This window comes from Rosa rugosa, chromosome 4 (genome assembly GCF_958449725.1).
Source record: "Rosa rugosa chromosome 4, drRosRugo1.1, whole genome shotgun sequence".
Lineage (NCBI taxonomy): Eukaryota > Viridiplantae > Streptophyta > Magnoliopsida > Rosales > Rosaceae > Rosa > Rosa rugosa.
The window spans coordinates 47,700,294-47,767,340 of NC_084823.1; the positions used below are offsets into that span (position 1 = coordinate 47,700,294).

A 67,047-nucleotide genomic window follows, 5' to 3' on the forward strand; every position below is an offset into this window, starting at 1 on the left:
AGGTTTGAGAGATCGGATGTACGTCTTTGGGAGTTCTCTATTGAGAATTTGGGTTGTGAGGAGAGAGGTTATTTGAGTGTGGAAGAACCAAAACGTTCTTCAAGAGTTTGTAATCTTCTTCTTGTCTAGTGAATCCACCATCATCATCACCCAAGGACGTACGTCAACTATTTAGCTAAACCTCATCAACAATTTATTCTTGTGTTGCTTGCATAGTTCACATTCATTCGATTTTAGTCTTGGGCTAGGGAATTGCGAATTTCCTAACAATACTATATTTGCATGATGGTAACTTAATACGGTATTTTATTTTACATATTATTCGGGTAAAATATCAAGTTGTATTGTGTATTGAATACACTGTATTAAGGATACATTGCTCATACTTATCATTCGCCTGCTTTTTATTGTGTGTTACTGAAGATAGTGAAGATACCACTAGAGATAGTGGTGCATGTATTGATGAAGATACTAGCGGTGCTCCAATTTCTTAACAATGCTCCTGACAGTATTGTTGTAGGACCTGTAGATGATGAATGTGTTGTTTCAAGGCCCTTATTGGTGCTATTGATTGGTATGTCTATTTAGGATTACTTGCAATTGTGTTCTGATTATATTGATGTTTTTGCTATGTAGTAACAACCATACTATTTAAATTTTCCAATGTATCATTATTGTTGTTTCAAGAGTACTGATTTTCAACTTGACCGTTCGATAGACGATGTGATTCAAAACTACTGTAATTCCATATGAGAAATTGTGCAGTTTAATTGTTTGACAATGGTGGTTCTATTCAAATATATTGATGGTGTCCGGTTAGGGTTTTTTATTTTTTGAATTGCAAGAACCGAAACAGAACAGTAAAAAATGGTGCGGTTTATTTTTAACTGAAAATAATGTTTTTTTTTATTTTTTTATTTTTTTTAAGAATCGCACCGAACAGTCGATTCGGGACAGTTCCACAGGTTTTGGGTCTAAAGTCCCAGGCCTAAACAAGCCTATTGAAATGCATATAGTTGTAACTTAATACGATATTATTCTCGGGACAAATATCGAATATTGGCGAAACTCATATTTATCGAAAGAATAAAAATTCTAAACATATAAGTTAATGAAAGATGTGTTAACCGATGAAATTCTACTGTCGTTATTATTATTAACTTTTAGTTCCTTTTGAGGTTTTCATAATTGTTATGCTTTTCGTTCAAGTCATCGGACATTCGGACATGGTACTACTAATCCGATTCCTTTGTGGGCAATCATCTCTTGCTCTCTTTTTGGATAATTGAACTCGGCCGGAAAGATAGATGTCCCGGCATTAACTCCTAATTCCGACATAACCCTCTACCTGCTTCACAATTCGCAATTTGTTTTGTGATTTAAGGGTTCTGAAACTTTGTAGTGAAATTATGTTTATGAGTTCATCGCCAAAAAAAAAAAAAAATGTTGTAGTTGTTTGACCGTTTTCGTTTAAGTTTGACCCTCCTCCCTCCAGTTTTATTACTCTGCGCCTCTTTTTTCCCGCATTTTCTTCCTCTTCTGCTCCCTCAAACCTAAATCCGACCCACTACACATTCTCAGAAAATCTCAGAAACCCTCCTAAATTCAAATACCCAAATCACCCTCAATGGGCGACAACAAGCGAAAACGAGGCCGTAAGCCCAAAACCCCCACCCCCGAAACCCTAGCCACCACAACCACAAGTACCACATCCGCCGCGGACGACGACGACGACGCCGTTTTCTCAGTCAGCAACGTCGAGATAATCGACCCCAAATGCCCCCGCCGCGGCCGCGGCCGCCCCAAGAAGCTCCCGAAGCTCTCCGAAAACGGCGACCACGACCCGCCCGCCCCGGCCGATTCGGATCCCGGAACGGCCTGGGAGGGCGGGGCGAGGGTGGTGCCGTCGATGGACGCGGTGGTGAAGGTGTTCTGCACGCACACCGAGCCGAATTTCTCGCTGCCGTGGCAGCGAAAGAGGCAGTACAGCTCGAGCAGCAGTGGGTTTGTGATTGGCGGCAGGAGGGTGCTCACCAATGCTCACTCAGTGGAGCATTACACCCAGGTCAAGCTCAAGAAGCGCGGCTCCGATACCAAGTACTTGGCCACTGTTCTTGCTATTGGCACCGAGTGTGACATTGGTACTCCAAAACATTGTATTTGTCATTTCATTACTGTTGTTTAGTTTCGCACCGAGTGTTGGGCCGGTATCATGTGTTGAAAAAGCTTCACTAGTTGTGCATTGAGTCTCGTTAATTGGTTTAGTGGATTATGCAAAAGCTGTTTTGAGTTTACGTGGATTTGTAGGATGAAAGTGTTTTGTATGTCATGTTTGCAGCAATGCTTACGGTTGATGATGATGAGTTTTGGGAAGGTGTCTCACCGGTGGAGTTTGGGGAGTTGCCTGCGCTGCAAGATGCTGTTACTGTCGTGGGTTATCCGATTGGGGGTGACACAATTTCAGTGACGAGTGGCGTTGTATCGCGGATTGAGATTCTGTCGTATGTTCATGGGTCGACTGAACTGCTAGGTTTGCAGGTTGTCAATATGCCATTCTCACAGCAGAAAGAGAATTTGTTATTCTAGCATTTTAGTAGATTTGTTACTTACCTGTTTAATGTTTTTCCTAATTCCTTCTCTTTTGCATTTTCCAGATAGATGCTGCGATCAACTCTGGAAACTCGGGTGGGCCTGCTTTTAATGATAAAGGAACTTGTGTGGGTATTGCATTTCAGTCCCTAAAACATGAGGATGCGGAGAATATTGGTTATGTCATACCCACACCAGTAATAATGCACTTCATCAAAGATTATGAGAAGAATGGAGCATATACAGGTAAATGTGATACATGTTGATGTGTTTGAGCATTTAACCTTTTGGAAATTTCTGTCTTTCCATGTAGCAGCATATTATGATGGTAATTGTGGCAGTCTGGCAGGTCCTTATTATGATCATTTTTTGCATTACTTTGCATCTTATAATTGTCCATAATGTGCCAGGATTTCCAATTCTTGGGATTGAGTGGCAGAAAATGGAAAATCCTGATTTGCGTACATCAATGGGCATGAAACCTGATCAAAAGGGTGTTCGTATCAGAAGAATTGATCCCACTGCTCTGGAATCTCAGGTTTTGAAGCCATCTGATATTCTTCTCAGCTTTGATGGAGTTAATATTGCCAATGATGGAACAGGCATGTGTTATTCTCATGTTCCAATGACACATATTGATATGTATTATGTGTATATTCTTACAACTATAATTCGTTTTGATCAAAAAACAAAAATCCAATACATTGTTGAGTTTGTGGTTATCCTTGCTTTTATATGTTTCTTCTATGATTTTCTGCTAAGATGTCATAATTTTATTGATAAGTATTGTATTTCTCACTTATATATTGCTCTGTAATGTCTTACATTTATCTCTCTTTCTGCCTATAAGTTCTTCTTGTACTCTATGTGATTTGGCATTTCCCATGATGATTTTCAGTTCCTTTTCGGCATGGAGAACGCATAGGTTTTAGTTACCTCATATCCCAGAAATATACTGGGGATAACTCAAAGGTTAAAGTTCTGCGCAATTCTGAGATTCTCAGTTTTGATATAAAACTTGCATCCCACAAAAGACTAATTCCAGCACACATCAAGGGCAGACCTCCTTCATATTATATTGTTGCAGGATTTGTTTTCACAGCTGTATCTGTTCCCTATCTTCGATCCGAGGTTGGTAGTTTACCTTGACATCACTCTGCTTGATATTTCTATATGTTTGCTTTATTAGTGATCTTAAACCTGTTTCTATCATCTGCTCAGCTACTTCTATCATCGGTTCAGCTTGATTTGTTCACTGGTTTATCTTACTAAAAGCATGTTGCCGAATGGAAGTTTTGGGATATTTATTAATTAATATTGTGTCTTACTATGTTTATTTGTTCTACAGTGTCTTTCCCTGTGTGTGTAACCATTACTAAAGTAATTCAAGTTGGGGTAGGGTTAAGCAAGACTCGACACAAACCTAAAATGACATGGTCTAAGCATGACATAACATGGCTTGGGTGCCACTAAGACGCACTATCTTTGCCTCATTTGTATTTTGTAATAGTTGCTAATAACTTTAAATTTATGGCAATTCTATAGCTAGTGTTTAGGTTTCATATGAAATAAGATCAATTTTCTGTATACTAGGTTGTCATCCAACTCTTTTTGCTTGTATTTACAGTATGGAAAGGATTATGAGTTTGAAGCTCCTGTCAAACTTTTGGACAAAATGCTGCATTCCTTGCGGCAGTCACCGGATGAGCAGCTTGTAGTGGTTTCTCAGGTATCCTATCTCTGTCTCTCAACTTTTGTGTCTCTATCTATTCTGGTAGGGTTGTTCTATTGATCCTATGCTGACTTTCCTCCCCCTCAATCTGCAACCATCTTTCAGGTGCTTGTGGCTGATATCAACATTGGGTATGAAGACATAGTTAACACGCAGGTAAGCGGTTGCTCTCTGCGGCCTTTTACTTTGATATTTTAATTTTGCAAATTAATAGCGGAACTACTTCAAATAGCTCTCTTTGATGACATACTCCCTATGTTTGTATAGGTTCTTGCTTTTAATGGTAAGCCTGTGAAGAATCTAAAAAGCTTGGCCAGCATGGTAGAGAACTGTGAGGATGAGTTTTTGAAATTTGATTTAGAATACCAACAGGTTCTCTCTCTCTCTCTCTCTCCTTTTTTTTCAACATCTTTTTCAATATCTATCTCTATCTCCTATACATGTGGTATGTGCCTGCATTATGTCTCTATCATATGTTAAGAATTGGAACTGGTGTTTGTGCAGATGGCAGTCCTCCGAACAAATACTGCAAAAGCAGCTACCCTAGATATTCTTGCTACACACTGCATACCGTCAGCAATGTCCGATGATTTGAAGACTTGAGGTTTCACTGTACGCAGGCTCACAATTTTCTAATTCTTTGTAGCCCTGCCTACTGCACCGGTTCTGTCTTATGCAACATCTCAAATAGAAATTGTAGGACTATTCAGGGTGGACATGCTTCCTGTGCTTTCATAGTGATATTGTTTACTGGCCAGCCGTAGGGGATTTTTTACTCGGAGAACTTGGTTGGTGAGTTGCGGCATTGGGGATTGTTATCTTTTCTCTTATTTTTTCAAGTTATTGATGTAAACATGAAGACCATATTGCTGGTTTAGCATCAGACACCAGAGATGTAAGAGTTGAGTCATTCAACTTAGAAATTGTCAACTTCAAAGTATAAGGAAACAAAAAGAAATGTCTACATTTTATATATTGGCTATGCCATAGGTTCTCCCAATATATACATGAACTAATGCTAGGAATATACAAAACGCTATAGTGTTATTGTAGTTTATATATGATAACGTGGTAATTGCATCTAGCCATGAAACATGTTTTAAACATGTACTTCGCTCTCCAATAGAGGCTTCTTCTGAGATGACGACTGCAGCCTATCAATCTCATCATCCTCCTGGGATTCACTATCTTCCTTTGTTTTTATATCCAAACCTTTTTCCTCTTTTGATTGCGCCCAGATTACTCCGTAAAATCCCACAACAATTACCACTGCTCCAATAAGGCTGCCAGAAAATAGAGATGAAAAATAACTGTATTTATTGTCCGCTCAAAGGCAAAGCTAATCTTGTGCTTTTGAATTTAGTATTCTCCACTGTAACTCACAGCAAAAGGGAGCATACATCTGTATGATGGATTTTGAGATTCTCATAATACAAGTTTTGATGACTGGGTTTTACAATTACTGGTGTAACTATAGAGGATGATACTTGACACCAGTAAGATGGGTTATAATTCGATTTGCATGAGAAATTAAGCGCTATCTAGTCTCTGTTATCAGAGTTGTTACAAAAAACACTAACCACATGCTTTCTAGATTTCTAATAGTTTCACCATGAGCAAAATAAGGTGCGTAAACAGAACTTGATCCTATCTGCCCTTTATGGTAGATGCAACGTGCAATTCATTATGAATGGTGGTGTAGGACTAAATAAAACGTTTCTAAACAACCCTGGAAACAAGTCTGACTGGCAGATGCAAGTCATTTTCATGTTTTCCACCCTCCCCATATAAATAACTACTCTTTCTAGCTTTTTTATTGTCAAAAAGTTTCGCAACCCATGTCATATTTAGCTTCATGAGCAAGAAATCAAAAAAAGAATTCAATACTACAATTCGTATTGGATACACTTCAACATTTTCACACCAGACGCACAAGTTATGCATTTGTTGTTCCATCACAGTATCTTAGCATACACCGTTTAAAGCATTGCAGAAGACATAACAGGTTACTCTTTAACGATGATTCTGAAGTCATGATAGCATATTAAAGTACCATCAGAATAAGTCCTTTAGATTATATAAAGCTATGTTCTTGACTAATGAGGCATACTATTAAGGGCGTGCTATCTAATTGCTATCTAACTCACTAATGATGATCAAGTCACCTACTAATCTCTAATGCCAATAGGGAGAGAGAGAGGTTGTTACCTTCCAACATGGAGTTCTTCCCCTAGAAAGATAGCACTCAGCAAAGCAGCAATGGCAATCCCCAAAGGCTTGAACATAGCCACAAAGACAGGTCCTTTCTTTTTTATGCACCATGTTTGCACAGAGAATGTTACAACACCTCCACAAATAGCCTGCGCATTAAGGAACGAAAATGCTATGAATCAGAAGCTACTTCAATACAAAGCCAAATTAGCAAATTAAAGGAAATCTATTTCTATGTGCTTACTGAATAGAAGATAGAGGCAAGCTCAATGTCAGGCCTCAGTGTCCAGGCACTTGGATTCCTTTCAACAAACAAGGAAAGTATTGTACACTGAATGGTTCCAAATAAGGAATAGAAGGATACTATGGTCATCTCTGATGGGTATCCTTTAAGAATGGCAGCCTTCAAATATAATGTGAACAAAGATCAGCTCTATTCCCACAGAAATCTTTGAACGAAAAAACAGGAGTAACTGCACATGACTGAGATATTACCTGAGCAGTATTCCATATTGCAAGACATGAAGAAGCTGTTGCAAGAAAAAGGCCTCCAATGATCCAATTATTCATTGATGTCGACGAAGAGGTGTTCGAGGGAGAAGAGTCAGGAATTGATTGAACTGGTGTGCCTAAAAGTGGAGCACCCTTGTAGAGAGTGACAATCAATGCTCCTGATATAGATACCAGGGTGCCCATGATTTTGATCTGGCTCATTGAGTTCCTCAAATCTAACTTTTCCATTCTACAAGCAGACACAAAATCTTAAGTACCTAGTAACAAAAGTCTCTCCTTACTCCCTCAGGAATTACCACTAAGTTCCCAAATTAATTTCATCTCATGATTTATGTTCAAAAGAATTTAAAGGTTTTCATAAAGGGCTTGGAATTTTGCTATTGTTTGAGCAAGGAAAAGAGACACACCTGAAGATAACAGCAAGGAAGAAAGTGAAAGCTGGGACCAAATTGCTCATTGCAGAGGCAAGAGTAGGAGAGCTGTAGTTTACTCCAGTGAACACACAGTTCTGCATAATAGTTATCCTGAAAATTTGAGTATAGTCAACAAAACAAGGGTAAAAAGCCCTACATGTCTCCAAAGTAAAAGCAGATGATACAATTATAACAGTAAATTCACATACCCAGCAAGGCTAAGAAGGAAGAATTTACAGAGAATGGAGAAGGTCAATGGGGGTCTCTTATTTCTGCACATCAAAACAAAAACAGAGTTCTAAAATGATGAACAGGAAGATTCCAGAACCTTCATTGGCCAAGATTCAAGATGGAAATGGAGATTTGAGTTAGTAGTAGTGCACCACCTGTGGATTATGAAAGAAGAAGGGAGGAGGATGAGAGTGGCAAGAGCATTTGAGTAGACAACAAAAACAAAGTGACTCATTCCTCTGGACATGGCCGCTTTGCTTAGTGTGGTCATTCCCACATCCAAACACTCCACCATTACCATCCCTGCAAATGGCAGATAAGTCTCCATCTCTCCCAGCTACCACTTTCTCTCCTTCAAGCTGAAAATCATTGGTGTTATATATATATATATAGAAATATAACTGGGCCTTGTTGGGCCTGTATTTCTAATTTTAGAAACAAGACCCATGACCCGAAAGTGAGCTACAACAAGAGCGGTTGGCTCGAAGCCGCGTTATTTATTTCATTTTGCTACTTGCTCGTTCACGTTGTGGGATTCCAATTTAGGGCAGTCGACCCCAAATTCGATTCAATTTCCCTGCTCTGCTCTTGACATTGGGTTTTATGGAGAAGATGGGGGAGGTTGAGCCCAGTTTGGAAGTTTTCTTTGAGGAGAAGAAGAGGAAGAGGAACCCTTTTGTACCAGTTGGTAAGTTTCCTTTTGCCATTTTCTCTGTGATTAGCTTTGTTGTGGTTTATATGTGATAGCAGCAAAGGTTTGGTCTTTGGTGGATTTGGGATAGTATTATATTGGGTTTTTTTTTTGTCCTGATATATTAAAGCGTAAAAACTAATGATTGAAGTGAATGATTGTCCGTTTAGATATAAGACAGGGGCATAGTTCAATTTCTGATCTTCATCCATGAGTTCTTTTATCTGCTGTATATGAATTTAGAGAAGTAGGCCTCGATTTGACAAAGAATGTTTATTTGATATATTACAGTGTAAACTATTCTGTTGAAGTTATGTGTTCTTATGGCACCAGTCCAGTTTCTTTTGCTTGGAGTTTCACCTGGTGAACATTAAATGTAATAGATGGTTGTAAGGTTGTTGCCTTTTTTTTTGGGCTCCAAAGTTGATATTCTGTTAGGTTTAGACTTTAGACTATTGCTGTTCCTAGTTGCCTTGCAAAATGAGTAATGGGAAATTTAGGAGGGATCTGGAAGTATGTTAGGGATAAATGCTATTCAGATTGTTAGATTGAAGTCGCTTGCAAAATGATGGAAATTAGCGGTTACCACAATTGGAGATGTATTTATGGTGGGTTTAGTGTTTGGCAAAGGAATAAGATGCAAATAGTTGTTTTTCATGGCTCTGTGCTTTGCTTTGAACTTAAAAAGACAAATGTTCTCCTTTGTCTGGTTGTAAGCGTCGAATGTCTATATGCAACGGTTCAATAATTAAGAACTGAATGATATCAAATTGATTTGCTAATGCACCCACACCCCCCAACACTATTTGGAAGCACATATCTTATATTATTGGTGGAGTCACATATGTGTTTAGGAGTTGCTCACTCCTCCGGAAAACCCAGATGTACTATCAGTGGTTTGGTTCATTATTGTTGTGGCATGTGAAACAACTTAGAAGAAGATTTTCCTAGAATATGTTGCCTTTGTTTTAAAGAGCTGCAGTCCACTTATTTTCTGCAAGGGACTGCCTTTACTTTCAGTCTGATCAACGATGATATGTCTGCTGCTACTTGCGTTTGGATTTCGTTTATATAAGGGCTGAGCTGACTTTCTGATGATCTTGTGCTTCCTCATTTTACAATTTACTCTTCATTGTGATCATTCCAGTAACGTTTTGGAATTGAACTTTTCAGGGGCCTTTTTGACTGCTGGTGTGCTCACAGCCGGCTTAATCAGCTTCAGGCAAGGGAATTCTCAGTTAGGCCAGAAGCTAATGAGAGCTCGTGTGGTTGTCCAAGGTGCCACAGTAGCACTTATGGTTGGCACCGCATACTACTACGGGGAGAATCCATGGAAGAAAAGTTAAACTATTGATTTCTATTGTTTCATTCCTTTTATGCTATTGCTAGTTGCCAAATACAATGTTGTTTCATTCTTGTTGAAGCGAAATTTGGTAGTACCAGAATCAATTATGTGTGTAACATCCTGAAAAGTGGATCTTTACAGCGCGTGCTGAATATATAAATAACATTTTTCAAATTAGAAAAGACGAGTTCCGAGAATCTGAGTTCTGACCTTGGGGTTTGAAGCTCAGGAGAACAGTGTCCGGGACTAAGATTTGAGGCAACCGAAGACTCGAGGTCTTAGGTTTGGGGCTTGTGGTCAGAGCTTTGGGTTCAAGCCCGAAGTATGGGTGCATTGTCAACGTTTGAGGCTCAAAATTTGGTTCTGAGGTTGGGGTCCAACCTGATCGGGCCTATGATCATGGATGCTATGAATAAACATGCTCCCAAACAATGAGATGTGCATTGTCATTTGGGTTTGAGTTAAGGCAGTCGTCCTAAAATGTGCGTTGTCATTCAATCCGAGGCAAAATGAGGACAATGCACATTCCAAAATGATCCATTTCACATGAGAAGTTGATCATCACGAGATTTGATATAAGCAATCGAAGGATAAGATTTGATACAGATTAGGGTTTTGAAGAAAATAGGTCATACCATATTCAACAAAAAACACTTGTATATCTTTGTTTTTTTTCCTTCAGAAAATATAAAAGAAAAAAATGTTGACACCAATAGATGATAGCACCATAAAGTGAACATATCTAAGTCTCAAAATCCACGGATGTTGATACACACACAAGCTAATTGTCTTGACAAGGCACCAATTATCTTGTGATGGCACAAAAAGTGTTCGTATCAAGTTTAAAGATGGGTGAATGAATAAAGCCATCTAGTTCTTCCTGAGGGTACAACAAACCACCATCAACAGGCAGTGAGGGTTGTTCCAGGTGGAATGCAAGCATCACCCTTCTCACCAGCACATATGAACAGAGCTTCTGCATCCCTCACAAGGCCATCAAGATTTATTTGACCACTCAGTTCATTGATGAATTTGATTAGAGTGTCTTTATACATCTGCTCCCCAATGATCTTACCACGGTATCGCTTGAGTATCGCAACACACACATACAAGTGCAGGTGCTCAGATGGATAATGTGTCCACAGAGCCTCCCATAATCTCAATGTCTTGTCGAATTCAAATTCCCTTTTGAACTGTAACAGAACCCAGCGGAAACAAAAGTGGTATTCCAAGCAGTTACGCTGCAGTGTAAAGTAATTATGCAATGGTCTATCTAACAACTCCACCAACTTCCTTAAAGCAAGAAGTTGAGAGTCCATGCCTTTATGTTCACGGTCAAAATTGGGGCCAAGGCGCTCCATCAGTTTAACAAAACACCAAAATGATTCTGACTCATCCCCCAGTACAAACAATATTGAGCTTCTGTCCCCATTCATACCCTGACAGTAACCAAGATCCAAGTTGTAAAACGAGTATGTTAACAATATGTTATGCAACAGATTCACATTTGGATTATCATCCCCATTGGAGAAGGAGAGACATCTGTCGGTCCTCACCACATCTTTGTCAATAATGCGCTGCTCTGGGGAGATAGCCGAGATACTCTGCCATTGCTTCTTTAGTGTCTCAAACTCTGCTTTCTTCATTGCCTTAACATACTCCCTCTCTGTATATGTTGAATCATATGCATAGTGTCCCAGCAAGAATGGCCAGACCTCTTTCCGTAATTTGTGCTCAACTCCCCCATAAAATACTCTCTTTCTTAAAGCTTCTGAATCCATGATCCACCCTTGAGAATCCAACAAGGTGTACCACTCATCACACCCCAAAGGTGACAAGACTGGACTTCTATCAGAGAAGTTGTTCGAATCACCACAGAAGTGCCAAGTTTTTTCTCGAGCAAATTTTGTCACGAGAGAGAATTTTTCCAACACTTGAATCGAGAGATCTCGTGCATGATGATCGTGAACCTTTTGTTAGGAAATTCGGGTCACCTTTCAAATTCCCTAGCCCAAGACCGAAACCGAATGAAGACAGTAATCACAAACTATGCAAGCAAACACAAGATTGTTGACGAGGTTCGGTCAAACAGTTGACCTACGTCCCCGGGTGATGTTGATGGTGGATCCACTAAACAAGAAGAAGATTACAAACTTTTGAAGAACGTTTTGGTTCTTCCACTCAAATAACCTCTCTCCTCACAACCCAAATTCTCAATAGAGAATTCCCAAATACACCCGATCTCTCAAAGCTTGCAACTCTCTAAAATCTCTCAAATTATCAGAACTCTCAATTGATCCACACACGGATCTCTCTAAACGATGTCTCAATGGCACCCTCCAGAATGAGTCACTTTCAACCCACAACGGCACCTCCTAGAATGAGTCTCTTTCAACTCACATCTTCTCTAAATGGTGTCTTCCAATCTCCGAAAGCACACACCAAACCAATAACCCTGAATGACTATTTATAGGCTCACGATTAGTCCAACTCCCAATAGGATCTTAATCCTAAACCTTTACTTCTAAGGAAAAACTCCATAAATCCTAAATACACTAGAATTGCTTACCCAAAGCCTTCAGAAGTAAAGAATCCAAAATAGAAAAGGAATTAGATATTGAGCCGCAATCCTAACACCTTTTGCCTTTGCCTCGAAATTATAGTTGTTAGAGGATTTTGAAAATCATTGACAAGAAATACATTATCATCCTCAGCTGATATCACAATAGACACATGCTGCTTAATTGTAGCAAGGAACTCCTTGACTCCTCCGTTGTACAAGTAGAGAGGGGGAAGCGCAAGTCCAGATGCCAAAACGACGATAATGTACTGCCATCCAGTTTGGCGTCGAATGGACCGAACCTCTGTCAATGGCACCTCCCTTATACTATAAACAATTCTATCTTTCTCACAAACCATGGCGTTTGAGTACGGAATCCATGCCATGAATAGACAAGAGCCCTTCTTGATTAGCCTTAATCGTCCACTAATCCTCTCTGATGCAAGCATGGCCTGGTGGATGCTCACATTATCCTTCATGTAAACCACCTCGGCGTTGTCGGAGAGGTCATGGAGCTCCGGTTCCTGCATCGCTTCCGATTTCGATAGAGAGATCAAAATCACACGTGATCAGTCCCTAACAAAAATATTTTCGCTCTATAAAAACTAAGATTAAGAATAAAGGATGCAAAGAGAGAAGTAAAGAGAATAGTTGTCTTTCATTGATAATATAGAGAATACAAATACAATTCCTTTTGAGTATAGGAAATCTTATTCTAATTAAGACTAGGAATCTAGAGTAATCTTTTCCTATTACAACAATGGAAAGCTTATTCTAATTAAGACTAGGAATCTAGAGTAATCTTCTCCTATTATATGTTAATCCTAGTTTGGTAAGTCATATCCTTCAATACTCCCCCTTATGCCGTCCAAACATGATGTCATTTGACATCTCGGCACTTAAAACTTTGCCCAAGTAATAATTTCAGTGGGATAAAACTTGTTTTGTTTAGGATTTTTGTAATTGCACTCGAGGTCAAGGCCCTATGTCCAAATCCTTTAAAAAAAAAAACAAAAAAAACAACCTTGGGGATGAGAAAAAATGTATAACACGCCTTCACTATTCGAGATCAAACTTGTAGACATCATACCTCCCCCTGATGTCCAGTTTCTTTTGCTTGGAGTCTCACCTAGTGAACATTAAGTGTAATAGATGGTTATTGCCTTTTTTTTTTTTTTTCACTTAGGTTTAATCTAGTACTGTTCCTGGTTGTCTTGCAAAATGAGTAAAGGGAAATTTAGGAGGGATCTGGAAGTATGTCAAGGATAAATGCTATTCAGATTGTTAGATTGAAGTTGCTTGCAAAATGATGGAAATAGCGGTTACCACAATTGGAGATGTATGTATGGTGGGTTTAGTGTTTGGCGAAGGAATAAGATGCAAATAGTTGTTTTTCATGGCTCGCTGCTTTGCTTTACTTTGAACTTAAAAAGACAAATGTTCTCCTTTGTGTCTGGTTGTAAGCGTCGAAAGTCGAATGTCTAAATGCAACAGTTTAATAATTAAGAACTGAATGATATTGAATGAATTTGCTAATGCCCTGCCCGAACCCCCCTACCCCGCCCCCACTCGATCTACTCTCTTCTTCTCTATCTTTCGTCGGTGTGGAGAGGCATTGGAAGCACAGATCTTATATTGGTGGAGTCATGTATGTGTTTAGGAGTTTCTCACAGCCTCCGGACAACGCTGGTGTACCCTCTGTGGTTTGGTTCATTATTGTTGGGGCATGTGAAACAACTTGGAAGAAGATTTTCTTAGAATATGTTGCCTTTGTTTTAAAGAGCTGCAGTCCACTTATTTTCTGCAAGGGACTGTGCTTACTTTCAGTCTGATCAACGATGATATGTCTGCTGCTACTTGCGTTTGGATTTCGTTTATATAAGGGCTGAGCTGACTTTCTGATGATCTTGTGTTTCCTCATTTTACAAGTTACTCTTCATTGAGATCATTCCAGTAATATATGTTTTGGAATTGAACTTGTTCAGGGGCATTTTTGACTGCTGGTGTGCTCACAGCCGGCTTAATCAGTTTCAGGCAAGGGAATTCTCAGTTAGGCCAGAAGCTAATGAGAGCTCGTGTGGTTGTCCAAGGTGCCACAGTAGCACTTACGGTTGGCACTGCATACTACTACGGGATGCATAAAGTACTATTGATTTATTTTATGTTATAGTTTTATTCCTTTTACGCTGTTACGAGTTTCCAAATACAATGTTGTTTCATTCTTATTGAAGCGAAATTTGATAGCAGAGTGAATTATGTGTACTCTCCTGAAAAGTGGATCGATATAGCGTGTGCTAAATATATAAAGAACATCTTTCAGATTTGAAAAGATGAGTTAGGAGAATCTGAGTTCTGACCTTAAGAGTTTGAAGCTTTGGGGAACAGTACTGTTCGGGACCAGTGGTGGATCTAGGATTCAAAAATATCCCTAGCTACATATTTATGTGTTTGGGCAAAGGCCAAAATTTTTTTTTTAGTATAATTGCGCAAGTGTGCAAATGCAAGAGTGGGGAAGTTCAAGTGTTCAAATATTGAATTTAGTCCGTAATTTAGGCCTTTTTGTGAAGAAGAAGAACAAGAAGAATGGGAATTTGTGATGGACAGAGAGAATGGGAGAGCCAGAGAGGAGTTTGACTTCGATAATTTGAGAGTTCGGGTGGAGTTCGTTAAACAAACATACATATAAACAAAAAATATACTTCATATATATAGTTCTTTTTTTCAACCCAAAAGTTTGTTCTGAATATAAAGCCATGGATAGGACGAAATAGCTAGCAAATATACCCAAGCCCAATCTGCAAAGTTAACTCTATAAACTTGAACTGATTACCCAGCATTCGAATGAGGCCGAACTCCTGGCCGAGATACTGAGATAACACAACAATTGATGAAATGATAAGTATTGAAATCAATTAAACCCACAACAATTGCACAGCAGAAAGAAGACCCATTGATTGACCTGATAAGTTTTGAAATCAATTAAACCCACTTACCCACATCAATTAAACATTTAAACCCACATCAATTAAACATCAATTAAAATTTTTCATTATTTTACACGTTATGTGAAAATAATTCCCACTTTGGAATAAACTTGGCCTTAATTATAGAAAAAAAAGATGCCGTCTCTTGCTCTTGCTCTCGCAAACCCTAGCGATGCCGTCACCGGAGTCGAGCACTTGGCGCACGATCTCGGTCGCGCTCCTCCCTTTCGCGATCTCCCACAACGATCGCGTGTGTTGACCTCTCCTTTTTGGTTGGTTTCCTGATGGGTACGGATCTGCCATGGCAGATCTCCTTTGGCTTCCTTTTGGCTGGCGAGGACGGCCACGAAGAGGGCGGTTGAAGGGTGGTCTTCGATTCGGATGGGGCGGAACTCAGATGGACTGGTTGAGGCGGATAGTGGCGCTATGGATGTTACTGGCGGCGCAGACGCTGTTGGCAGCGGAGGTGCATATCTGGCTAGGTTGGGCGGTCTGCATCGCTTGGGTGCCCAGATAAGGTGCTTGCAGATGGGTGTCCAGATCAGAAGATGGCTTCTCCCAGATGTCTACAGGGACTTGGATTTGGGATCCAGGAGGTTTGCTAGATATTCTTTTCAATGTCACAATTGTTACTTGTTTGGGTGTGTTGTTCTTAATTTCTGGTAGCATGATGATTTCTATATTCTATGAAGAGCCTCGGTGTAATCACATTGTGAGTACCACAATTGCGTGCCTTGGCGAGCAGTGTGGTGAAAGCGGGGGCGAGTCTAAAGTTGATTGGTCTACCAATTTTTTGCATTCCCAAATCGTAAATTCTGACTGCTGGGTCTACAATTCCCAAGATCATGACAATGGTTCCGTTGTTGGTAATTATCTTGTGGATAATGAAGATTTACCTTTAGAATTTGCTAGTGCTTCTAGAAAAGTTTCAGAACTGAGCCTTAATGTACAAGAACAACTGATTGATGTAGTACATCTTCTAGTTTGTTCTACTTTAGTCTTCAGACCTAGGCATTTTTGGCATTTGTATGCTCCCCATTGGGATGCCCTATTAAGCGATTTCAATCGCTAATTCAATGAACTTTTCTTAAAAAAAAAAAAAAAATTAAACATCAATTAAAGTATACATCTAATTTTTTTTTTAAGCCTAAAAATCTCGGACGGGCTCCAGCCCGCCCAATTCACTACCTAGATCCGCCGGGCCTGTTCGGGACTAAGATTCGAGGCAACCGAAGACTCAAGGTCTTAGATTTGGGGTTTTTGGTCAGGACTTTGGGCTCAACCATGAATTATGGGTGCATTATCAAGGTTGTGGCTCAAAATTTGGTTCTCAGGTTGTTGTCCAACTTGATCGGCCCTGTGATCATGGATGCTGTACATACTAGGGAAGTCTCAACTAAGTTTGGCACTATCTGCTGGGCCCATCGGTACTCCCATGTACTATGCCATGGGCCGGGTTCACGACCCACCATGGCGGGGCTCATTGGGGATGCCACCCCGGGCACCCAGGAGGACCCTGGGCAAGGTCAGCACAGCCCAATTATTTACACACAGGACTGATATGGCATCAGAAGAACAACTAGTGTCCCACATCGAAGATGGGGGAGACTTCCTTCACATGCTCGAGTATAAAGGCATTAGCACAACCACCTTTTACGGGTAATAACTCCTTTGTCTACTATTTACTTACTGTACACCTATATTAGCTTCTCACTCAGGCATCGGAGAGGTGTAAACCGTCCGGTACAGTTTACCCCTCTAAGCGTGTGTTCTTGGTACAGGATTTAGGAGGTGCATCGGTACCCCAGACGGTATAGCATTCTGTGTGAGGTACCCGGAGAAAGCCACCAGAAACAGATGCTATGAATGAACATGCTCCCAAACTGTATAGTATATACGAAAACCAAACAATGCGATGTGCATTGTCCTCGGTTTGGGATCATTAAGGCAGTCGTAATGTGCGTTGTCATTCAATCTGCGGAAAAACGAGGATAATGCACATCCCAAAATGATACATTTCCCATGAGAAGTTGATCATCATCAGATTTGATATAAGCAATCGACATCGATTAGGGTTTTGAAGAAACTAAGTTACGCTATATTGATTTCCAAAAAAAAAAATTAGATAAGGTCGAATATGAATAGAAAACGTTATGGGATAAGAAGACCATTTATAATAAATGAATCTTATGATCTACGAAAATATCTCGAATTGGCAATTGAATTGTTTAAGATTTATTTGTTAAAGATTAAAACTTGGTAATCGTTAATCATTTTGGCACCACAAACTTAAATTAGAACACAGCTCAAGCTTGCTTTCCACGTAATAAGACTACCATTTAAACACGTGCACCAGGTTTTGTCGACATTCACCCCCAAACTCTCTCTCTCTCTCTCTCTCTCTCTACCCCGCAGTTTCTTCTTTCTTTTTTCTTCTCCAATTAAATTTCCCATCTTTTTATTTTCTGTTTGGTTCTCGCTCGATTCTCCAATCAACCAAGACAAGGGTCAAATACCCAGTTGTAAGTTTCTCTCTTTATTCTTTCTTACCAATCCAAAACACCATCACTTCCATTTTGGTGTTTGGTTTTCTCTTTTCTGGGGTATGCCATAGATCTTAATATCATTATACCTTATCTGCATAATGTTATACTTCACTGAACTCTTGTGGAAAAGAATGAACAACTCGTGGTTTCGGTTTTGTTGCCAATTTGTTTTTCGTTTTTGTTTTTGTTTTTTGTTTTTTTGTTTTTGTGGGGGTCAAATGTTTCAATGCGTCCAGCCGGGATGTTATGTTGTCTTGGGTTACGGTGTGGTGGTTGCCTGGTTGTGGTGAACAATGAAGGATAAGAAGTGTGTTAGAGGCTTGGGAGTTTATCTGTTGTCGAACCATAGGAGTTGCTTTGTCATTTTGAGCGCTGCAAGTGATTGTAGTCCTATTTTAACCGACATTTTATCAGATTTGAAAGAGAGCGTCTTAGTTTGTATTCAATGGGGAGGCATTTGAGTTGCCGATTGGCAATCCAAAATGCATTTTGATTTGTATAATGCTTTTAGGATCCACATGAAGAGATTAGATGATACAGCATTGTCTGGAGGCTTTCAACTTTGCTTAAGAGCATGAATTGCTGTAATTTCAAGCTTTACCTGAACTAAAAAAAGATGGTTTGGTGAATTTATATTGCAATAAGGGGTCTGCCTATATTGATGTCCGTGTTAATTGCTGATATTGAGTCCAATGACTAATGAGGTGGTTTTCTTCTTCCATGAGTCATGGAGTATAAAAGGTCCTGACAAATGAAGTGTTGCATATTTAGGCTAATGATTGTTAAGAGGACCTATTCGATGATATGTGTTTGCAAGCACAATTCCATATTTGAGCAGATTTTTGAACTTGTCCTGGGGAATCTTATTGTTTTTTGTGTTTGAATCTACAGATATGTGTTCCAATTCATCCTTGTTTTGAACGTTAAATAGAGTCTTAGGCTTTTGTTACTCTATCTTCTGCTTCAACGCTTCCTTTTATTCATCTTGACGACTTCTGGAAGGTTAGTGCAGTTAGACTATTTTATTTCAACCATTTTATAGCATTTGACAATTCACAGTTTGATTTTAATAGGTTTAGTATTCATTCACTTGAAAAGTTGACTTCTTTGATTGCAGGTTAGGAAATTTGATATTGTTAAATTCAAAATGTCTTCTCCAAGCAAGAGGAGAGAGATGGATGTCATGAAGTTGTAAGTTATACTCACCACGATATCCTCAGCATCACTATGGTCAATGGTCTTAGGTTTTTGAAGAGTAGATTTCTCTCTTTTGTTTACACTAGCATCTGTAGTCATGTTGGTTCAAGTATCTATATCATTTTGATGCCTTCCTCTTGTGCACGACATAGGATTTAGAACATCCTTCTTGTTCTAGTGCCACTGCATTTACCATATATGGAGTAAATATATGGTTAGTCATTTTCTTCTGAATTTCTCTTAAGTTTTTTCACTATTTTTCAGGATGATGAGTGACTATAATGTGGAGACAATAAATGATGGCCTCAATGAGTTCAATGTGGAATTCCATGGTCCAAAAGAAAGTACTGTCTTTACACACTTATGCTTTTCCTTACGTAGAGTTCTCTACATGAATCTTAGATTTCATTGGCGTGCTTTGTGTCACAATATAACAGAGCATTGTATAAATCACTCATTCTTTTGAAATTTCTTTGTTAGTCTCTCGGTAGACATAATTAGGGTTCCCTAAAATTGGAAAGGGTTATCAGAACTAAGGTTTCTTTCAATTCCGGACTTCTTCTATCAGCACAGACTAAATATACATTCTTTAAAATTTCTGTAGTGTCAGTTATATACATGACTATTGTGGTTTCAGGCATTTATGAAGGCGGAGTATGGAAAATTCGTGTGGAGCTTCCAGATGCATATCCATACAAGTCTCCTTCTATTGGCTTCATGAACAAGATTTTTCATCCGAACGTTGATGAGCTGTAAGCATTCTGCAGCTTTAAAAAGAAATCATCTCTAATTACATCCAATAGCAATATCTTCTCTCAAAATTTTAGAATGCAGAATTAGTGATGATTAAAATTCTTAGATGTTACTGCCAACATACCTTCTTTCTTATGTCTTTCATAAGCAGCTGGAATTTAAATAATGGTTTATTGATGTTGTAGTCTTCTATGAACTGACTGTTTCAATCTGTTTCCCTGAGTAATTGCAGATCTGGTTCTGTCTGCTTAGATGTAATTAATCAATCATGGAGTCCAATGTTTGGTACTTATCTTTTCATTTTTAGTGCTGAAATACAGTAGGTTTGAATTGTTTTACTCTCTTGAATGAATCAGTGGAATTTTACAACTATGTTGTGCTTTACGTTTTCACATTCTCTTTTTCTGTTGTTTTCCATTTGGATTGGCTAGTATTTTAACATATATAGCCATGGTTCTTCTTGCAGACCTTTTAAATGTTTTTGAAGTTTTCCTTCCACAACTGTTGCTCTATCCAAATCCATCAGACCCACTCAATGGTGATGCAGCGTCATTGATGATGAAGGACCGCAAACTGTACGATCAGAAAGTGAAAGGTAAAACTATTCTGAAATTATTGTACGCTTTTTTTTTAATTTTTATTTATTTTTTTATCAAGTATCCTAGTATCCTCAAACTATAGAAAACCATGCCTAGTTAAACAACTTAGCTGCAAACTCCCTCAAACATGGACCTTCAAAACATGTGCAATGTGTGAGAGAGAACTCTTGATAAGAAAATTGTAATGAGACAATTAATGACTACCAACATTTCCATGGCCCGTTGACCATCTCTAGAGTTGGAATTTAAGTATCACCTCATAGCTATGGGAGAGAGCGAGTGATAGTTGATTCTTGCAATATGGTCCATGACTGCACCAATAACTTGGCTATTTTATGGTGCCCAAGTTTAATACTCTCTGCCCAACGCTTGTATACAAGGTTCTGGCCTAGACATTCTATTGGATCATTATCAGATATTCTCAAACACTTGAAAATATGTTTTATAGTAAGTTAGTTCCTTTAACTTGAGAGGGTATTTTTAGGATATAATTGTTTCTTGAAATTGCTTGGTGTAAGTTAGTAACAGTGAAGGTAAGAATTGTTATATTTTGGTTATTTCAAAGATTTCAGTTTGTGTATATTTCCACTGTCACAGAGTATTGTGAAAAATATGCAAAGAAGGAGCATATTACTAATACAACACCAGAAGAAGAAAGTGGTGATGAGAATATTAGTGATGAAGGAAGCGATTCGAGTGACGATGACATTGCTGGACATGCAGACCCGTAGTCAGTCAATTGCTGGGGGAACTTTATTTATGATTGAAACCTCCATTATGTTTACCATCTTATCAAGTAACTACCAATATTGTATGACTAGATTACTTTTGCTTGTAAAAGTATCATGAATAATGTCAAATAATTCAATTCTGATGCAGTCATTGGATATTTAATGTTATCAATGTTAGAAGAAACAAGAAATGATTATACGCATCTATTTAAATGTGTTCATGAAATACATTGTGATTCTTTGTTATGAGGATAAGTTCCCTGGGTAGCTGAAGCCTGAGCTTTCATTCTTCTATTCAAAAAAACTTATCCGGGAAAAGGTAAGGTAGGAAGGAAATGTGTTTATGACCAAAATTTAAAGAATTTTGAAAGTTGAAACTCAAACAATTACATTTGGATTACTTATGTATCAACACAGTGATAAATATTATTATTAACCAAGGTAATGTTTATCGATTACAATACTTGATTTGTCGAATGTGCATGATAATTAGGAAGACAATGATACCTTTTCTGTGTCTAGTGACTTTCTTGGTTGACTTGGCTTCAAGCCTACCCTATCAGTCACTTGGATACACACCAACTGGCAATCGCTGGCACTTGGGCATTGTCTAATTCAAGACTCAGGACCTATAGGAAGGCAAATCCGTTAAGTAACCTCTTTTTACAGTAAACTTCTGAACCAAAAGTTATCTTTATTAACAAGCATGGGCAATTGGCAGGGTAAAAAAGCTTCATGTGGGTTACTTTCTTTGTATCTGAGAAGGCAAAAGCTGTGTATATATACTTTTTTTTTGGCGGGATGTGTATATATACTCCCTATATACTTTGATAGATCAACTGATGGTATGAATCTGTAAATTATAATTACTGTAGTAATTGACCACCTCTTGGAAGTTCGGTACGAGTCGCTATGAATGATGGTTTATATATATATATATATCGTAGTATTGGAATCACTAAAATTGTTGCAGAAACGACTATGGAAAAGGACATGTCCTAAAAGATTGGACTGTTTCAGACTGCCGGCTCATATTTTTAAAAGCTGCTGCAGTGGATTTGGAGGCTGATTTGATCAGTTGTGCTAGTCCATTATGAGCATAAGCACACAGAGAATGGTTCAAAGTCTTTGTCTGCATCAGCCAATTGGCACCAAGTGATTTCAGTTGCTTTCTTTTTGTTTTGCTGTTCCAAGTTACAGTTATTCAAACCCTCTTCATGAAAAGGAATGCAAACCACAGAGCCATTTTTCACAAACACTCAACTGGTGCATCGAAAATGGGTCGTGTCCCAATTTGGGTTCTCCCCATTGTGATGTTTCTTATCTTTCGTGTTGTAAATTCAGAAGAAAATGAGGTGAAGCAAGCGCTGGTGCAGTTCATGCAGAAACTTTCACCAGGAAATGCAACAAGAGATGGCCATTGGGGTTGGAACATGAGCACAGATCCTTGCACAAGCAACTGGACTGGCGTGGTATGTGACAGGAAGGGTTTTGTGAGGAAAATAGTTCTCGAAAAGGCCAACCTCACCGGAATTCTTGATGCGAGTTCTCTTTGTGTTACAAAGGCTCTTATTGTTTTGAGTCTCGAAAACAACAACATCACTGGTCTGCTCTCAGAAGATATTGCACTTTGCAAACATTTGACTCACTTGTATTTGAGTGGGAATCATTTCTCTGGGGACCTTCCTGAGTCTCTCTCCCAGTTGAGTAATCTGAAAAGGTTTGACATATCCAATAACAACTTCTATGGTGAGCTTCCTGATATACAAAAGATTTCGGGCTTGATATCTTTTCTTGCTCAAAACAATCAACTCGAGGGTCAAATCCCGGAGTTTGATTTCTCTAATCTTAATGAGTTCAATGTCTCCAACAACTTGTTCTGCGGGCCGATTCCTGATGTCAAAGGCCATTTCACTGCAAGCAGCTTTTCAGGTAATCCTAACCTTTGTGGGGAACCACTCACTGCCTGCCCACCAGCTCCAGCAGTACCTATAAACCCAATGAAGAAGTCAAACAAGCCCTCATCCAAAAAGGTTCTTATCTTTTCAGGCTATATAATACTTGGCCTAGTTGTGGTGTTGTTTTTGGTATATAAGTTTTTTGTCCGAGGAAAACCATGTGAAGATAAGAATCAAAAGCCTAAAAAGAAGGCTGTGCCATTTGAAACTAGTAGCAATATACCTAGTACTCTTGCTTCTAGTGAGTACAAGGATGGTGGGGGGAATCAGACATCAGAGTTTTCCTTGACATCTGTGGAAAGTGGAATAACTCCGCCGCTTGTTGTTCTCACCAGTCCTTTGTTGAGGGGGTTGACTTTCGAGCAGTTGCTCCGAGCTCCAGCTGAACTGCTTGGGAGAGGAAAGCATGGAAGCCTCTACAAAGTCTTGCTTGATGGAGGGGTTAACTTGGTTGTGAAGAGGATCAGGAATTGTGGGATTTCGAGCGATGATTTCAAGACTAGGATGAAGAAAATTGACCAAGTGAAGTGTCACAATCTGTTGCCAGCAGTTGCATTTTATTGTTCAAGGCAAGAGAAGCTCTTGGTTTATGAATATCAACCAAATGGAAATCTATTTAATCTTCTTCATGGTAAAAAGCTCATTTCTATTATCTTTTGCAACATGCACATATATTATATGCAAGTAACGAGTACTGATTATTTTTTATGCATCATTTTCATTGTCACAGGATCTCCAAATAGCCAAATCTTTGACTGGGGAAGCAGATTGAATGTTGCCGATAGCATTGCTGAGGCATTAGCCTTCATGCACCAAGAGTTAAATGAAGACGGTATTGCTCATGGTAACCTTAAGTCCATGAACATTTTGTTCAACATGGCCATGGAACCTTGCATCAGTGAATATGGGGTGATGGAGGCTGAAAATCATGAACAATCGGTCCTTTCTCCCAAGAATGAATTCCGAAATGACAATGCTAATAAAGGTCATGCATATAGCACCTTCAATGGTGATGTTTATGCTTTTGGGGTGATTCTTCTTGAGCTTCTAACAGGGAAGCTGGTCCAGAAAAACGGGTTTGATTTGCCTAGCTGGGTGAACTCAGTGGTCAAAGAGGAGTGGACTGTTGAGGTTTTCGACAGGGCTTTGATCTCGGAAGGTGCAAGCGAAGAAAGGATGGTGACCTTGCTGCAGGTAGCATTGAAGTGCATAAATACTTCTCCAACTGATAGGCCTGCTATGAGTCAAGTTTCGTTGATGATCAAGTATATAAAAGAGGAAGAGGAGAGCTCTATAACTTATGATCCATGAAGGAAAGTTCAGAAGTTGTACCTCTTGTTGTAGGAATTTGATTTCAAATAAGCTAGTATCTGCGTTTGCACAAAATTTCTTTGCTTCTGCATTAATTATTGACCATATATATGGTTGTATTTTCAGTTCTGGGGTTAAATTATCAGTTGCCCTGCTACTTGTTCTCTGGTTCATATAAGTAATCTTTACATGAAAATGAAAACTACTTGGTAGCTTTTGTTGAACATTTCTCACCAAATTCTCAGGTTCAAGCATTATTGGTTCAGTGATTCTGGTAACCACTCTAGTGTCACTGCATAGGCCAAAATGTAAAACAAGAAGCACTAATTTGTCATATGGGAAAGAAGAAAAGACATTTTAGTTTAAATTAAGCATGGCATTTGCTTTCAAAGAAAACAAAATGGACTGATTCCAAATCCACAGGGTGGCCAGCAATGTGTCTGAATATTTGTCACATAATGTGCAAGTGTGCAACCCTCTAGCTTTATCAGCTTCTCTAGGCATGAGTAATCAGAGGTGTGAAAATTGAATGATTTGACATGGATGGATTGGACTTTTAGGGTTTAAACATCACCATCACAACAAACCTTTCTGGTGACTTACTTGCTGGATATCAACTACAATCAAACCAAAATTGATAGATCACTCTGCCCCCTTAGTGTATACTTGAACAAAGGATCCTTCGATAAATGTGTATATTTTGATTAAGGTTGTAATCTATGGTTGAAATTGTATCTTATATGTCTTTTTCATTTGTTGAAAATCATTATGAGAGTGCATAGTTAGAATAAAAATGATATAATTTACTGAATTCAGCTCCTCTAAAGTGAGAGGGTTGTGAATTTATATAAATTTCATAAAATCTACATCCTCCAAGTGATCTAATGGTCAAAGAAATTGCCACATCAGCTAAGAGGATTTTTATTGCTTTTTCTGTCAATCAGACGTTATCCCATCAGACCCAAAAAAAAAAAAAAAAAAAACTCTTCTTCTTCCATGGCTTTGTTCTCAACTCTTCTGAGAGGCAAAACTTCATTCTTTTGTCTTTCTTACTTCTTTTATTTTTAAAATCCTCCACAGCTTAAATGAAAAAAAAAAAAATAGAGATCATTGTTGCAAATCTGCCAAATTGCATAGAGCAGGTTGAAATTACAAGAAAACGAAAACAACATTAATCTGTTAGCCTGTTGATATATTGATATGGGAAAGTCGAAAGGAAAGCTCAAATCAAATCGAAGTTACAGGAAAGAGACACACACACACACGTGTGTGTGTTCAAATATGAGAAGATTTAGAAGTTTAGCAGTTGAAGAAAGGAGAACAAAATTAGAAAGAAGATACAGAATTCGGTTTCAATTCATGAAAGCAGGATTGATTTCGTTTTGTTTGGTTGATGGAGGATGACTGCTTTTTTTTTTGTTGAAGAATCAACTACACCATTAGTGTCAAAACTACCCTTTAACCGCTCTGTATCGTTTCCTCATAATTTAGAAAAAGCTCCAAAAAAGTCGGAGCGATTCCGAAACCTAAACCTAGGTTTCGTGAGCAGTGTGGCGGCGTCTCTTGGCTCCAATCTGCAGCAGGGCGCTCCGGCGTCGTTTTAGTCAGTGGTCGAGTGCGGTTTTGGTTCTTTCGGGCTGAGTTGTGGTCGACAGCCGTGGTCGGCATCAGGCTTGCAGGGAAGGCTCTTCCTGCATAATCGGTTTTCCACTCGGAGTGAATCGGCGCCAATCTTTGGGCGGCAGGCGCCCGGCTTCGGACTTTGAAGCGGGTCGTGTTTTAGCGGCAGCGTCTCTTTTTCCGACTTAGACCAAAGGCAAGGTCTTTTCCAACTCTCATGATGGGGGAGGGTCGCTGGCGGCAGCCTGAGCGGTGATGGGCGGAGGCTGCCGCTCGGAAAGGTCAACTCCCGGTCAACTTGGGTGTGGGAGACGATGGGTTGGGCAGTGGGCTTTTGGGCCTATGCCGATCTGGGCTGCTATGCAATCTGGAGACCTGGGCCTGTGGTTCAGTTCCCCTTTTCTTTTACACTTGGGTTGGGCTCGGGTTTGGACTTTTTGGGAGGTGGCATGTCTTGCTCTTTTACCCCGTACTTGTTCCTACGATGTTGCTATGGCTGGGTTGAGTGTTGCGACGTACACCAAGAGGGTCTTAGGCGTCAAGATGTTCAGACCAGTGGTTCCATCCTAGGATAGTGTAGGGTTAGGGAGTTTTTAATTCTGTATTTGTTTTCAGCAGTTCCTTTAGGATTTTAGTTTTTTTTGGATTTTATGTTTTGGATTTTAGTACTCTATGAGCTTGCATTGTAATATGAGGGGTGCTTGTACCCTTCATGCTTGACCGAGCGAGGTCGTCATGATTTCTATCAATGGATTAGTCTTCCGTTGCCCTCAAAAAAAAAAAAAACTACACCACTAGTGTCAGTTTGAGAAGGAAACCATAAAGTTAATTTCAACTAATGTAGCAATTTTTTTAACCATTAGATCACTCGAATGATGTAGATTTTATGAAATTTATATAAAGTCACAACCCTCTCACTTTTTTTTTTTTTTTAATCAAGATCAACGATTTCTCATTATAGTCTCAAGCTAGAGCAGTATATTACATACTTTTCCACTGCCTTGAATACAGAGGGCAAATAAGAAAACGTGGTATATATATCTAGTACCACTCATTAACGAACACCCATGCTCACTTATTACAGGCAAGCTTATTAACTATGGAAACTAGAAACATAGCAAATAGGCAAAGTCCCAAAAAAAGAAAAGACTCTAAATTATCTTCTTGCCCTTGATGCTAGGGCTAGGAGGTTTTGTCAAGAAGGCCAAGCTGGCTTCCTGTGCATCCACTATCTTCTTTGATTTTGGTGGCTTCTTGTTCTTTGATCCAAGAGGTCGACCTTTCTTCTTCTTTGGTTTAGAGGAGTTGGATGCTAATTTACTAGATAAAGGAAAAATAAATAGAAGAAATCTAAATAGTTTTAGTTTCGTTTCTTTTAGTATATCTTATTTGCGGAGTTCTTTCTCCGAGTATTCATTTACTAACAAACATGACAAAAAAGAAATTATTTTCACTTTCAGCCTTCAGGTCTCTAATCTGCAAACAGAATGCAACTGTTATCCTGTCTTGGCGCTCACTACAATCATGTCATCTATGCAAGGGTAAAGCAAATGTTACCCTACCATCTCATATTGTCTACCCTTTGACATTTCTTTTTTGTCATCATATCTACGCGTGCAAATGATTTGATTTGAAGAGCGAGGTTATGTGTTCAATCTGTAAAGATACAAAGCTTCTGTGGTCAGTGAAGGCTCATAGCGAATCCCACCAAGGAAGGCCAGAATTTGCCCTTTTTACCAATTTTCCTACTTACCCACCTCATAATTTGGAGGGGAAGAAATTACTACTCTCTTTTTCTTGTTAGGTAAGTTGTTTTCTGTATTTGAAACACTGTAAAAATCCCCTATCAAATATCAATATACTTAAATATCTTAATTTAAGGCTTTGTTCTCACATGTTATGTTGTATAGTTACTATGTGATTATGCTTGAGAGTAGCAATATCAAAGTGGTTGATACACTTGCATTCATGCCAGGATTGATGGAAAATTACCTCCTTAGCAGGCAATGAACATAGGGTATTATCATTGAAGCAGAATCATTCTGATTAGTCATGATGATAAAGAAGTTTAGAAGTTACAGTGACCAATTTGGCCAATCAAACTAGGAAAGTAGGATTTGGACGGTGGACCTCAGCTTTTGCTCAATTGCATATGTGACTTGTTTCCAGACCAAAAGGAGACAGATCTAAGAAAGCCTAGTTTTCCGGGCTTGTTTGGTATGGCTACACAAATACAAACCATCAGTCACAAGCTAAGCAGCTTTTGCCTCCTAGAGTAAACAGTTTTGTCATCTTGGAACTTTTTTTTCATCCAAGTGAAAAAATCACAGGACGCATCTGATGTATTAAAGTATATATCAAGTTATAGGACTTTATTTTAGTTGTTGGTAACATTTTGAAGCTTTAAATTTTTAATCTATTTATTTATATTTTAATTAATAATTTATAATATTATTTACAAAAACTGTATAATTATTCTAAATTAACTATGATCCATGTCCCAACCCTTTCAAAATTGGACCAATAACTTCTTTGAAAAAAAAAAAAATCTTCCTTAAGATCATGATTTCTGCTCAAAATTGCAGACTGCAGAGGAAGATCTTGAGTAGACATTATGGATATTTAATTCAGTTGCATTTTAATTAAACATCAACAATAAATTTCTACTCAAAATCTTCCTTAACTATGATTTCTACTCCAAAAAAAAAAAATAATAATAATAATAATTCTTCCTTAAGATCATAATTTCTACTCAAAATCTTCCTTAACTATGATCCATACTCGTTGATTTTTATTTTTGATTGAATAATTATCAATTATATGCTGATGGTTTCCTAAGTAAGATAGATATATGAATACACATGGAGCACTACAGGTCATTCAAATGGCCGGGCTCAACTCATCAACTGCACTTTGCCCCTTTCATTCTTCCTGGTTCACATTCTCTCCGGATCTTTTAAGGCCTTGCCCAACCTTAACCGACAGCGTTCTTCTCTCTCTATATAGATTCTTTTGGCCAATGCTCTTATACAAGTAGTACTAATATGCAACTGAATTAAATACCCTTTTCTTCTGTGGCGCAAAAGGAATTCAAAACCAGACGTTCCACGTTCCAGCTCCATCAAAATTAAGGTATATACTTTGCAAAATTTTCCAGCTATATGACTATTCAAGAACCCATCTTTACTCTTTCAATACTTAATTCCTTCACATTCTTGATTCCATTTCTCACCCTTTACTCTATTAATTATACTCTCACAGCAAGAGTCTTCTTTAGCTGTGCATCTTGTTCAAGAATTTAGTGTCTAATATAAAACCCTGATAAAAATGTCTACAATTCAATCTGAGCTGAACCAGGAAGATGCTAATTGGAGAAACTCACCACCCCCAACTTCATTTTCAGCTCCACCATCTTCAGTTCATAGCAGTATGAGTCCGCTATTTCTTGTGGTTGTAGTAGTTGTAGCTGTTATCTTCTTCATTGGTGGTCTTGTTCATTTGGTTTTAAGATTCTTCATAAAGAGGTCATCTTCCCCACTCTTTCAATCCAGTAATAGACACCCAGAAAGCTCTAGCTCTCGAAATCTTCGAAGACAGCTTCAACACCTCTTTCACTTACACGACTTGGGCCTGGACCAAGCTGTCATAGACTCTCTGCCTGTGTTCTGCTGCAAAGACATTGTTGGTTCAGATGAGCAGTTTGATTGTGCTATCTGTCTGTGTGAGTTTTCTGAGCAGGACAAGCTGAGGTTGCTCCCTAATTGTGGTCATGCATTTCATATGGATTGTATTGACACTTGGCTTCTCTCAAATTCAACATGCCCTCTTTGTAGAGGCACCCTTTTGGGCTCTGGTCTAGTATTGGAAAACCCAGTGTTGAATTTTGATGATTCTAGAGCAATGTCAAGTAGGTTCGATGGTGATGGAGACAATGGGGGTTTAAGTGGTCGGAGAGTCTTAGCTTTGGAGGAAGCTGGTGTCGAAAAGAGGGTGTTTTCGGTGAGACTTGGGAAGTTCAGGAGCTCGACGAACGAAGGAGTAGGAGAAACAAGCAGGTGTAATTTGGACGCTAGGAGATGCTACTCAATGGGGACATATCAGTATGTGGTTGGTGATTCAAATCTTCAAGTGGTCTTGTCGCATGATTGTGGTGGAGGCACTGATACTAAGCTTGACATTGATGATGAACACTTTGAAGTTGGTGGGAATTTGGAGGGGAAGAAAATCAATGGGTGTCATAAAGGTGAGAGCTTCTCTGTGTCCAAGATCTGGCTTTGGTCTAAGAAGAACAAATTCCCAGGCTCTTTGAATACTCATACCGGTATGCCTTCTTTTACTGTAACTTCTCCAATCTATGGTGGAACATGAACTGTAACCGAGCTTAGATTTTATTGTGATCTTTAGTTTTTGATATTGTATATCAATGATGCAATGTGCCACTGTCCACTAGTTTGTTGGAGAGCTTATATTTTGTAAATATTTTGTTCTGAAAACCATGGCTTCATTTCTCTAGTATTTAAGATGAGATTTTCGTTTTGGAACTTGGGACTCTTTAGAATTTGGTTCTTCATGTTCAGAAAGAAGAATCATGCACACAAATAACATGATCAAAAGTATCAAACAGAGAAAGAAAGGGACAAATGATGAGAGTTTTGGCACTTTGTTCACTCTGCAGCAATCTCATCTTGATAAAGAGAGCACTTTCTTGTAAGTTTGCAGGAATCAAAATAGCTGAGAATGACAGAAGATGGCAAGTGATTCCTTCTTTCAACAAGACTATCTAAAATGTTCATAATAAGCAAACTAATCAAGAATTCGAGATATATTTATATCTTATGGCACGTTTACTTACTTGGAATGGAAACTAATCATGAATCGGAGACAAGTAGAATGGGAGAAGAAATGAATCGGTATTGATTCCGGAGGAATGATTCCTAAACCCATCTCCCCCCTTCGTAATCGAATTCCTGAGTATTCAGGAATCGATTCCTGATAAATAGGTGGGACCTACACCAATTCTCATTCCTTCATGTGTTAGTAAACACAAGAATTCTTTTACCTGGAATCATTCCGATTCCTTTATGTGTTAGTAAACACAGGGGTATTTTTACTCCGTAATCATTCCATTACATTCCATTCCATTCCAAGTAAGTAAACGTGCCCTTAGTGGTATCTAGTCTATGACTATCTAATCCCAAAGGAAAAAAAAAAAAAAAAAAAAGAGGCAAAGTTAATAGTAATTTTTCTTTCTTCAAGTCTTTGGAATTTCATTTCACACTCCTCATTTTACAATTCACATTTCATATTTCACTTTTTAATATTTGAATTTTTGTCTTTTTGTAGTGTAAATTGTAAATTGTAAATTATTTTATGTAATATATTTAAAAAATAAAATGAATTATGGATTGTAAAATAGGGAGTGTAAATTTTATTTCCCCTTCAAACAAAGGTGAGACCGTAAAAAATACATCTACTTTCAAGTCGCAGCCGCTCTCTCTAACCTAGGGTTAGGGTTTTCTTTTGCCGCCTACGTAGCTTCTTCTCTTTGTCACGTCAATGACAACGATCGATGCAATGGCAGCCCGCCTGGCCTCCTCCCTAGCCCTGGCTGAAGGGAAGAACCCGGTGGATCTGCGCCCATCTAAGGGTTTGAGACAACCCGAAGCGTTCATGATTGGCAAGCTCCTTACGGCGAGGGAATACTCTCGCCGATCATTCCTGGGAATGTTCCGAGCTGCATGGAGGATCAATGGCAGCCTTCGGGTGGAAGACGTCGGAGAAGATGACAGAGTTTTATTCTCCTTCACAGACCCAACTGATATTGATCGTGTTTGGAAAGGAGGACCATGGGGCTATAACAGAGCTCCGATAGCCCTTGCACTGTATGACGGTGTCAGCTCGGCGGTGGATGTACCCCTCAAGAAGTCATCGTACTGGATGACGCTGCAAGGAATCCCACCTGCATTTAGATCGGAGCGCATTATGCGCCTCATTGGCAGCACGATCGGTGACCTCAAGGAAATCGATCGTCCGGCGTTCAGGAATCGGGTCATGCGTATTCGGGTTGAGATCGACTACGTGAAACCTCTGCTGTTCCGTCGTCAATTCTGGGTCGAAGATGGAGTCCAATTCATCGTGCAGTTCATGTATGACAAGCTTTTCGGTCGTTGCGACACTTGTGGTTTGGTTACTCATGTTGGCCTCCCCTGCTCTGGGCCGGCGCTAGTTAAAGACACTGATACACCGGTGGGGGCAGTAGCACCACCCCCGGCTTTGGCTGTCATGCGAGAACCTGTACCGAACCCTAACTCTAATAGGGTGGTGATCAATAACCAAACCCTAATATTCAAAGCGCAGGTGCCAAGGAGCATACCAGATGCTCTCCTTCCTCAATCGGTCATGAACATGCGACGCCACAAGAGACAAGTACAGATTCGGGAACTACCTGAACCAAGACTCAATGAGAACCCAATCACCGGAATACGTAGGATTCGGGAAGATGATGAGGTAACAATTTCCCCTAAAAAACTTCGTTTGAGTCTAGCCATTGGAAAGAAAAATCTGGATGCAATGACCATGGGATTACTAGAGGGACCTTCCCATACTATCGAACAACCTAAGAGGAAGAGGGGACGCCCAATTGGCAGTGTTAACAAACTACCATATGGGACAGCAGGAAAAGGGAAGAATGCAAAGAAAGATGGAGAATCTGACAAGATGAAAAGCAAGAAGACCAACCTGATGCCGAGGTTGTTGGCTGCTAATGAGTCTGAGGTAAGTGCTAGCTCTAACCCTAAGGGGAAAGAGCAGGTGCTTGCTTAAGATATTAAAATTTCAAGACATTCTTAACTTCAAGCCTTCTCAAGTAGGAGTGATTTCTATATGCTTCTCTACGATGTTTCTAGTTGATATGTGTACCACAATTGAGTGCTGGCAGATTAGACTCGATGAATGCTTTTGCCTTAGGAAGTGAGATTATTCTTGCTTAGTTTGTTGGCTTGCTGTTTCAGCGAGCGACCATTTAGATTTTAATGAGTTTAGATATGACTTAGATAGGATATCCGGTTTGTTCCGGCTCTTCGTATGTAAGTTCTTTAGACTCTGGCCTGTTTTCATGGCTTTGATACCTAATAAAATCAAATCCTTTCAAAAAAAAAAAAAAAGGTGAGACTGTGGAAAAAAGGTTAAGCCATTGGGGTGCTAAAGTGGCAAGAGCCAGGAGGAGTAGGGAATTGTTGCAATTTGCAAACATACATCTACGGGAACACAATTTAGTTTGGGTAAGTGGTCCGAACTATGATTGATATGGTAGTGCAATTAAATAAATAAGAAACTAAGCTTTTCAATATCCACGGAATTGAAATTTGTTGCCCAACTTATATTTTTTATTAAATCCAAAGGTCATGAAGTTATAGTTAGAGGAAGTTTCCAATTAATGAGTTTATTATAATGTGTTGTGCCCTGGTTTTTAAACTATCATCCATACTTATTGTTGAAACTGAAAAATTTTCAGTAAGTCTTCATGCTAATGTAAATGAGATAGCATCTCATAATAAGCTCATGAGTTTTAAAAATGACTATTTTTGTGTTATTCAAACTTGTTGGCAATGCCAAATTGATGATAAGCTATGTTAAAGCTAAGATGAAGAACGCCGTAGATTGATCACAACCTGTAAATTTTTCCCAATCAATTATTTTCTTAGTATTAAGAATACTATTTTTATCGTTGAAGTGAAATATTGGAAAAAACTAAATTAATATATATATTTTTTTTTTACATCAAGTGTACTGAAAACTAGAGCTATTTGCTTCAAATATACAGTTACATGCTACAATAAAGGGGCCCAAAAGAAAACTCAACACAAAATGCGCTCAATATCCAATGCATCAAAACCTTCATTAATCACACTTTTTTTCAGCCTTTTTATTCTCTCAAGAGCTCCAAGGCGGCTCTCACTATCCTTGTCTCCACCCTCATTATCTTCACAATCCTTTCTCTTGTTAGCCAAATCTCCAAAAACAGTAGCTGGGACCTCCTTTTGTGCTATTTCAACATTTGCCTCATCTTCAGAATCACTTTCTTCTGGTAGTTCAATGTCTTCGTGATTTGCAGCAACTTTTATCCCTCCATTAATCTGTGATTCTATTCCAACACTCACAAAGCCCACTTTTCTGCCCACTTTTCTGTTGCTGTCTTTAGAGGGTGTATCGCTGATCGCAGGAGCCAAATGCCTCTCAAGAGCAGCCATTTCATCTTCGGGGACTCCAGCTTGTTTCAATTTGTCTTTTGCCTCGTCAATGCTCAACCTCTGATCCTTTTGCATCATATACTCGGGTAAAATAAAGTACGTCTGGCTATAGCTTGCAGAAACACTCTGTTTGATTCGAAGCATTTCTCTAAACATATCTTCATTCCCGTGTTGCACCTCAAACTCGTGCCATTTGTTCCAGAATTCTGCATCCGATCGTGGATCTGAAAACTGAGATGCAAATACGTAAACTCCCCGAGCACGATCAATTTCGCCCAAGCTCTTCTCGAGCTCGGCATACTTTAGACACATTGTCTTCACATCTTTGTCAGGGAGTCCAGATTCTATTGCTTGCTCATATATCTCCCTTGTTTTGGGGATCCCAAATATCTTAGCTGCACGTGCAATATAGATTTCATACATGCTCAACTTTTCATGGTTTGGAACCGCCTTAGTTGCTTCATCATAGACCTTCATAGCCCGCTTTGCTAGACCATAATCCTCCTCCAGCTTTGCAAATTGAAGATACAATGATTTCTTCGCATCAGCAGGAGCCGCTTTAACAGCATCCTCAAATAGCAGTCTTGCACGTTCCAGCTTATTCTTCCCATATCTTTTTACAAATTTAGAGAGATATATAATCCATAAGTCTTTGACATGCGGGTACTTGAATATTTGAGTACCCTTTTCATAGACTTTAAATGCATCTTCAAACAGCTTTGTAGGATTCCCCTCAAACAGCTTCACTCTCCGGTGCCATTGCTCTACATTATGCGGATTTTGTCTCAAAAGAACACTATTAGCCAGTTCAGGTCTTCTATCCATAAGATGGTCCAATCGAGCCAACCTCAAATCAACATCATTCTCATCATATAGCCAAAACCCATGGAGTATTTTCCTCTCAACCTCAGCCACAGACAAGTCTACATTGGTTCGGACATCTTCCTCCTCCTCTTCACTGCCCTCATCTTCCATTCTCCCATTCTCTCCTTCCTCCTCCTCCTCCTCCTCAAAACTCCCCAAAGCCTCCATCTTAATGGCAAGTATACTCTGTTCAAACTGCGCATACGCATCGAAAATCACACTAAAATCCCTCACAGTCACCACAGTCTGCATCCCCTCCTCAAACACATCCCTAGCCTTCTCAAACAAACCCCTCTTAATATAATAATCCGGCAACGACGTCCACAACCCTCCCACCTCATCCGTAAACTTCTTAATCCCACCTCTAATGATAGCATCCACATTCAACCCTGAAACCGCCGTGGCATTCTTAGTAAGCAAATCACACAACTCCAACCACAACCTATGCTTACTCTTTCCCTTAATCAACCTAAACTGATCATCATTAAGCATTGAGGCCAGCCGCTCCGCCACCTCTTGCCACAGCTCAGACTCTATCAAAAACGCAATAAAATCCTCAACATGAGTCGGGTCATAAAGCAAGTACCTCCGGTAGACCCGAAGCGAGGTCTGGATAGGGATCCCCTTCTGGCTCACGAACACCAAATACAGCTCCCAAATCCGGTCGTGCTGTTGCACCGGCAGAGCACACAGCGCCCGATTGAAACTCCGGCGAGTCCTCATGCCCAATCTCTGCTCCGTCAGGCTCTGTAAATACAGAATCCAAATCCGCGGCATCTTATGCATTGTCACCAACGCCCTCTCGAAGGTGTTGTTTAGGGTTTCGTACTCGGAATGGTTGATCGGAAAGTTGCGGACGAGCTCTAGACGCTCGCTGAGGTAGGCGTACCAAAGCTTGTAGCTTCCGGGAAGGGCCTTGAGGGCGCGCTCGTAGATGGTGCCACCAGAGCTTGAGGCTGTAAGGGTTTCGGAGAAGCTCTTCTTCGTAGAGGAGGTCGTCTTGGGAGGGGTAGAGTTCTTGAGAGATAGCCATGGGAGATAGAATTGGAGAGATTTGGGGGGTGGTCTGGAAATTGGGTGGGAATGTTGAAATTAGAGGTGGAAAGATTCTGTGGGAGAATTGAGTCGTACTTTCATTATATAGATGATTAAAAGGTATAAAATCAGAGTTGTACAAGAAAACATAATATTACATGAATTGGATATCTCTCTGATATTATTTCTAATTCTAATCCTATCACCACTAGATCAAGTAGCCTAGTCTTCATGCTAATGTAAATGAGATAGCATCTCATAATAAGTTCATGAGTTTTTAAAATGACTATTTTTGTGTTATTCAAACTTGTTAGCAATGCCAAATTGATGATAAGTTATGTTAAAGCTAAGATGAAAAACAACCTGTAGATTGATTAATTGGACAACCTATAGATATTTTCTTACTTTCTTAGTATGGAGTATACTATTTTTATCGTTCGAGTGAAATATTAGAAGAAATTAAATTAATATTGAAAAAATTCAAATAAAATTTCAATAAATATCAATCATCCATTAGAGAATAATTTATTTGTCAATCTTTACCGAAATGTGTTGTAAATTTGTTTAAACCTTGTTCATCAATATTATTCTGTATAGATAAAATTGAGAGCCAAATATGAAATGAAAGTGTAAAAAATATTGTAAGAGACCGACTGTCCAATAGTTTGTACATATTAGTTGACTTTTATAATTTATAACGTTTGTTGGCATTGCTAATAAAAGATCTATGTATACCACTTGTTCTCATTATATTATGACACGAATTTCATTCTCGTTGGTGTTTTTACATACCCATACATAACGAATTATCCATTATGATTTAAAAAGCTAATAACGAACCACTCAGTGTACAAACATTTGTGTATCCGAAACTCTAACACATAAGACTGAAAAAACTGAAAATGGGAACTATATTTAGTTAGTTTGACTTCAAATGTGCTTCAATTTTCACTGAAAGAAAAGGAGTTTTGAGTTGTGTTCAACATGATCTTTGGAAAAAGAAAGCCTAGTTGCTTTTTAAGAAAAATCATAAAAAGAGTCAAGACGGCGTCGTCTCCAAGTCCTCCTTTATGATATTGGAACCTTTCGTCTGCCCTTTTCCCCCTCACCCTCTCACTGGACTGGCTCAGTCCTTCTCTGACACACCCCACTCTCTCTTTCTCCGATCCCAATAAACACCTCTGCAAAACCCTAAAACCCTAAAACCGAGAATGGGCGCGGCGGCGGCGGCGGAGGATGAGAGGCCAACCGTCCGAGTCACCAACATTCCCTGCACCATCACCGCCAACGACCTCCTCACCTTCCTCGAGTCCACTCTCGGCCCCGACTCCATCTTCGCCATCGAAATCGCCAGCGACCACAAGAACTGGAAATCCCGCGGCTTCGGCCGCATCCAGTTCACCACCCTAACCCACAAAGCCAGAGCTCAGTCTCTCTCCTCCTCCGCCGACCTCGTCTTCAAGTCCCACAACCTCCGCCTCTTCGACACCAACGATGACATCATCCCCCGGCCGCTGGACCCCAAGCACCGTCTCGACGACACCGTTTTGCACGCCGGGTTTGTCGTCAACGACGAGACCATGAGCGTGCTGGAGTCGTGGGAGGGCGTCCGGGCTTGGGTCATGCCCGAGAGGCGGCGGGTCGAGTTTTGGGTCCGGCGGGGCGGTGACTGTTTCAAGATGGAGGTTGCGTTTGAGAATATTGTGGAGTCTGTTGGGTGTTGTTTGGGTGGGGCTAAAGTTAATGCTCTGCTTTTGAAGGTAAATTTTGCTTCTTTGGTTTTTACTGTTTGAGTTTCTTGCTTACAGTATTGTTGAAATTGGAAGAAAATTACTTGTTTTAGAGCGGATGCATTTGTTGAATGTTAAGGCATTGTTGAAATGTGATGGATTGCAGTTGATTTTGTTTTCAAGATGGTAGCTTTTTACCTGTTTCGTTGTTAGAATTAGTGATTTTGATAAGATGTTAAGACTTGGGGGATTTTGGTTTTCTCAGCTCAAGTTTGGCCCGAAGATTTTTCGGAAAGTATCAGGACCTAATGTAGCTTCCAAGTTTAGTGCTGATCGGTATCACTTTTGCAAGGAAGACTTTGATTATCTGTGGGTGAGGACTACAGATTTTTCTGAGACGAAGTCGATTGGCCATTCTACTTCGTTTTGCTGGGAGATTCAGGAGGACTTTTTGGTGGCGGGTTTTTTTATGAAGTTTCCGAGCTTTAGGAAAGATGTGGTGGATCTCATGTTTGAGGATGGTGATGGGTATCTTTCGGTTTCTGAGACAGTTCCCCTTGTGAAATGTGAAGCAGATTCAGAGTTACCTTATGAGATTCTTTTCCAGCTTAATGCACTTGTTCATGCTCAGAAGATTAGCCTTGCTGCAGCGGAGTGTGATCTGATTGAGTTCTTTGGTGGTTTGAGTACTGACACTGCTAATGTGCTTCTTCAGAAGCTGCAGAAGCTCAAGACCACTTGTTATGACCCTCTATCATATGCAAAGGTGCAGTTGCAACTCTTAGAGGGGAACTCTAAGAAACGTCTCTCCCCCCATCAAAGATTAATGGAGCATAACGTAATGAGTTGTCATAGAGCCTTGATTACCCCATCAAAGATTTACTGCTTGGGTCCTGAGCTTGAAAAATCAAACTATGTTGTGAAGAACTTTGCACAATATGCTTCAGATTTTCTGAGGGTTACATTTGTTGAAGAGGATTGGAGCAAGCTTCCTGTAAATGCTCTCTCCACAAGTATTGAACAAGGTTTCTTTGCAAAACCTTTTAGAACTGGAATATATCAGCGGATATTGTCTATTCTTCGAGATGGAATTGTGATTGGAGATAAAAGATTTGAGTTTCTGGCTTTCTCGGCGAGTCAACTCCGATCAAACTCTGTTTGGATGTTTGCTTCAAATGACAGTGTAAAGGCAGAAGATATTAGAGAATGGATGGGTTGCTTCCAAAAGATCCGCAGTGTATCTAAATGTGCAGCTAGGATGGGCCAGCTATTCAGTTCTTCAACGCAAACTCTTGTTGTCCCTCAACAGGAGGTGGAGCTCATTCCTGACATTGAGACTTCTTCTGATGGTGTGAGTTACTGCTTCTCTGATGGTATTGGAAAGATGTCCTTATCTTTTGCCAGGCAAGTTGCTCAAAAGTGCGGACTGAATCACACTCCTTCAGCATTCCAAATTCGATATGGTGGATATAAAGGGGTGATAGCCGTTGACCGTAATTCTTTCCGGAAGATGTCTCTACGTAGTAGTATGCTCAAATTTGAGTCGAACAACAGAATGCTTAATGTCACTAAATGGAGTTCCTCCATGCCCTGCTTTCTGAACCGAGAAATTATAACCCTCATGTCTACGTTACAGGTAGAGGATGAAGCATTTGAAGCATTGCAACAGGAGCAATTGGATCTGTTAGGAAGGATGCGGAAAGAAAGAAATGTAGCACTAACTGCCCTAGAGAAACTAAGCGGTGCTGATTCCAATAACATTCTTGTTAAGATGTTGCTCCAAGGTTATGAGCCTAATCTGGAACCTTATCTCTCAATGATGCTTCAAGCACACTATGAGCACCACTTGACTGATTTAAAGACTAGGTGCCGCATATATGTCCCAAAAGGAAGAATCCTGGTTGGGTGCTTGGATGAAACTGGTAGTTTAAACTATGGCCAAGTTTATGTTCGAATAACCATGACCAAAGCAGAGCAAGAAATGGGGCATCAGAATTTCTTCCAGAGGGTGGATGAGGCAACATGTATAGTAACAGGGAAGGTGGTTGTCACCAAAAATCCTTGTCTTCATCCTGGAGACATCAGGGTACTTGAGGCTGTCTATGATGTGGGACTAGAGGAGAAGAATATGGTGGATTGCCTTGTATTTCCCCAGAAAGGAGAAAGGTAAAATTGACGGGATTCCTCTTGAAATCTGTTTACTTTTTATTATTGCCTTCCTTTTTTTTTTTGTCCTTTCTTTCTTGGGATGAAGTAGCAGTGTGGAAGTGGTGAGTTCCTGTCTGTGCTCACTAGGTACTTGGAGAACTGGGCTTTCATGCCATCTGGCTCCTTCTGAAAAAGTAGTCTTGCTCCTTAGTTATCAGCTTATTTGTGAACCCTTTATCCAACTTTTTATGTGTCTGACTTTTTAACTGATAGAAGAACTAAGTTTTCAATACAGAATACAGAAATTTGATGTGTAACTTTGCATATTCATTCATTGTATTGAAATATGAGACTTTGCAATGGTTTTTATAGTCAAATTCTAAAACCCTAGTATGAACAGAGATGCTATACAGATATATGGTGCTTGATCTATTAGTACATAGCATGATTGAGTTTGTGGTGTGATTTACAACAGTACACAGGACATTTGTCTCGGTATAGAGGCTCCTTTTTGTCTTGGCTTGGTGTGTTCTGCTTGATATTCAGACTTCTGTTTTGTAGCACTAGACTGTGTCTTGATAATGTCGTGAGTACACTTGATGGCAGGTGTTGTTTGTTGACTTCTGATGGGATTGTTGTTGTGTTCCACTCCATATTAGGATTGGAATTACACTTCACTCCTATATCATTGGAATTACACTCCTATATCATTAACACTTACTCCTCAGTAATAGTCAATGTTAGTAAGTAAAGCAATGCATTGTGGAGCCAGAAAAATTAAAAAATTGTAAAACATGTAAATGTCTAGTGATTGTGGTTGGGATTTTTTTTGCAGGCCTCATCCGAATGAATGCTCCGGGGGTGATCTGGACGGAGACTTGTTTTTTATAAGTTGGGATAAAAGTCTTGTTCCTCCTCATACCGTATCTCCGATGGACTACTCTGCACGGAGACCTCGCAATATGGATCACGATGTGACTTTAGAGGTAATATACAAATTTGAGTCAACTGTTGCCTTATGGTGCTGAAATGAACTTGACAATGTAGAGACAATCATCTTATATGCTTAATGTCTCTCTGGGTTTGACTATATGCAGGAAATTCAAAAGTTCTTTGTGGATTACATGATAAATGATAATTTGGGTGCCATCTCTACTGCACATCTAGTTCATTCTGACCATGAACCAGAAAAAGCCCTGAGTAAAAAATGCCTGGAGTTGGCAGACCTGCACTCCATGGCTGTTGACTTTGCCAAAACTGGTGCACCAGCTGAAATGTCCTGGATTTTAAAACCAAGAGAATTTCCGGATTTCATGGAAAGGGTGGACAAACCGATGTACATCTCCGATGGGGCATTAGGAAAGCTATACCGTGCAATTCTTAGCTCAGTGGTTCAAGAACGAACAACTGTTGTCTGGTCAGAGCAGATGGCTCAAGCAGCTTATGACAGGGAGCTTGAAGCACAAGGTTTCGAGTCCTTTCTTGACATTGCAGAGAGTCACAGGGACACATACATGGAGAAGATGAGAAGTCTCATGAACTATTATGAAGCAGCGACTGAAGATGAAATACTGACTGGTAACCTCCGAAACCGTGCAGCCTATCTGCAGCGCGATAACAGGAGATATTTTGACTTGAAGGATCGAATCTTGCTGTCACTCAAGACCCTACAGAAGGAAGCAAAAGGATGGTTCGAAAGCAGCTGCAAGGTGAGTGAGCAGCAGCAGTTGGCCTCGGCATGGTACCATGTGACTTACAACTCATCTTATTTCCAGGAAGACATGAACTGCCTGAGCTTTCCATGGATTGTGGGCGACATTCTGCTCAACATCAAGTCTGTGAATAGCCGAAGAAACCGCACGGTTACAAGTGCATAAGGGCATCTCAAGGGGGTTATGTTGTAATGTGTATTAATGGTAGGTTTTCTGGCAACCAGCATTCTCTGGTAGGCTGTGTTGAGCTTGGACAATGTAGTCTAGGGTCTGAAGAACCATCTTTGGTATCTATCTAAATTTACCTATCTAGATTATTAACAGCAAATTTAATTTTCTGTGGATTTCCAATTCAGTATACCAAAAATACGTTAGTAAATCAGTAGTAGAAAAGGACAGTACAAAAAACAATAATATCTCAGCAAAATTAAAGATTTATTAATTAATTGATTTATCCCTATAATCTTACACGCATCCTCATCATCATAATTATCCTCCACAGTATTTCATAATTGGCTTTGTACACCCACCACCACCAAAAAGAAAAGGGGAAAAAACCTAAAAAAAACAAATAAATAAAATCAAGTGGCGGCGCCACATCAGACATCCGGTCAAACCTTCCCTTCCACCATATTCCAGCTCATCGAGTGTCCAATCCTGCGAGCAATTCCGGCGCGATTGTCACGCATGAACCGCAACGTCCTTCCCCAACTGAACCGGGTCCGAGCTCTTCACCGGAGCGAACCGGGCCGAGAAATCGCGAAACCCTCCCGACTCGTCCTCCTCCTCCGCCACCGGGCCCTCGTCGAAGTTCAAAGCGTAACTCAACGGATCGTACTGAAACTTGCCGTGCCTACCTCCGCCGCCGCCGCCGCTCTTGCTCCGATTGAAGCGCCGGATGAAAGTCTTCCACTTGGGACCGGCGACGATCTCGGACCACTCCCTGACCTTGTAAATGGCCCTCTTGCCTCTGGACCACCACCCGTCGTCGTTCCGAACCCGGTCCCACCACCGCGACGACGAAGGGATGCAAAAGCAACAGCGCGAGCTGTTCCTATTATGGCCTATTGACTCCAAGTCGTCCATGTCCATGGCCGAATAGACTGAGAAAATGAGGAGAAGAAGAAGAATAAAGAGAGAGAGCGGAGAAAACGGAAGGCCAAATTTGTCCGTGTGAACTGGGAAGCAGCGTTTATATAACGGGTTTAGGAAAGAAAGGGCGCAACGGAAACTTGGAGTGACCGGGAATCCCGGTGACCCTTGGTAAGCATGTCGTATACAAATATGGTTTTTGTTTGTGTGCCTTGGAACGACTTGTCGCTTTGCGGTGGTCACCGGGGGGGGGGTTCAGTGTGGTAATAAATGATGATTATCTGGAGAGGCGGGACCTACAGTCTCACCTAACGGCAGCGTTTGGGTCCGTTCGACGCGACGTTTGCCTTATTGAAATGTGGGACCCAGGGGCTTAGGTGGAATCAATCAAATGGAAAGGCTTTTTATAAAAATGAATGGTGATTAGGAAATCATAACCACCACCAAATCATAATCAACGACAGCGCCGCTGGTATTCCATTAATGATTAATCACACCAGCACACAATTATTCCCATCTTCTTCTCTCTCTTTTTTTTTTGGTGATTATCTGTTTTTGATAATTAGGCGATGTTGAGATGAGGGTCCGAACCCGAAATCACATAGGAGTACCGAGTACGAGTAACAGTTCTTAAACTCCAGATTAAGTGTTTGCTAAAATTGGGCAAGTTATTTTCATTTGAGGCCGTCACTTTCAAACATGTTTTTGGAGAAGCAGACTCTGTTTGCTAATGATTTAGCTAATTTTAGACATTATATCTCTGAATATAAAATCTGGGAACTTGCCTGGAGTTTAAAGGCATTTTGTTTGACTGTTTAGGATCAAGTTTCTCTAGAAATTTTTATGTTTGACTGTCGTAGTATTTTCTTATTAAAAAAAAAAAAAGATTTGGCACAATTAGATTGAGTTTAGCTATACAAACTCATATTTTTCGACACAAACTCTGAAGGGAAGGAAAAAAAAAAAAAAATTTAGATGAAGAGTAAAATCTCACAGCACATGCTAGAGGGACGTAACACATTTTGTGTATATATATAAAGTTGTTTTTCCTTGTTTGCTTATGTTTATGTATAAAAAGTTAGTTCATAAGATTAAGAACGAAACACACACACACACACAAAAAAAATTAAATAAATAAATATACAATTCAATTAAAGAGATTGGCACCACCCACCACATTGACTCAGAATCTAGCATCGTGTTATCAATAACATTCTGTGATGGGTAAAGTAAACTTCCTACATTAGTAGGTTGGTGTTAATGCTTATATGGTTGGCGTGGTGATTAAAGCCTCAGCAGTTTCACAGGTGACTCGGACTGGGGCTGTCATATAATTCATGAAAATTTCTGAAGAAAAGTAATACATAGGTAACTCAACAGCTCAAGCTAACAACTCCAGTTAAGTAAATAGCAAACAAGCTGACTGAGAACTAAGCAAACATATGAAGAATTATGAAGTTTCTCCACACACAAAATTAACATAGCATAATATCGTTGGAATGACAGCATCATCGTCATAGAGGTTTCAACATGACCATTACTGTTATACAAATATAAACAAACAGCGCGATTAAATACTGTTTCTGCTACTAAACTAAATCACACGGGTAGAAACTAGAGATATGGCATAACATCTTCTAGCAGGCGATGGAGACAGAAACAGCTGCATTTAAATTGCCATAACTCCTCCAACTTCACCACCATGAACAACCCAGAAAATGCTTCCAGCATCATCAGACTTCCCAACATCTAAAGCAATAGCACCAAAGATTGCTCTGAAAGCCCCACAAACCACCGCTGGAGCTGAAGAGTTAGTCTTGGGAGAGACTCTAACCACCTTATGCAACCCCAATCGCAACCCATCAGCAGCACAGGAAGATTCAACCTTGGAGATCTCTGAAATGCGATGGTTCATTTCTTTTGAAGAAATCTCAATATTTTTCTTAAGTAGTCGTAGAGAGACCGAAGTGTCTATGATATTGCCGCCCAAAATGCTCAGTGCCTTGTTGTTCTCTTCAGAGAATGAGGCATGAGTCATTGCACGCCGAAGGAGACTAATGTTTTGGAAATTATAGCTGAGCAAAATCAAAATTTGCACCGTGAGAGTACATTTATCCAATGTTACAAACAGTCAATCACATTAGTACACGTAATTCAAAGCCACACATAAACAGATAGTCAGCAAAACAGACATAAAAATCCAATACTTGAAAACCAGGCTATTATCCCTGCAGAGAATATGCGAACTATCCTAGATCATCCGAGATTAGTGAGTTGGTTAAGTTAAATCAGCTCTATTAGTCAGTTAAAGCCTCAGCCTTTCAGCCCTGGTGCTTAAAAAGAAGCTGGCTTTAACCATGATATGAATTAAACATAAAAATCACTGCAATTTACAACAATGTTTCACAATTCAGTTTCAAATGCAATGACTATTTAGTTAAATACAGTTTACTAAGTAAGCATTTGATGATTGAGAAATCCATAGTCTAACTATTCCTTTCTTTTCCCTAAAGAGTTTCTGGGGAAAACCAAACAGAATCAATGATCCACCATTTAAAGCCCAAAGAAATTAAGAGAGTTACCCAATTTGCCCCTGAAGGGTTACGAGGGCGGTTTCAAACGGCGATGATCGCATGGAGATTTTCCCATCTTGTTCACTGATTGCGAAACCCTGCACAAAACCCACTCACTTTGAAAACCACAGACAAGAATTACAGAAAGAAATAGAGATGAGAATTGTTCACTCAATTTATGGTTTAGGGGTTTGGGGTTAGAGAGATGAAGCATCTGTTTTCCTATAGTAACGAACAGGAGCTTAAGGATTAGAAGCAATACCTGAATACGAGGAACGATTGCGAAGACGAAGATGGTGATCACAGTGAAACCACGAGGAACCATTTTTACTGTTCTCGGTTTTTTTTTTTCCGTGATGTGAGAAATAGGCTTCTGTGAATTGAAAACCCCAGGAAAATGCCAATTGACTCTTGACTTAAAGCAGGAGTCCTTTTTTTTTTTTTTTTTTTTTAATTTATTTAATTTTTTTTAACATTTGAGAATGAATCCAAACTGACCCATACCCATTGATGGTTGGGCTTGTTTTGATAAAAGACTTGTCCTAACTTAATGACATTTAATAAATTGTTTATAGCAAGTTCAGTATTATTCAGTCTAATGACATAAATTCTCTCTTCGTAATAAAGAGGTTGTGAGTTTATAAATGAGAGATTAAAACAAGTATCAAGATGCTCACACTTAGTTTGTAAAACGTAAGTGAAAATTTGACCATCATGGGCTTCGTCCTAGTTTAGGATTGATTTAGACCATGAGACCATGAGGAATAAAAAGATTTGTGACATTCTGTAACTTCTTATGTACACTAAGTTTCAATCTTGATAATCTGAGTATCATTTCATAAAAGAATGGACTACCATTAAGGGCAAAGCCAGTTCAAATTTACATAAACCGCTACACCTTCCACAACTAGAAGGAAAATAAAAGTTGTCGCTGACATTCTCCAAATCCACCTTTGATCCCTTGTGTTCATCATTTTTCGAAGAGAAAAAAGTCCAGAGCAGCATCATTTCGGCTTTCCACCATGCAAAGAATTAGTTAGTATCAAAAGGCCAAGAGTTAATACCGTTTCAGCTTGTGTATACTTCATATCCTGTTTGGAATGTTCAAGTTCTCGTCTCAGTAAATATGCTCGAAAGAGACTTGATCGATTTCTGCATTACACCTTGACTTGAGACTTGAATCAGTAGTGAGGCCCTGAAGCAATGTCATGACATCAGCTGTATCGTCTAGGTAGTACCTAGCTTTACTCGGTTTTTGGCCAACAGTGCATGCAAAGATCTCAGGAGGTACATTTTCACATGAACTATAGGCTGTGCTCGATATGCTTTCAAACATGTCCTCATCTGATCTATCATCCCCAATGCACAAAACAAAATCCGGTGCTTTCCCTGTACCAATCATCATGGAGAGAACTTTCTCTGCAACCAAGCCTTTAGTAACTCCCTGCAATGTTAATAAGCCACATGACATGCTTTCGGTCACAAGAAGAACACAAACACAGAAGACAGGAAGAAAAATCAAGAAATGGAGCTCATGATAAATACCTGTGGCTTTACTTCGACAATATGTTGTCCCCTTTTAACAACTACAGGCTCGTTCGCAAGGACATTTTCAAGATGATCCAACATCTCCTTGGCCTGGCAGGACCCAAAATCAGGATCAGCATCTAGATGGTGCCATACCAAGGCACTCTCCTTGCTCTCTATGTAGGAGCCATCGGTTGCCTGTGTGTATAAACTCATCACAGGTTCTGCAATTCTCTTCCAGTCCAAATCTATTGCTAAGGAACTCGTTTCCCAATTGGACTTCCTACTCCATCTACGAGGAAAACCAAAGTAAACATGGAATCAACACAGCTATAGACAAGTATAGACAATCACGTGAAACTTTTCATGTGTATGCAAGAAAGGAAACTAACCTTATGAAGTATCCATGCTCCGCTGCTATGCCAAGATTCTCACACTGAGAAAACCATTCGCTAAGAGAGTCTTGACCCCTACCACTAACTATAAACACAGTGTTCTTGGGGTCACTGCAAAGGTTGTTCAGAACAGAAATGACTTCAGGACTTGGCGTCTTAACAATGGAAGATTCAGGCATTATTGTTCCATCATAATCCAAGAAGATTGCCCTTCGACTTGTCCTTTTATATGCAGAGAGGATATGGTCAATGGAAAGCTTCCTAAAACTTGGAGAAAGAGACAAGATTCTAAACTGCAGACCAAAACCAATTCCCCAACACCGTTTTCTGTAGTGATCCTTGCAAGCTCGCTCCAAGTCCTGTACAAAACTGCGCGCCCAATAAGCCACATCATGAGAGCTCACATACCTGTAATGTTTTTCATGCCGCAGCTGCTTTTCTAAATCAGGCATTGTGATCGCCACATTTAGTGCATCAGCCACAGCTTCAATGTTCCAGGGGTTCACCCTTATTGCTCCACTCAAAGATGGTGAGCAACCTATGAACTCTGAAATAACAAGTGTACTTGTATGAGGGGAATCCAAGGGAATTCCTAAAGCTTTATCCATATTTGGGGTCCCCTGCCTGCAAATAATATACTTGTAAGGGATTAGGTTCATGCCATCCCTTACAGCATTGACAATGCAGCATTCAGCCAATGAGTAATAGGCAGTCTTCTCATGGAAAGGAACGTTGCGATCAATCAAAACAACTGGTTCATAGCCTGGAAAGCCGAAAACTTCATTTATCCTCCTGGTCGTCGAATATGTTTCCTTTTTTGCTTCCTGAACATCTTTCCCTGTGCTCCTTGCAGGGTTTACAATTTGAACCAGGACTACCTTGCCCCGCAACTCTGGGTGCTGCTGCAGAAGTTGTTCCATGGCCAATAACTTTAGGCTGATCCCTTTGAATATGTCCATGTCATCCACGCCAACAATAAGCTTCTTCCCCTTAAACTGTTCTTGAATCTCTTTGGCCTTCATGGAAGAAGAGGGGTGATTTAAAGCAGATTGAAGTCGACCCATGTGTATCCCTACTGGCAGAATCTTAACGTACACTGTGCGGCCAAAATATTCAAGTCCAATGTAACCTCGCTTTGATTCATAATCAAGGCCAAGCATTCTACTGCAGCAAGATAGAAAGTGGCGAGCGTAATCAAATGTATGAAAACCAATCAAATCTACATTTAGCAGGGCTCTCAGTATTTCATCTCTGACAGGCAAAGTCCTGTAGATTTCTGATGAGGGGAAGGGACTATGTAGAAAAAACCCAAGCTTCACTCGCGAAAAACGCCTTCTCAAAAAAGTGGGAAGAATCATAAGGTGATAGTCATGAACCCAAACATAATCATTTTCAGGATTAATCACCTCCATGACTTTATCGGCATATATCTTGTTAGCAGAAACATAAGCCTGCCACAGTCGCCTGTCAAAGCGATTGCTGTGGTCCAGGCACATGGGAAGCATGTAGTGAAAAAGTGGCCACAAATATTGCTTACAAAACCCATGATAGTACTTCTTGTGAAGCTCAGGAGGAAGGAACGTTGGCACACAATTAAATTCCTCCAGAAGTTTCTGGGAAACTTCTTCTTGTTCACTTGCATCTATGTCAACCTTCAGAGACCCTACATACATAACCACATCATCAGATGAGAAACCATCTTTCAGCTGCAGCAAGATTGGATCCTCATCAAAACTGAAGCACCATCTTCCAGATTTCGCATCCTTCTGAGCATGTAAAGGAAGAAAATTTGCCACTATGATTTTTTTCTCGCGGCATTCAGAGGGGACAACGTTTGTATCTTCATTATTACTCCCATCACTATTTTTGACATCAGGAATTATTCCTTCAATAGTCATTACTCTTGGAAGGTTTCTAGGAGTCTGAGGGAAATTTAACATGTCCCCAGACGCCAACTCTAACAAACTTACGCAAGATCTTGAGAACATGATTGCTCCACGACGCTCTTATGCCGGATTAGTGAATCAGAGACGTCTGAATACAGTAGGTGAAAGAACCTATGGAAATGGCAGGAAGAAACAAATATAAGTACTTTGTGAAAATCAGTATATCTATCAGATTATCACCACATGTATAGTGTGGTTAACTTGTTTGAAGTCCTAAATAATTCCTACTACTTATCAAGTTTAAAAGAACAAGTATTTTCTTCTTGTTTTTTTGGTGGGGTAGAAGATGTCATCTGCTTCATCCTCCATATAGGCAAAATGGCAAACTTGAAAAAATATGACATGATTACAACAATCAAAGGTAGCCAAACATACACAATACCAAGAAAAGATCATAATATAAACCTAACAGACAGAGTAATACATATATGATTGATATAATAAAAACCTAAATCAAAAGAAAGCATAGCACGAGACACAAAATTCCATGTTTGCATATGTGTATATATACCTTGTTTATCAAGTATCAACTAGAAACAGGTTCTGCTTCTTTAGTTTATTGTGTTGTAATCCATTTCCAAAAGCTCCAATTAACTAGTATAATTTTCAAGTTGAGTTCTCAAAAAACTTCAGGACCAGGGTATACTGATGAAGCAGTGAAACAAACACCTTGAAATCAAACCTTTAAATTACCTTACCTGTCTTCTAAATCAGCATAACAGGAATATGTATATCATCTGATTATATTTGGCTAATTTCTTATCCCTCCTTATCTTCATTTTTTTGGCAACTACTCCTTATCTTCATTAAATTTAGAATATATCCACATAAAAAATAAAGCAGAATAGGAAAGTTAAACTGTCAAGTAAACATTTCCAGGGAGGCTCCAGAAATCAAAAGCAAATGAATCATCACCAAATCAGCTTAATGGCTTCAACAAGTAATTTTCCAATTAATGCAATACAGCTCCTGATTTGGCTACTCAAGGGATTCGTCCTTATCTTTGATCATTATTCATATCCTCACGTAAGAAACTCAAAGAGGTATATCTGAAAATAGAAAGCCATTACTTGTCATAACAACTATTCCTAAAAGTTCAAGAGCTCTGTTTTTCACAACAGAGTCATTTCACAAGTTTTGTTGACAGTAATTTTTTTTCAAAAGACTCGGTCTTTATTGATTAACATACCAAACAAAAACACACCCTTCGATCTAAAGCTACTACCTATCATATACACAGAGCTAGAAGAATTGATCAATAAGTAATTAGAGCGAATGAGAGAGACTCTTAACCTGAAATGAACTCTGATTGATCCAGCAACAAAGCTTCAAGCTTGGTTTTTGATATCAGCAAAGAGCAAATTTCCTGCACACCATAAACTCTTAGACATTGAAGAAACGCAGAAAAACAAAACTGGGTCATAAACATGAACGCCAACAACCCAGAAAATCCCAAGTGTTGATTTCCCTTGAATTCTCAGCAAAACGAACATACCCTTTAAATTTGGAGGAAGAAGCTTGAGAGGGTGTGAACAAGTTGGAGAGATAAAATGGATAGCATAGAAGGAACAAGCATGTAAATTTTCAGACCGTGTTTGATATTTTTATTTGAGAAAGAGAGTTAGGTTGGAAACCGGTGAGATTTGTGAGAGTTTTTAATGGTATCGAAACTGACCATAAAAAAATGGAAAGAAAGAAAGAAGGTGAGAAAAGGAAACGTTAGGAGAAGAAAAGAATTTTGGGATATGGGGGGGGGGGGATTCGTTTGGATCAGAGTTTGTTTGCTGCTGTTAATGTGTTTCCTTTTTTGTATTTTTTGATTTGGTTTGATCTCATTCAACAAAGGAAGGAAAGCTCGTGGGAGCTTGAAGATTTATCATTTATATATAAAAGCGTACGAAGTCAAAAAAGAAGAATTTGGATATGGATGGAGATGTGAAGAAGAGTCTAAAGACTACAGTTGGATTGCAACCCTCCTGGTTTGGTCTTACGTTATAGTCCTGTGTGCCTGTCTCTTCCACCACGAGACCTCATTTCAGTTTTATTTACGTAAATGCCCTCGCCCCAATTATCATTTTTTTTTGGGGGGAGGGAATATACAAACTAACTAAATATTTTCCATATTTATTCTCAATAGGGTTAGTAGTGTAGTGATATAAGCTTCCTTATGTGAGCGAGAGATCATGGAGTTTAACTCTTACACGAGCAGATAAATAGTTAATGTATTTCTATGTGATAAATAAACAAAATTGATGACATATCCAAACTTGAAATATTTTACCCATAAAAATATTTTATCGCCAGTTGGTTTCCCAAACATTTTTGTTGAGAAAGCGATGCATTCTAACCAGATTATTATAAAACATAAAATATAATCATCTTGTTTTAGCCCGTCATACAAGATTAATATGATGTTGCTCAGTTTTTATGTCGTCAACAACGTAAACCCTTTTAGTTGTTTGATTACGATCACAAAATTGAACATGTGGAAAATACAATAGCATTGTGTGGTGGTCCTAAATAGGTGGTTAATATCTCATTACCATGTTAGGCTAATTAGCTCTACATGAGTGCAATGTTATTAATTAATGTTAGCTCAAAAACATTTGCTAATCTCAAATCTAGTCAACAAACCCACCACTAATCCCCGTTTAAAAACAAATCCAAAATTTTTACTCACACATTGGTTTACCAACTATTTCTGTATATAGAATGTTTGATCCTCATTACCTCAAATCTTAGATTACACTTTAATCACAATGGCTTAACCCTAAACCTAATTGTTTAGGTAGGATTTACGGTCGTCGTAATAGTTTAAGCAGAGAGGGTGATCCAATTCTGTGAGAATTTAATAAAGTTTGACCACACCCGCCCCTTGGTACCTTTAAGATAAATCAACGGGGGCCTAATTTAATAATATTGGATGTAGATAAATAAGGATAATTGGATAAGCACAGAGTAGGGACCCCCACAAAATGGAGTGCCACGTGTATTGCAAAATTGACTCTAATTGATCCCGATGCTTCATAAATAAGTGACCTTTCGATTGTTGTTACTCAAACGTTGTTGTTATGATAACCAACAAGAAATGCCTTGCATAAACAAAGACCAGGTTGTGGATTATGTGGTTACACGACTATTAATTTAGTCTACTTTCATTATTATTATTATTATTTTTTTTTTTTTTTTTGTGATGATGATCTGTGAAAGAGAATTTATCTAATGAACGGTAAGAATTATATAATTTTAAAGTAAAAGTACGTTAAATGCGAGGGGGATTGAATGAACAAAGTTTAACCGCATTTAAAAATTCTTTATGGTCAATTGATTATTTTATTAATTTTTTTGTTGTGTATTGAAACTTACTACCATTCGTTTAGAATGGCATGCCTTCTAGAATTTAGAGCATTGTTAAAATCAAACCTGATTTTAGAGTCATACGAGATAAAATTATATCACTACTTATTTCTCACAAACTTACACGAACATGCGTAAAAATATGATTTGATCAAAGCGGCGTTTTAACATCTTCAATGATAAAAATCAAGAAAGATATATCATCTGTTGTGGCCTTTTCCTCTTATTAAAACAAAATTTTCTAAATGACAAGATATAGTTAAATTATTTTTGATAACCATTGGAGTTAATTGATAAAGACCTAAGATGAGCTGTAACCCAACGATCAACGGCTGCCTAAAAATCAATGGGAATAAATTTTGGCAAGAAAATGAAAGAATTAGCAAAAAAGGAAAAAGGATTAAGTAAAGTAATTAAAGGAAAAACATAATTAGGGGAGTTAAGCGCGGTTTTGAAAGCGTACGCGGCTGAACGACCACGCAATTTGATTAGTCACGCTGTCTGTATCTTCAGCCTTTTTTATCATTTGGATAAGGTCATTACATCAACTTTTTACCCTCTTTTCTATCTCTTTCCCAAAAAAAAAAAAAATTGATAAATAAATAAAACCCTTTTCTATCTACTTTTTACCGCGCCAGTTTTTATCGCGATTGGCATGCACGCAAGAAAATCCGTGTAGCTCGTGACTCTGGTTAATATCACGATTCATGACTTTGTTCTATGGACAAAAGAGACAGTGCATGCATAAATAAACTCGAGTGGTTCTGCCCTTGCTTGATTGATTTTAACAATGGTAAGATAAGATATAGTCAAAATAAAGAAGTTTATTTAGGAATGTAATAACATCTACTGTCTCTTTGGTGTTACGTATAAGAAAACTACATCAAACTTAGACACACACACATTCATAGAAACACGTGTTTTTATGATCAATCTTAGACATATGATCGAGATATGAACATACCGGGAGTTGCTGACGTTGAGAAACGATGAACAAACTTAGCCTTCTGCTCTCTACAAACTCAATATGCAGTATATAATGGGGTAGACGGTTTGCTTGTGTGTCTTGTGAGAGCAAGTACTAGCTTTAATTATATAGGTGTATTTAGGTTAAATTCCATCCATTGGGGAATGTCAATCATCTTCTAACATACCCACGAATTTGGTGGCCCAAATAACAGATCAGACTTAATCAAAAGAGATCGAGGGCTGTGATCGATTAATTTAGTCCAACAACTTGCTGACTTCAGCTCGCTGATGTCATCTAGCTGATTTAATATAACTGTTGCTCATAGTTAGTAATATTTAGGACGAGAATTAAACGTCAAAAATACATATATGAATAATTCAGTAACTTTTAGTGAAAAATACTTTGAAAAATTCAACCATAAAATACGGAAACGGCTATAAAATTTGATACGTAAGTGTTAAGATGAAATGTAATAAAAAATATGGACATAAAAGTACGGACATACAAATATCAATATTTGTCATTTCTAATCCTTATAATTTAGGCCATCTCTAGCCCTTAAATTCAAGATTTTCATCTCCAATGAGAGTACTGTGTTAAACCAAAAAATGATTTTGATGGGCTATAGGGCCAAGGGCAGGACTACATTTAAGCCTCGTTTGGTTCATGGAAATGAAAATAATTCCTTTATCTTTTCCATACCTCGTTTGTAAATAATGTAATAAAATAATATGTTGTGAGTAATAAATACAATAAAATAATGGAGGAAAGTGATTCCTCTGGAGTTTGGAATGAACCACTTTCGCCCTTATTTTCCCTTTCTTCAGGAAACGATTTCATTTCCTTTTGCATCCCAAACGCAAGAAAGGAACAAGTTTCATTTCCTGATGCTTACTTTCCGCGAACCAAACGTGGCCTTAGCCTAGCCCCCCAAGGCATGGAGTGCAGCCCTCGAATTTGGAGGCACAGATAACATATCAGATTTAATCAAACGAAATCGAGGGCTGTGATTGATTCATTTAGTCCAACAACTTGCTGATGTCAGGTTGCTGATGTCATCTAGCTGATTTAATGTAACCATTGCTCACATTTACTAATATTTGGGACGAGAATTAAATGTCAAAAATACGTATATGATTAATTTGGTAACTTTTAGTGAAAAATTCAACCATAAAATACAGAGATGACAATTTATAGAATTCGATACGTAAGTGTTTAAAATGAAATCTAATGAAAAATATGAACATAAAAGTACGGACATACAAATATCAATATTTGTTATTTCTAATACTTATAATTTAGGCCATCTTCAACCCCTAACTTCAAGATGTTCATATCTAATGAGAGGACTATGTTAAACAAAAAATGATTTTGACGGGCGATCGGGCCAAGGATGGGGCTACATTTAGCCTTTTGTATAGCTCCCAATGCATGAAGTGGAAGCCACAAATTTGGTGACTCAAATAACATATCAGATTTAATCAAGAGAGCTTGAGGGATTAATTTAGTCCAACAACTTGCTGATGTCATCTAGCTGATTTTTATGTAACCGTTGCTCATAATTAGTAATATTTGGGACGAGAGTTAAACATTAAAAATACGTATATAAATAATTTGGTATCTTTTAGTGAAAAATACTTTAAAAAATTCGGCCATAAAATACAAAAAATGCAAATTATAAAATTCGATACATACGTGATTAAAACGAAATGTAATGAAAAATATGAACATAAAAATACGGACATACAAATATCAATATTTATCATTTCTAATACTTATAATTTAAAAATACTATACATTTGAAAAATATAATAAAATACATGACATTTAAACTTATAACCTTAAAGGTTAGAGATGATTAAAATTATAGTCCTTACTATTTGTACGAATATTAATTATTCATGAATTAAAATTTAGCCTCTTATGAGTCCTATCTATATTAACCCCTCACAGCTGGGGATGGCCTAACACGGTGGTGGTCGATTCATTCCCCTAAAATTCTAAATAGGAAAAAAGAGAGGTCCCTCCTAGAGTTGCGCAGTTCAAAGCGGATAAAATCTAGGAGAGAAGCAGCAGCTAGTTTCCGCTGACCCTTAAATACAGGAGTAAAGAAGTTGCATTTGAATTTGGATAATAATGGATTGTTATTCCGTAACGATACGTGCAATGCTTCTATTGCGTTCCATTCCAATTCCAATTCCAATCTCATTCTCGTACACCACCACCGACTTTTACGCTCTCTGGATTTGACGAATTGACGTTCACGTTCCACGTCATGCAGTTGCTGCCTCGTGGTTGGTCGGCTGGGGTCCACGTTTGAATTTTCTAAAGCCTCTCGATTTCTTTATGTCGACCATTTTGGATCTAACTGCGGAGTGGATAATTGCAACAAGAAAGAAGCTAGTGTTTAAATTTCCATTAAATATGCATTGACGGATGAGAAAAAAAAAATTCTTTATTAATTTTAAGAAAATGACGGATAAGAATGTTTTGAATTGGTGGTTTAAATATTAGTTGATGTTACTTGACCAAAAAAAAAATTATCAGTTGATGTTTTAAATAAATAATTAAAAGTTGAATCTAACCGTTCTTATTGTAAGGGAGCCTATTAATTAGATAACCAGATTGTTTTCCTAGACCACAGTGTAGATTGAGATCTCAAATTCGATATGGTCTCCTCAATTAACAAAAAAAAAAAAAAAAAAAAAAACTGAAACAGTAAGAAAAGTAACACAGTATGTCTTGACTTCCTATTCACAATAAAATATATTTAAATTTTTCACTGTATGTGTTAATAAACGTGATAATCTCATATCGTGTCGCCTTCAACATTCGGATGATCTAGCCTAAGTTTGAACTTTGTTGAACAATTGAATATGTTCTTGTTCTTTAAATTTCGATATGCATTATTTTAGTTATTTATGAGGACGTAATATTCCGTTCGTTCAACTATTTTAAATCTAGTTATAGTAAACGGTATTGTTTAATTACAAAATGGACTAATGTTTTTGCTCTTCAGCTTGTTAAAATTAACGGACTCGGTTCCATTCTAAAAGGGCAAAGAAAAACTATTTGTAAGATAAGGGAAAAAAAGAAGAAGAAGAAACAAAGGTGTGAGTGTGACCGGGATTATGTGGTCGCTGGGGAGGACGTGAATGCGTGTGGAGAAAGGGGAGCGTGGGTCTACAGTCCTTATCCGTTAAAAGACCGAAAAAGTGGAACAACAAAAACAGTGGGCCCCTCACTCTCGTATCATATCCAATAGGTCTGGTCCTGGTTAGGTATTTCACTATCCTTATCCTTAATTATGATGTTTGCCCGATTAACTCCGGCAATTATCAAACCACGCTCTTTGAAGTTTGAACAAAGATGGGCGTTGCTCCCCCACTTCTTTTGGACTAGAATTACATAGAGTTTGATCTTGTCAAGTCTCAACCTAATTAGCTCTACAGTCTACATTGTTGACACCCTTGAGAAATGAACCACAGCATCATTTTCTAGCTTTTCTTGTTCAAGTTAAATCAAAGACTAGTGAAATTATTGGACTTTTTTCATTCGGTGGATAAATATCGTTGCACTATCCGATCGGGTATAACAATACTTTTTTTTTTTTATAAAAGATAAGTTACGTATGATTTTCGTCAATATGATCAATGTGCGCACTAGAGGAGGATACTGTTGGAATTGTGTGACTCGATACGAACTAGGATGTGGAAAAGATATAGTCTCACATCATAAAGGAAGAAGACACGACAACATAAGGAATATAAATGGTTGGTTTATTCCTTATAATACCAAGGCCTTTTGGGATAAAACTCCACAAATGTTGACATTAGGGGGTTAATTGGGGACAATATCGGTACTATGCCTATGAGAGGACCACGAGGGTTTTGTTGCCTACAATAATTAGTTATAGAGCTGAAGGTTCGATTGGGACACCTCATCATTCAATGTGAATGCGGGCAGAGGTGGATGATCAACGTGACAACTCAAATGTGAGATAGGTGGAGCAGGCTAGCTCGAAGAAAATTCCTATTAAGGTGTGAGCCAAATTGTAGGCTCAGGCTGAAGTGCCTCAGAGAATAGGTGAAAATTCCTAGTTGTGGAGTCGGGTTGAAAGCTCAAGGTGGAGTGACTCAAAAGCTAGTTGGAGCAAACGCTCAAGTAAAATCATGATCGAAGGTGAAGTTGCAAGAGACCGTGATATGACTCAAGGGAATGAAGGTTGGCGAGAGAGTTTGTAACAGTTTGTATCTCGCTATGGTGGAGATTGTTAAAGTTGTGTGGCTCGATACAAATTAGAATGTGTAAAGTAAAAAATCTCACATCATAAATGAGACATGACAACATAAGAAATATAAGCGGTTGAATTACTCTTTATAGTATTGAGGCATTTCGTAATAGAACTCCACACCTATTGACATCAAGATAATTAAGTTAAGTGATGACAATATCAGACTATGCCTAAGAGAAGGACCATGTAGAGTTCAGCTGCCACAATAGACACCTTCTCAGGCCTTGAATGAAGCAGGATGGACTTTTCACTTCTCCAAATAAGTCTCGGTTAGAATAGAAAGTAAAAATGGACAGCCTGACAGACTTTTACTTTTTCAGCTTCTAGTATATAGTTAAGATCTTTCCACACACTTTCCAGAACACCAGACTATCTCCCATACCACAACTAAGCTCTCTATGAGGCTCGAAGAGATTCTCTTAGTTATAAAGTGATTGGAACTCTACTAGTAATTTCATTTTCCAAAGCCCAGTTCTAAGCCCAACCCAAAACTAAGCCCAAATTCCCCCCTTCCCTTTGTTTCAACTTTCAACATAACGACCTTAACTGTCTTTCTCTAACAACCATTTCCTTTCCCAGACAATCGATACAGTTAAGGAAGCAATAAATGAACTCAGATTCCAAACTCTCATGAGCTGAGAGATGATGGTACATACTCGTACTATATCCAAGCTCACAAGACCGAAACGCATCTGATCGGAGCTCGTCCTCGCCGGCGGTTATCCATGCCGGGCCCCGGTCCGCACCTGATGTACGCCATGGGTTCGGGTCTGGCTCTGACCACTCTCACCAACGGCAGGTTCAGCCCCCACCACACCCTGATCTATACCGTCAACGCCTTCTTCGGCCCCGACATCGGATCCTTCACCGAATGGCTGGCCTCCCTCGTCGGCGGCTTCGGCTTCGACTTCGGCTCCGAGCTCGCTGACGCCATCCACCACCCCTTCTACTACGTCATCATTCTTGGCCTCCCTCTTTGTATTCTCTACTCCTGGCTCTCCAGAATCTTCCTCCTCAATAGGGTCCTCGACTCCTTCCCTCCGGTGAGTCCCTGACGTCATCAAACATTTCCATGTCCTTGTTTGCTTCCATTGAATTAATATCTCAAATCTCCACCATTTCCTTAATTTGTATGATTGTAAGAACTTCATGAAAATTGTAAAGAGAAAATCTTTTCGATGATTTATGATTATAAGATCATGACACACGTAGTTGTGTTTTGTGGTACAGGTTCCCCTAACAAAGTTGCAGTGCATCTTGTTGGTGTCAGCCGGTTCTTTGTCACATTTTTTCCTCGATCACTTGTTCGAGGTAATATGGAGGCGTCAATTGATAAGCGAATGTTGTTTAGATGTTCGGATGTTTGGTATTTTGTTATATGCTGCTAGCTGGATATGATTTAGAATTAACAAAAGTAAGAATAATGATCATTTACCTTAAAAGATTGTTCTCTATAAGGAGAGCATCAATGACTTGAGTTTGGCATTTGTTTCCGCATTAGTTTCATAGCAAATAGGGATGAACTGTATCACAGAATTTAAGTTCAATAAGGTTATACATTTAGAGAGCATTCGGAGTTTTGGCTACTAAAAATAGTTGAGAGGCTGACGGACAGCTGACAGAAGCAGTGGTTTTCTATGCGACTGGTCCTGGAGTTTGATGAGTAGCTAAGATACTTTATATGCTTGTTAAAGTCTTGTAGTCTTTTCAAATCATGCATTTCTGATATGAGTTTTTGTTCTACGGGCTATGGGAATCGCGAGTCATGTATATTCTCTTTACTTTTCAGGAAAATGGGCATTCTGGTACGTATACATGGATTTTGAGCACTGGTTGGTGGGAGGGCCGCGCACCTATTAATCCAGATGCTGTTGTTGTCGTCGGCCTTTTATGCATTGGCTTAATTGGTGGCTTTATTTACATCAACAGGTGATTGTTTGAGGCAGTTCATGTGTTTTGTTTTCTCTTTTTCCCAAGAATGGGACAGATCCTCGACATATATGTTGATCAAATGTTTTGGTATGCAGAGTTAAGCCTCCCAAGTCTGTTAACAAATATTCATCAAATGAATCATTCCAACTAATCATCATCATAGCAAGCCTGTACTGCTTATGGTGCACAAGCCAAGTATACTTGGTTAATCCTCGTCGGCCAGCAGTTGGTGAAGAAGCTGACCTTGGAGTTCTCGTGTTTCTAGCCACTTTTCTCTTTTTCCCTCATTTTTTGTGTATATTGTCCATGCACCCAAGAGGTCATGAGGGGTTGCTGCTTCCAAAATAACAGTATAATCATATTGATAAAGAGGACATGCCACGCTTGCTGTCGAGTATGATCGAAGTAGATTTTCCAAGTCTTGCCACAGCCCTGAGTTTTGTTTTGTTGTAGCTTGTTACCATGATTTTTCAGGTATGTTTCAAATTTGTATCTTTTATGTTTTGTCCTGATATATAATTTGTATCTTATTACTAGCTTTACTGATATACAAATTGGAAGAGCTTGTTGACTATAGCTGTACCTTGTAATTCACTTGACGAAGCTTGAATTTCTGCTCTTTTTCTAGCAGAAACCCTTGCATTGTATAATATCTCAACAAATGATGACTACTTTTTGGATATTGTATTGTTAGAAGATATCAAATTTCTAGGGTTCAGTCTTATCTCAGTCTTTGTTTATTCAGGATTTTGTGGCAACAGGAGTTTGAGGTTCTCACATGAAGAGGCACCAACACTGCAAGGGAGTGTTTGTGCCAAAGAGTGATTTACGATGCAAAGAGTATGCAAGACAGAGATTTGGGATTCTAGGTTTGGGGTGTAAGAAACTTGAAAGCACAATGTTCATTTGAATTTTGAGATAATTTCTAAACCATAACTAGAAAATAGCAGTTCGTCTACATAATTACAAGTTTTATTAACACTACATGTGATAAACCAAAGCCATCCTTTAGTTCCTTATTGCACCATGGTAGGTTTGTCAGATTTTGGAGCTAATAGCCTTGATGGCCTTCTTTGCGAATGCGGGGAGCTGGAATGCAGCAGTGTGCATCTGAAACAATGAAAATGGAGTAATCAAACTAATTAGATATCCAAGCACCCACAACAAGAGAGACTACATTGCAACATTTCCGAAACGAGGGGAATTTACAGTACCTCCGAGTTTATCTTATTCTCAAAAAAGAAAAAACAACAGTACCTCCGAGTTGTAGAACTTGTGGGGTACCTTTGCCACACCATAATGCTCAGGGTTCAGTGGATTCATAGGGTGTTTGAAGTCCACTGCTGGTCCTTCAGGGGAGCAAAGCTTGAAACCGATGATGCCGCTGGAAACAGATCGGATTCCACGGTAGAATACATTAGCAAATAGCAGTAGTTTTAATAGTGAGAAGTTAGAATACAAAGGAATTCTTCTGCTCTTGCCTTGAATACGCAGGAACTGTAGTTTAAGCATGATTTGCGACAGTTCGATATGCTATCTGCAATTTCTTAAAAATCCTTATGCCAGTAATTCTCAGCTGGTGTAGACATGACACGGCCAGGGCGAAGATCACGTGCAGTTGATTTCAAGTAGTGTTGGACAGAAAGGTCTTTGCCTCCAGGCCCTGTATGTACGTTATTCGGGAAGATGTTTTAAGTTTCCGAGATGGAGCTTCAGAAATGAAAGAGAATAGGGAAAATACCCATGTTCACAAATGCATCAAGTATAATGGCATCATAGGTGCCTTGAGGAACTGACTGCATGAATAAATTCCTGCATATTGGCAATAATAAGGCACAGAAAAAATGTAGTAATAGAATTCTTTAATAAGCCAAATTAGACTGATAAAATGCCTTATCATACCGTCACCAATATGCACATTGACTCTTTGATCCTCATATCCAACTGCTATGTTAGGGATAAAACGGTTATAGACCTGAAAAATCATCAAAATCCCATATGCTTAGTTATAGTTCAGATCAAACTAAGAAGTATTTTAGTCTATTGGAAAATGTCTTTTCGAATTCAACAAGGAATATATGAGCTGTTTGAAGAAAGTCTGCCCACATGTATGAGCATCTTCTCAATTTCACACATGTTTCAACAAAAGGATGGCGCGATACTTCTCACAAAATCTCACCATCTGCGCCTTCGACAAGCAACACCTGAAGAAAAATAGGTGAATGTTATCAAACTTGTTATGCAGGATATTGATTCAATTCGGTCTGAAAATTTTCAGCCAAATTGATGATCGTTAAGGCATTGATAACTGCTTTAAAGCTAGTACGGTTCAGGTTGATAAATTCAGTCCGTTCGTTGGTTTAAGCGAGTTAGATACCTTAACGATCATCAATTTGGCTGAAAATTTGCAGAGATGATCTATATAGTAGTACCTAATGTACATACATGTACATTTACAAGCATAATTAGCTATAATGGGCTACGCTCATTGTACCGCCAGAGGTACTAATTCCCGCCAAAGGAATAACATACAGATACACAGCCAGGCGAGCTACAGCCTGAGCCTCGGATCACCCCCAGATCACCGCCGACGCGCCGCCACGCGCCGTGCCAAGGTAGCATCAGAAGCTCCTGAAGTTCGGGACTGAAGCACATCAGTCCCACATCGAAAACAAGGAGAAGATCAGCCTCCTCCTCACCTATAAGAGGTTCTCTCCTCTCTCCTCATTAATTACACATTTTACTACTCATTTATTGTTATGCTGTCTATATGCATTGACTGACTTAGGCATCGGAGAAGTGAAGACCGCCCAACGCGGTCTCCCTCTGACGCCCTGTCTTTCGTTTGACAGCTAGCGAAGATCACCAAATCCACATAGTAGCGGTCCGCCCACCGGACCCGCGTTAAACGAAAGTTTGGCTACCGCCAGACTTTGAGCATTAACACCTAAAAACTGAACGGTCGAGATGTGGATATATGACTGAAAAGTGACCAAAAACTCGAACTTCACACGTTAATTTCAAAGCGAAGCTCCGCTCTGGATAGGATCTACGTAAGGGGTCATCATTTGGCCTTTCGGCCCTAAACCCGCCCGAACCTTTTTTTAGGGCGGGCCAGCTCGACCCTTTCTCAAATAGGATAGGGTATGCAAATAAAGCCCGACCCGACCCTTTAAGCCAACCCAATTAAGTCCTACTAATTTTTTTAATTTTTCTATTTTTTTAATATGTTTTTTTTTTCCTATAACATACAACTTACCTCTTTCTTTATAATTGATTTCCTAAGCTTTATTTTTTTTAATTTTTGCTTCCTTTGTTAAACAACAATTAATTTTGGGAGATAGTTAATTGAATATAACCACCTTAACTAATATTTATAAATTTTATAAGTCAATTCCAATATATATTAAATATGATCAACAAAAAACAATGAGTCTTATATTACCTATATAACCGTTGGGCTACATTTTGAGAACAAAAATATAAATAATGTATTTCTTTTTGTTAAACAAAATAAGGCCATTTTCGGCCCTATTAAGAAGGCCAGCCCGACCCGGCCCTAGCGGCTCGGGCTTTTCGGGCGGGTAACGGTTAGCATATTTAAGCCTCGGCCCTAAATTTTGTTGACTTTGACTAGGCCCGACCCAGCCCTAACCTTGTTCATGATGACCCCTACATACGTTAAAGAAAGCTTAAAAAATTTAACATATAAAAAGTACAAGTCCTATGTCATTATAATTCCTCACAAAACATTAAAATAACTAAAATATGATAATAACGACGTCTATGAGCTACGTCACCTAGTAATTAAATACATAGCATTCATGGTTTTTAATTTCTTATTTTCAAACCTGTCGAGTATTTTTCAAAAAAATTTTTGATCCATAATCATTTTTTTTTATCAATTTTGACTCACCTCGTCCAAAATCAGATTTAAAAGATAAAAAGAGTTATGCATGTCTTTATTGTACCAAAATATAGGCATTTTGTGTGTATTTTTTACCCTTCTTTTATTGTTTTCATAAAACATAAATATAAACAAATGAAAGAACACACATGCTTTCAGAATACGATCATAAACCAAAAGGATTAAAGAACAAATTCCATGGAGCATCAAATTTAGACATGTTAAAATAACACTAAATTTATTGATTTTTTTTTTTCAAATAAAATGATATGCATTCACATTAGTGGGTGGGTAAGGCTTTACCAGGCCAATCTGTGGCAGCATAAGCATACCATCCTTCAGAAAATGCAGTACTAGATATAGTACGCTCCCTCCACTACCTCTCCTTTCTCAGAAGCCAAAGTCGTCCACTAGTAGAACCAGTACCACTGTTACAAGTACCACTACCAGGCCCTTTTTTTTTTTTTTGAAATAAGGGCCGGTGCGGCCGCCCTTAAGCCTTCATTAATGAAACCATGGAATACATGGAGGGGACATGAGACCTAAACCCCAAATAACAAAGTACATCAAGAAAACTTCCTGAGATAATACCAGGAGCCTCAACTACAAACATGTATCCGAAAAAGCACCAACTAGCAACGAGCGCACTACTGGCATCTCGAATTGCTTTGACATAACGGTGACACGACGGAAAAATAACCTGATCTGTAACGCGATTACAGCTTAGCATAATTTCCATAAAAACAGATTTCCCATCATGTTGCCGCTGGAAAAAACATCCAGCGACACTAGGTTTCCACCTACCACTAGGAGGCAACGACCATTTGACAAAGCAAGTAACTCGCCACCAACCTAGAGCAGACCAGGCATAAGAGATGCACATACCGGCACAGAGGCCACTCCAAACTACCCTTACTCGAAAGAGAAGGGACTTATTTGAGGTCAGAAAGACCCAAAACCTGCAGGAAAGTAAACAACTGAAGCAAACAAACTGAACAGAAAAAACTACACACAACAACCCAAGCAAACCGCGAGGCCCAAACAGATCGACCCGGCCCAACCACCACCGCCCCCAAGGATGCCTCCGGTGACTGCACGCCAGAAGCAGCCGGCAAATTGTGTCCTGCAACGCCCCATCCGTGTCCCAGAGCCACTCCAACTGCCCCAGAAACAACACGGAACCACGCCTGCAGACCCACGTCCTAACCCTAACCCAGATCGAACTCAGATCCACCCAATCCCAGATCGAACCAGTCTCCACCCACCTTCTAACCCAACGTCGCTGCAACGCCCCAGCCGTGTCCCAGAGCCACTCCGACTGCCCCAGAAACAACACGGAACCATGCCTGCAAACCCACGTCATCGACCTCAGATCCACCCAAACCCAGATCGACCCAGTCTCCACCAACCGTGGACCACGCTTCCAGGAATCCCTGCCAGCACCCACCCACGCACGACGGAGAGAAGAATCCGATCTGGAAGAACTGCCCCGATCCAAGACAAAGCAGTCGACCTCCTTCCCCGAGCCAGATCCCCGCCAAAGAGCCTCGCCGCTAGTCTCCATCCTCATCCCCTCCCGGACCGGAACGCAGCGGCAGGGGGCCCGCCGGCGTTCGGCCGGGAGAAGCTCGATCTCTGTTTTCTGTTTTGGTTTCCGCGCGTGAGGCGCGTTCTTCAAGTGGGTTTTTTTCCTTTTTTACTACCAGGCCCTTTATATAGCCATTAGAATATTGATTTCCTCCTCGGCAAAACCTGCATGCAGCTGAAACAATAGCAACAGTACCATTCTCTGTAGGCATCTAGATTTGGTCGATGTCCTCTCCTGAGTCCTGACTGCTATTAGCTAGCTCTCTGTCAATGCCTTAATGGTGGGGTGCTGCACTAGTGCTTGAGCCATCATATAGCCAGCCACCAGATACTCCAACCCCGTCGTCGTCATCTTAATTATCCAGCTTTGGTTTTACCTAATGACATCATTTCGTTAATTAGCAGTTGTAACTTCTCTCACTGTGGGGATTGTGATCCATAAATGAGGGTAAAATGAAGTTAGTTTGAGTTCGCCTAAATCCAAAGGGGTTGTCATTCATGGAACTTGTTTTATTGGAAATTAATGTGGCGATTACGTGCCAGACTGCATGTAATTGTGGCTCCAGGTGTATATAAATTTGAAGCTAGAGAGGCTTTAAGCAAGGTTTGGGAGTGAGCGAGGTTACTATTGTTTGTATTCCTTATTATCCAAAAAGCTGATAAAATTTCTACGTAGCTTCCTTTTTAGCGAAATCCCGCCATGTTTAAAAGATCGAACAAAGAAAAGAAAAGATCCAGTTCATGTGTAATTGATCGAGTAATGTTTCGAAATGTGGGTCTGGCTCTCTCCAGATTTTCCAGTACGACCCCCCTAGATATGGATTAATTTCTTGAAGAGTCGTGATACTAATGGAAAATAAATTGTGACAACTAGCTCGTTGCTAAAGGCATGTTAAGTGACAACTCTATCTATAACTAAGCATTATTAGTATATAGAAACTTTTGTCATTCAAACTCTTGCCATTACAAAAATTTTGATGTAAATTGTTACATTAGTAATGGAGTGATCCAGCCCATATAATCTTACTTATGAACATGGATAAACAATAAAAGTAATTAGTTTTACGACAGAGAATATTGTTTAGTCAACTCTATTGTTGTGACTTGATAGATTTTAAAATTCGGATTACATGAATATTTAATTATAAAAAACTTTAAACGATATTTGAGGACTTTAATTTTATGGGGTTCGAGGAAGGGACACATAGGAGACAAATTGTGATTGGTAAACAGAGATCTAGGATTGAGGCTGAGATTACTATCTTTTCAAAGAAGTTGAAGCTGAGTCTGGTGGTGGGGAAAGAAGAATTCGGAGCCTGCTGATATGGGGTTGGTTTCAATGCCACAGGCTGATAGTGGCGCTGCAAGAGGAAAAAGGGAGGCCAGTGGGGAGTAAGAATAAGCTTCCTTATGTTACTGCTAACAAGAAGAAGGCTCTGAAGCCTGAAGGTGCAGTTGCATGTGAAGAAGAAGATAGCAAAAGTGCCAACAAAAGTTGGATGGTGCAAGTGATGGCACAAGCTCTAACCTGAAAGGGAAGGAGCTTGTTATAGTTTGATTTTTTCTCTTTCCTAGGGTTCAAGCCTGTGTGATGAGTTGGGAGGACTTCTATAAGTTTTCTAAGACGTTTCTAGTTACTTGCTTGTATCAGAATTGCGTGCTAGTTGAATGATTTTCTTTCCTTAGAAGACGAGGTTATCCATTCTTGTATAAACTTGCTTAATGCGAACGCTTTTTAAAACTTA

The 67,047-nt window shown here is 39.2% G+C and overlaps 13 protein-coding genes and 1 pseudogene across 16 annotated transcripts in view; 7 read left to right on the forward strand and 7 right to left on the reverse strand.

The window, feature by feature from the left end:
* The first annotated feature begins 1,485 nt into the window (after positions 1–1,485).
* On the forward strand, positions 1,486–5,294 carry LOC133743523 (protease Do-like 9). The gene is made up of 9 exons (XM_062171495.1): positions 1,486–2,141; positions 2,339–2,538; positions 2,655–2,835; positions 3,000–3,191; positions 3,488–3,720; positions 4,217–4,318; positions 4,427–4,477; positions 4,589–4,693; positions 4,826–5,294. The coding sequence occupies exons 1-9, from the start codon at positions 1,628–1,630 to the stop codon at positions 4,922–4,924; spliced, it is 1,677 nt and encodes a 558-aa protein (XP_062027479.1). The 5' UTR covers positions 1,486–1,627; the 3' UTR covers positions 4,925–5,294.
* A 43-nt stretch (positions 5,295–5,337) lies between these two features.
* On the reverse strand, positions 5,338–8,061 carry LOC133743524 (WAT1-related protein At3g28050-like). Its single transcript, XM_062171496.1, has 7 exons — positions 7,845–8,061; positions 7,668–7,730; positions 7,453–7,569; positions 7,028–7,274; positions 6,777–6,935; positions 6,530–6,681; positions 5,338–5,604 (listed from the first exon to the last, which is right to left on the reverse strand). Exons 1-7 carry the CDS (start codon positions 8,015–8,017, stop codon positions 5,421–5,423), a joined length of 1,095 nt encoding a protein of 364 aa, XP_062027480.1. The 5' UTR covers positions 8,018–8,061; the 3' UTR covers positions 5,338–5,420.
* Positions 8,062–8,187: 126 nt separating this feature from the next.
* Positions 8,188–9,907, forward strand: LOC133743529 (RING-H2 finger protein ATL48-like). The gene is made up of 2 exons (XM_062171502.1): positions 8,188–8,377; positions 9,554–9,907. Exons 1-2 carry the CDS (start codon positions 8,293–8,295, stop codon positions 9,724–9,726), a joined length of 258 nt encoding a protein of 85 aa, XP_062027486.1. The 5' UTR covers positions 8,188–8,292; the 3' UTR covers positions 9,727–9,907.
* A 139-nt stretch (positions 9,908–10,046) lies between these two features.
* On the reverse strand, positions 10,047–12,225 carry LOC133743526 (uncharacterized). The gene has a single exon (XM_062171499.1). It carries the CDS (start codon positions 11,504–11,506, stop codon positions 10,628–10,630), a length of 879 nt encoding a protein of 292 aa, XP_062027483.1. The 5' UTR covers positions 11,507–12,225; the 3' UTR covers positions 10,047–10,627.
* A 5,408-nt stretch (positions 12,226–17,633) lies between these two features.
* Positions 17,634–21,302, forward strand: LOC133743527 (ubiquitin-conjugating enzyme E2-23 kDa-like). Of its 2 annotated transcripts, none has more exons than XM_062171500.1 (8): positions 17,634–17,791; positions 18,707–18,817; positions 18,933–19,006; positions 19,277–19,356; positions 19,650–19,764; positions 19,998–20,050; positions 20,232–20,360; positions 20,962–21,302. In XM_062171500.1, exons 3-8 carry the CDS (start codon positions 18,963–18,965, stop codon positions 21,093–21,095), a joined length of 555 nt encoding a protein of 184 aa, XP_062027484.1. In that variant the 5' UTR covers positions 17,634–17,791; positions 18,707–18,817; positions 18,933–18,962; the 3' UTR covers positions 21,096–21,302. The 2 variants fall into 2 exon arrangements, with proteins under 2 accessions (XP_062027484.1, XP_062027485.1); XM_062171501.1 differs by lacking the exon at positions 17,634–17,791 and adding an exon at positions 17,850–17,872.
* Positions 21,303–22,194: 892 nt separating this feature from the next.
* Positions 22,195–24,551, forward strand: LOC133743522 (probable inactive receptor kinase At2g26730). Its single transcript, XM_062171494.1, has 2 exons — positions 22,195–23,684; positions 23,784–24,551. Exons 1-2 carry the CDS (start codon positions 22,313–22,315, stop codon positions 24,362–24,364), a joined length of 1,953 nt encoding a protein of 650 aa, XP_062027478.1. The 5' UTR covers positions 22,195–22,312; the 3' UTR covers positions 24,365–24,551.
* Positions 24,552–28,853: 4,302 nt separating this feature from the next.
* Positions 28,854–30,504, forward strand: LOC133743525 (RING-H2 finger protein ATL46-like). 2 transcript variants are annotated; one of them, XM_062171497.1, is made up of 2 exons: positions 28,854–29,116; positions 29,246–30,504. In XM_062171497.1, exon 2 carries the CDS (start codon positions 29,312–29,314, stop codon positions 30,350–30,352), a length of 1,041 nt encoding a protein of 346 aa, XP_062027481.1. In that variant the 5' UTR covers positions 28,854–29,116; positions 29,246–29,311; the 3' UTR covers positions 30,353–30,504. The 2 variants fall into 2 exon arrangements, with proteins under 2 accessions (XP_062027481.1, XP_062027482.1); XM_062171498.1 differs by having other exon boundaries at positions 29,342–30,504.
* Positions 30,505–33,721: 3,217 nt separating this feature from the next.
* LOC133743725 (uncharacterized) lies at positions 33,722–36,224 on the reverse strand (annotated as a pseudogene).
* A 943-nt stretch (positions 36,225–37,167) lies between these two features.
* On the forward strand, positions 37,168–42,066 carry LOC133742451 (RNA-dependent RNA polymerase 2). Its single transcript, XM_062170108.1, has 4 exons — positions 37,168–37,892; positions 38,128–40,028; positions 40,846–40,996; positions 41,108–42,066. Exons 1-4 carry the CDS (start codon positions 37,344–37,346, stop codon positions 41,885–41,887), a joined length of 3,381 nt encoding a protein of 1,126 aa, XP_062026092.1. The 5' UTR covers positions 37,168–37,343; the 3' UTR covers positions 41,888–42,066.
* A 337-nt stretch (positions 42,067–42,403) lies between these two features.
* Positions 42,404–42,814, reverse strand: LOC133744927 (uncharacterized). The gene has a single exon (XM_062172950.1). The coding sequence runs from the start codon at positions 42,812–42,814 to the stop codon at positions 42,404–42,406; it is 411 nt and encodes a 136-aa protein (XP_062028934.1).
* Positions 42,815–44,238: 1,424 nt separating this feature from the next.
* On the reverse strand, positions 44,239–45,810 carry LOC133743589 (protein NUCLEAR FUSION DEFECTIVE 2). The gene is made up of 3 exons (XM_062171571.1): positions 45,650–45,810; positions 45,397–45,485; positions 44,239–44,889 (listed from the first exon to the last, which is right to left on the reverse strand). The coding sequence occupies exons 1-3, from the start codon at positions 45,710–45,712 to the stop codon at positions 44,484–44,486; spliced, it is 558 nt and encodes a 185-aa protein (XP_062027555.1). The 5' UTR covers positions 45,713–45,810; the 3' UTR covers positions 44,239–44,483.
* Positions 45,811–46,145: 335 nt separating this feature from the next.
* On the reverse strand, positions 46,146–51,015 carry LOC133742728 (probable alpha,alpha-trehalose-phosphate synthase [UDP-forming] 9). Its single transcript, XM_062170402.1, has 5 exons — positions 50,751–51,015; positions 50,549–50,621; positions 47,307–49,366; positions 46,933–47,206; positions 46,146–46,831 (listed from the first exon to the last, which is right to left on the reverse strand). The coding sequence occupies exons 3-5, from the start codon at positions 49,295–49,297 to the stop codon at positions 46,505–46,507; spliced, it is 2,592 nt and encodes an 863-aa protein (XP_062026386.1). The 5' UTR covers positions 49,298–49,366; positions 50,549–50,621; positions 50,751–51,015; the 3' UTR covers positions 46,146–46,504.
* Positions 51,016–58,419: 7,404 nt separating this feature from the next.
* LOC133742370 (uncharacterized) lies at positions 58,420–60,719 on the forward strand. Of its 2 annotated transcripts, XR_009862531.1 has the most exons (5): positions 58,420–58,919; positions 59,107–59,187; positions 59,666–59,805; positions 59,904–60,282; positions 60,554–60,719. XR_009862531.1 is itself a non-coding variant. In XM_062170032.1 (4 exons), the coding sequence occupies exons 1-4, from the start codon at positions 58,602–58,604 to the stop codon at positions 60,154–60,156; spliced, it is 792 nt and encodes a 263-aa protein (XP_062026016.1). In that variant the 5' UTR covers positions 58,420–58,601; the 3' UTR covers positions 60,157–60,490. The 2 variants fall into 2 exon arrangements, 1 of the variants encoding a protein (XP_062026016.1); XM_062170032.1 differs by lacking the exon at positions 60,554–60,719 and having other exon boundaries at positions 59,904–60,490.
* A 118-nt stretch (positions 60,720–60,837) lies between these two features.
* LOC133744928 (spermidine synthase 1-like) overlaps positions 60,838–67,047 on the reverse strand; it is a 12,238-nt gene continuing 6,028 nt past the window's right edge. The window contains exon 9 of the mRNA XM_062172951.1: positions 60,838–60,918. Within this exon, the coding sequence (XP_062028935.1) occupies positions 60,847–60,918 (72 nt within the window). The 3' untranslated portion in view covers positions 60,838–60,846. The remainder of the gene's footprint in view (positions 60,919–67,047) is intronic.

Coding starts and splice junctions, on each gene's coding strand:
- LOC133743523 (XM_062171495.1), top strand. CDS start 1,628: ATGGGCGACAACAAGCGAAAACGAGGCCGTAAGCCCAAAACCCCCACC. Junction 2,142..2,338: donor TGGCACCGAGTGTGACATTG/GTACTCCAAAAC, acceptor TCATGTTTGCAG/CAATGCTTACGGTTGATGAT. Junction 3,721..4,216: donor TTCCCTATCTTCGATCCGAG/GTTGGTAGTTTA, acceptor TTGTATTTACAG/TATGGAAAGGATTATGAGTT.
- LOC133743524 (XM_062171496.1), bottom strand. CDS start 8,017: ATGGAGACTTATCTGCCATTTGCAGGGATGGTAATGGTGGAGTGTTTG. Junction 6,936..7,027: donor CAATATGGAATACTGCTCAG/GTAATATCTCAG, acceptor TTATATTTGAAG/GCTGCCATTCTTAAAGGATA. Junction 6,682..6,776: donor TTGCCTCTATCTTCTATTCA/GTAAGCACATAG, acceptor CTTAATGCGCAG/GCTATTTGTGGAGGTGTTGT.
- LOC133743529 (XM_062171502.1), top strand. CDS start 8,293: ATGGAGAAGATGGGGGAGGTTGAGCCCAGTTTGGAAGTTTTCTTTGAG. Junction 8,378..9,553: donor GAACCCTTTTGTACCAGTTG/GTAAGTTTCCTT, acceptor TGAACTTTTCAG/GGGCCTTTTTGACTGCTGGT.
- LOC133743526 (XM_062171499.1), bottom strand. CDS start 11,506: ATGGATTCAGAAGCTTTAAGAAAGAGAGTATTTTATGGGGGAGTTGAG.
- LOC133743527 (XM_062171500.1), top strand. CDS start 18,963: ATGTCTTCTCCAAGCAAGAGGAGAGAGATGGATGTCATGAAGTT. Junction 19,357..19,649: donor ATTCCATGGTCCAAAAGAAA/GTACTGTCTTTA, acceptor TTGTGGTTTCAG/GCATTTATGAAGGCGGAGTA. Junction 20,361..20,961: donor GTACGATCAGAAAGTGAAAG/GTAAAACTATTC, acceptor CCACTGTCACAG/AGTATTGTGAAAAATATGCA.
- LOC133743522 (XM_062171494.1), top strand. CDS start 22,313: ATGAAAAGGAATGCAAACCACAGAGCCATTTTTCACAAACACTCAACT. Junction 23,685..23,783: donor TCTATTTAATCTTCTTCATG/GTAAAAAGCTCA, acceptor TCATTGTCACAG/GATCTCCAAATAGCCAAATC.
- LOC133743525 (XM_062171497.1), top strand. CDS start 29,312: ATGTCTACAATTCAATCTGAGCTGAACCAGGAAGATGCTAATTGGAGA.
- LOC133742451 (XM_062170108.1), top strand. CDS start 37,344: ATGGGCGCGGCGGCGGCGGCGGAGGATGAGAGGCCAACCGTCCGAGTC. Junction 40,029..40,845: donor TTTCCCCAGAAAGGAGAAAG/GTAAAATTGACG, acceptor TTTTTTTTGCAG/GCCTCATCCGAATGAATGCT. Junction 40,997..41,107: donor ATCACGATGTGACTTTAGAG/GTAATATACAAA, acceptor GACTATATGCAG/GAAATTCAAAAGTTCTTTGT.
- LOC133744927 (XM_062172950.1), bottom strand. CDS start 42,814: ATGGACATGGACGACTTGGAGTCAATAGGCCATAATAGGAACAGCTCG.
- LOC133743589 (XM_062171571.1), bottom strand. CDS start 45,712: ATGGTTCCTCGTGGTTTCACTGTGATCACCATCTTCGTCTTCGCAATC. Junction 45,486..45,649: donor CAATCGTTCCTCGTATTCAG/GTATTGCTTCTA, acceptor GGTTTTGTGCAG/GGTTTCGCAATCAGTGAACA. Junction 44,890..45,396: donor ACCCTTCAGGGGCAAATTGG/GTAACTCTCTTA, acceptor GATTTTGCTCAG/CTATAATTTCCAAAACATTA.
- LOC133742728 (XM_062170402.1), bottom strand. CDS start 49,297: ATGTTCTCAAGATCTTGCGTAAGTTTGTTAGAGTTGGCGTCTGGGGAC. Junction 47,207..47,306: donor GAGCATGGATACTTCATAAG/GTTAGTTTCCTT, acceptor TTTTCCTCGTAG/ATGGAGTAGGAAGTCCAATT. Junction 46,832..46,932: donor TTGTCGAAGTAAAGCCACAG/GTATTTATCATG, acceptor TTAACATTGCAG/GGAGTTACTAAAGGCTTGGT.
- LOC133742370 (XM_062170032.1), top strand. CDS start 58,602: ATGCCGGGCCCCGGTCCGCACCTGATGTACGCCATGGGTTCGGGTCTG. Junction 58,920..59,106: donor TCCTCGACTCCTTCCCTCCG/GTGAGTCCCTGA, acceptor TTTGTGGTACAG/GTTCCCCTAACAAAGTTGCA. Junction 59,188..59,665: donor TCCTCGATCACTTGTTCGAG/GTAATATGGAGG, acceptor TTTACTTTTCAG/GAAAATGGGCATTCTGGTAC.